Here is a 69,391-nt window from a genome sequence, read left to right as displayed (position 1 = left end):
TGGCACCAGCACATCGGGTGCCACGCCAGGGTTCGCCCCCTGCCTGCCTATCTCGGTAGGCCACAGGGCTTCGACAGGGGCCCCACTAGAGGATGGCCAGGGGATTGTAACCCCCCACCCCCACAGATAGGCTGCGAGAGGAGCTGCGAGAGTTTCTCCAGGACACCCGTGGGTCCCGGAACAAGGTGCAGCTCGCTCTCCAGCTTTGTGGGGACTTTTATCAAATCCTCCGGGCCATAAGGGCCATTCTGGGGGAGGGTAAAGGGACCAGGAGGCAGGCAGCTTCGGCCTAACAGCAGGCCTGTGGCTTCCGTGACTCTTTGCTCACCTACGGGGTAGGTCACAGTTTGCTGTGCGGCCCAATGGGGGCCATGAGCATCCCTGCCAGTAAGGATCCCCCCCAGCCCTCCTCATGGCACCGATCATCTTCGCAACATTAAACACCCAGTGCTGTAGGATGGGTCTCCACAGATGCCAGGTGCTCTCCTTCCTTCGGGATGGGGGGTACTCTGTGATTTTCCTGCTGGAGACCCATAGGGATCCAGCTGCCGATGCAAGTTGGCAGCTGGAGTGGAGGGACAAGGTCTATTTTAGCCACCTCACAGTTCGTACGGCTGGAGTGGCGACCCTGTTCTCCCCCGACCTACGGCCTGAGGTGCTGGAGGTAACCGAGGCTGTGCCGGGCCGCCTGCTGCACCTCGTGTTCATATGGAGGGGCTAGTGGTCAACCCCATCAATGTTTACGCCCCGACATCGGGCCCGGAGCGGTTGCGCTTTTATCAGCAGGCGTCCACTTTTTTCGGCTCTTTGGATCCTCGTGAGTGCCTGGTCCTGGGCGGGGACTTTAACACCACCCTGGAGGAGCAGGACCACTCAGGGATCGAGAGTTCTCAGGCCGCTGTGGGCGTCCTCAGGGAGATCGTGGACCATCACTCCGTGGTGGACGTCTGGCACGGCCACCACCCAGAAGGCAATACCACCTACACCTATGTCTAGGTGGAGGATGATTGGTCACGCCACTCCCAGTTGTACCAAATTTATTTCTCACATTTCCATCTGGCACGGGCCCACACCTCCGGCATCCAGCCAGCCCTGTTCTCTGATCACCATTTGGTGACTGTGACGGCCTCTCTCAGTTCAGCGAGGCCAGGGCCAGCCTATTGGCATTTTAATAACAGCTTGCTGGTGGATGTGGGCTTTGTGGCGTCCTTCTGGGAGTTCTGGCTGGCTTGGCAAGGGCAGAGGCGTGCTTTTCCCTCAGCGCGGCGGCGGTGGGACGTGGGGAAGGTGCGCGCCCTGCTCTTCTGCCGCGACTATACCTGGGGCGCCAGCTGACGTAGGGTTGCAACGATGGAGCAGTTGGAATGAGAGGTCTTAGAGCTGGAGAGGTGTCTGGCTGCCGGGAGAAGTGGGAGGAGCTCTGGGCCCTGGAGGACCATCGGGCCCAGGGTGCCTTTGTTTGATCCCGCATCCGCCTCTTTTGGGAGATGGATCGCAGCTTCCACTTCTTCTGCATCCTGGAGAAAAAGAGGGGGGGGCCAAGAAGCACGTCACTTGCCACTTGATACTAAACTGGGAGGAGTGGTAGATACGCTGGAGGGGAGGGATAGGATACAGAAGGACCTAGACAAATTGGAGGATTGGGCCAAAAGAAATCTGATGAGGTTCAATAAGGATAAGTGCAGGGTCCTGCACTTAGGACGGAAGAACCCAATGCACCGCTACAGACTAGGGACCGAATGGCTAGGCAGCAGTTCTGCGGAAAAGGACCTAGGGGTGACAGTGGACGAGAAGCTGGATATGAGTCAGCAGTGTGCCCTTGTTGCCAAGAAGGCCAATGGCATTTTGGGATGTATAAGTAGGGGCATAGCAAGCAGATCGAGGGACGTGATCGTTCCCCTCTATTCGACATTGGTGAGGCCTCATCTGGAGTACTGTGTCCAGTTTTGGGCCCCACACTACAAGAAGGATGTGGATAAATTGGAGAGAGTCCAGCGAAGGGCAACAAAAATGATTAGGGGTCTAGAACACATGACTTATGAGGAGAGGCTGAGGGAGCTGGGATTGTTTAGCCTGCAGAAGAGAAGAATGAGGGGGGATTTGATAGCTGCTTTCAACTACCTGAAAGGGGGTTCCAAAGAGGATGGCTCTAGACTGTTCTCAATGGTAGCAGATGACAGAACGAGGAGTAATGGTCTCAAGTTGCAGTGGAGGAGGTTTAGATTGGATATTAGGAAAAACTTTTTCATTAAGAGGGTGGTGAAACACTGGAATGCGTTACCTAGGGAGGTGGTAGAATCTCCTTCCTTAGGGGTTTTTAAGATTAGGCTTGACAAAGCCCTGGCTGGGATGATTTAACTGGGAATTGGTCCTGCTTCGAGCAGGGGGTTGGACTAGATGACCTTCTGGGGTCCCTTCCAACGCTGATATTCTATGACTCTTAGCAGAGGACAGCATCCCCCTCATGGATCCGGAGGAAATGCGCGGAAGGGCCAGGGCCAGGGCCACGGGCCTTTTCTCTCCGGATCTGACCTTCCACAGTACTGAGGCTAGCATTGACTTCTGGAGCGTTGCACTGTGGGTAGCTATCCCATAGTTCCCGCAGTCTCCGCCACCCATTGGAATTCTGGGTTGAGATCCCAATGCCTAATGGGGCAAAAACATATTCGCGGGTGGTTCTGGGTACATGTCATCAGGCCCTCCCTCTGTGAAAGCAATGGCAGACAATCGTTTTGCGCCTTTTTTCCCGGGTTACCTGCGCAGACGCCATATCACGGCAAGCATGGAGCCAGCTCAGCTCACTGTCACCGTATGTCTCCTGGGTGCTGGCAGACGTGGTACTGCATTGCTACACAGAAGCAGTTCATTGCCTTGTAGCAGCAGATGGTGCAATAGGCCTGATAACCATCGTCATCATGTCCTAGGTGCTCTTGGCCGCCTCGGTAAGGTCAGTCAGGAGCGCCTGGGCAGACATGGGTGCAGGGGCTGAAATATGAGTGACTCAACCAGGTCATTCTCTTAAGTCCTGCTGGCAGTCGTATTGCACCATCTTCTGGCGAGCAGCCAGGAGATGAGGATGGCTAGCAGTCCTATTGCACTGTCTGCTGCCAGCCAAAGATGTAAAAGATAGATGGAGTGGATCAAAACAAGAATTAGACCAGATTTGTTTTGTATTCATTTGCTTCCCCCCTCCCTCCCTCCATGAAATCAACAGCCGACAATCGTTTCAGTGAGGTCTGTCAGGGGCACCTTGAAAAGTTTAATGGAGATTCAGTCCTGCCTGGACTACCAAGAGGAGGGATAGCTCAGTGGGTTGAGCATCAGGCTGCTAAACCCAGGGTTTTGAGTTCAATCCTTGAGAGGGCCTTTCTGTATAACAGTTCTTTTTGTTTCTCCTTGATGTAAAGTCACCCCCTTTGGTTGATTTTAATTCCCTGTAAGCCATGTCATCAGTCGCCCCTCCCTCCGTCAGAGCAACGGCAGACATTCGTTCTGCGCCTTTTTTCTGTGCAGACGCCATACCCCGGCAAGCATGGAGCCCGCTCAGGTCACTTTGGCACTTAGGAGCACGTTAAACACCACACACATTATCCAGCAGTATATGCAGCACCAGAACCTGCCAAAGCGAAACCGGGCGAGTAGGCGACGTCAGCGTGGTGACGAGAGTGATGAGGACATGGACACAGATTTCTCTCAAAGCACGGGCCCTGGCAATGTGGGCATCATGGTGCTAATGTGGCAGGTTCATGCTGGGGAATGCCGATTCTGGACCTGGGAAACAAGGACAGACTGGTGGGACCGCATAGTGCTGTGGGTCTGGGATGATTCCCAGTGGCTGTGAAACTTTCGCATGCGTAAGGGCACTTTCATGGAACTTAGTGACTTGCTTTCCCCTGCCCTGAAGCACCAGAATACCAAGATGAGAGCAGCCCTCAAAGTTGAGAAGCGAGCGGAAATAGCCCTGTGGAAGCTTGCAACGCCAAACAGCTACCGGTCAGTCAGGAATCGGATTGGAGTGGGCAAATCTACTGTGGGGGCTGCTGTGATGCAAGTAGCCAATGCAATCAAAGATCTGCTGATATCAAGGATAGTGACCCTGGGAAATGTGCAGGTCATAGTGGAGGGCTTTGCTGCAATGGGATTCCCTAACTGTGGTGGGGCGATAGACAGAATGCATATCCCTATCTTGGCACTGGAGCACCAAGCCGGCGAGTACATAAACCACAAGGGGTACTTTTCAATAGTGCTGCAAGCACTGGTGGATCACAAGGGATGTTTCACCAACATCAGCGTGGGATGGCCAGGAACAGTACATGGCACTCACATCTTCAGGAACTCTGGTCTATTTCAAAAGCTGGAGGAAGGGACTTTCTTCCCAGCCCAGAAAATAACTGTTGGGGATGTTGAAATGTTTATAGTTATCCTTGGGGACCCAGCCTACCCCTTAATGCCATGGCTCATGAAGCCATACACAGGCAGCCTGGACAGTAGTCAGGAGCTGTTCAACTACAGGCTGAGCAAGTGCAGAATGGTGGTAGAATGTGCATTTGGACGTTTAAAAGTGCACTGGCGCAGTTTACTGACATGCTTAGACCTCAGCGAAACCAATATTCCAATTGTTATTACTGCTTGCTGTGTGCTCCACAATATCTGTGAGAGTAAGGGGGAGATATTTATGGTGGGGGGGGAGGTTGAGGCAAATCGCCTGGCCGCTGGTTATCCGCAGCCAGACACCAGAGCGGTTAGAAGAGCACAGGAGGGCACTGTGTGTATCAGGGAAGCTTTGAAAACCAGTTTCATGACTGACCAGGCTACAGTGTGAAAGTTCTGTTTGTTTCCCCTTGGTTCACTCTACTTCCATGTAAACTAATCACCCTCCCCTCCCACCTTTGATCACCGCTTACAGAGGCAATAAAGTCATTGTTGCTTCACATTCATGCATTCTTTATTAATTCATCACACAAATAGGGGGATAACTGCCAAGGTAGCCTGGGTGGGGTGGTGGAGGAGGGAAGGATAAGGCCACACAGCACTTTAAAACTTATTAAATGCCAACCTTCTGTTGCTTGTGCAATCCTCTGGGGTGGAGTGGCTAGGTGGCCGGAGGCCCCCACACCGTATTTTGGGTGTCTGGGTGAGGATGCTATGGAACTTGGGGAGGAGGGCAGTTGGTTACACAGGGGCTATAGCGGTGGTCTGTGCTCCAGCTGCCTTTCCTGCAGCTCAACCATATGTTGGAGCATATTAGTTTGATCCTCCAGCAGCCTCAGCACTGAATCCTGCCTCCTCTCATCACGCTGCCACCACCTATCATCTTCGGCCCATCACTTCTCCTCGCATTCATTTTGTGCTTTCCTGCACTCTGACATTGTCTGCTTCCATGCATTCATTTGTGCTCTGTCAGTGTGGGAGGACAGCATGAGGTCAGAGAACATTTCATCGCGCGTGCATTTTTTTCCACCTTCTAATCTTTGCTAGCCTCTGGGAAGGGGAAGATCCCATGATCCTTGAAACACATGCAGCTGGTGGAGGGGGAAAAAAAAGGGACAGTGGTATTTAAAAAGACACATTTTATAGAACAATGGGTACATTCTTTCATGGTAAACCTTGCTGTTAACATTATATGAAAGCACTTGTGCTATATATTACAAGGTCGCATTTTGCCTCCCCCCACCATGTGGCTAACCCCCCCCCACACACACACACACACCTCCCCCCCACCGCATGGCTAACAGCAGGGAACATTTCTGTTCAGCCACAGGCAAACAGCCCAGCAGGAATGGGCACCTCTGAATGTCCCCTGAAGAAAAGCACCCTATTTCAACCGGGTGACCATGAATGATATCACTCTCCTGAGGATAACACAGAGAGATAAAGAACGGATGTTGTTTGAATGCCAGCAAACATACACTGCAATCCTTTGTTCTACAATGATTCCCGAGTACGTGCTACTGGCTTGGTGTGGTAAAGTGTCCTACCATGGTGGACGGAATAAGGCTGCCCTCCCCAGAAACCTTTTGCAAAGGCTTTGGGAGTACATCCAGGAGAGCTTCATGGAGATGTCCCTGGAGGATTTCTGCTCCATCCCCAGACAGGTTAACAGACTTTTCCAGTAGCTGTACAGGCCGCGAATGCCAGGGCAAATTAATCACTAAACACTCTTGCTTTTAAACCATGCATACTATTTTAAAAGGTATACTCCCCAGAGTCCCTTCTCCTCCTGGCGGGTCCAGGAGGCAGCCTTGGGTGGGTTCGGGGGGTACTGGCTCCAGGTCCAGGGTGAGAAACAGTTCCTGGCTGTCGGGAAAACCAGTTTCTCCGCTTGCTTGCTGTGAGCTATCTACAACCTCCTCCTCAAAACCTTCTTCCATGTTGCCTCCCTCTCCATTGATCGAGTCAAAGCACACGGTTGGGGTAGTGGTGGCTGAACCCACTAAAATGGCATGCAGCTCATCACAGAAGTGGCATGTTTGGGGCTCTGACCCGGAGCGGCCGTTTGCCTCTCTGGTTTTCTGGTAGGCTTGCCTCAGCTCCTTAAGTTTCACGTGGCACTGCTTCGGGTCCCTGTTATGGCCTCTGTCTTTCATGTCCTGTGAGATTTTGACAAAAGTTTTGGCATTTCGAAAACTGGAACCGAGTTCTGATAGAACAGATTCCTCTCCCTATACAGCGATCAGATCCCGTACCTTCCATTTGGTCCATGCTGGAGCTCTTTTGCGATTCTGGAACTCCATTATGGTCACCTCTGCTGATGAGCTCTGCACTCACCTGCCATGCTGGCCAAACAGGAAATGAGATTCAAAAGTTCGTGGGCCTTTTCCTGTCTACCTGGCCAGTGCATCTGAGTTGAGAGTGCTGTCCAGGACAGTCACAATGCAGCACTCCGGGATAGCTCCTGGAGGCCAGTACTGTTGAATTGCATCCACACTACCCCAAATTCGACCAGGCAAGGCCGATTTCAGCACTAGTCCCCTTGTCGGACGTGGAGTAAAGAAATCGATTTTAAGAGCCCTTTAAGTCAAAAAAAAAAAAGGGGCTTTGTCGTGTGGACGGGTGCAGGGTTAAATCAATTTAGCGCTGCTAAATTCAACCTCAACTCCTAGTGTAGACCAGGGCTAAGATCTCACTTGCTGCTGGTTTGGTTGCAGGTGTTTTGGACTTTGGCCTGCAAGTAGAGTGGAAACTGACTAAGTCTGGAAGGTAACAATAAATAGGAGGAAACTAGAGACAAATGCAACTTTTCTGGCAGGCGTCCAGAGCACCTCAAGCTGTGGTCTTGTGTTTAGAGGCAAAGCTGGATTAGTGTTAGTACATGTTTTAGGCAGACCAAGAACTGAGCATTCAATAGCCAGATCCCAGAGTTCTCTTGTTTGTTAGTTTTATTACTCATGTACACTAACCTGGTAGAAGAACTAAAACCCCAAGAACACCCATTCTCATGTGGTTAGAACGTAAAGGACTTTCTGTAACTAGCATTGCATTAAAATGCAAGGAACATTTTGAACCTAAGCTACTTGAGTTACTGTTTTGAGATGCATTTGACAAGAGCTCAAGCACATTGGTATGGATCCCCTGGCCTAACCATCCTGAGACTACATTTAACTTCCTCCCACCACACAGTAACTTAGAGAGGGGAAAACAAGGTGTAAGCACAGAGCTGGGAGTCAGGAACTCAACTGATTATTTTAATAGCTCCTAAAATCATATGTTATGAGCTGGGTGAAACCTTGTTATGAGTGGAGTTAAAAACCTCTTTGACCTGACACAGGGGATGGAGTACCACATTTAAGTCAGTTGTAGGAGACAATTAAGGGGCCACACTTAAAACAAAGTGTAATAGAGTCTGCCCAGAAACTAGCATCAGGTGAGCAGAGTTGGGTATTGTGACCAGGTGTGGTGGGAGAGAACATGCTGAAAAAGATGGCAGAAAAGAGAGAGACACAGACAACCTGAAGAAGCTGCTGAAAGCAGAGTGGCTGAGTGGAAGAAACCTGTGAAGAGGTTTTGGGTCAGAGATGCAGGCTGAAGAAAACACTCCTCGTGCTGAGAGAGTGAAAAAAGCTGTTTCCTGCTATTGATTCCTTCTGTTCTCAGAGACACAGGGCTTTGTACATTCTTATGGTAATATGGACGGAGAGTGTTCAGCTGTTGTAACCTGCACTGGATGTGCCATCTTTGTCTTTCTTCCACAGGACAGAAGTGATTTTGTCTGTACAAAGTGCAAGCTGGTCTCCATATTGGAAGAGAAGGTTCAAGGTCTGGAGAAACAAGTATTGACCCTGCGTTGCATAAGAGAAACTGAAGATTTCCTGGACAGACGTCAGGATATGCTTCTACGGGCACAACATTCTGAAGATTCAGAGCAGGCTGCACAGCGGGGACAGAAGGATGGTGAAGAAATTTGGCAGCATGTGACCTCCAGAAGAAGAAAGGGGAGCATCCATGTACCAGCAACGCAGATACAGGTAAGCAACTGTTTTCATGTTCTCTCCACAGGTACTAATGCGGAGAGTGGACTAGATGATACATCTGAGGGAAGGGAACAGAAGGAGACTCTGCCGATTGGAAGGCATGAGATGTACTGTCCTAGGGATGGGGGTTCCATGACCACCACTCCCAAGAGAAGGAGGCGGGTGGTGGTGGTCGGGGACTCTCTCCTCAGGGGGACAGAGTCATCTATCTGCTGCCCCGACCAGGAAAACCGAGAAGTCTGCTGCTTGCCAGGAGCTAGGATTCACGATGTGACGAAGAGACTGCCAAGACTCATCAAGCACTCAGATCGCTACCCCTTCCTGCTTCTCCATGTGGGCACCAATGATACTGCCAAGAATGACCTTGAGTGGATCACTGCAGACGACGTGGCTCTGGGAAGAAGGATAAAGGAATTTGAGGCCCAAGTGGTGTTTTCCTTCCACGGGGAGGATGGACGAGAAGGCCTGGGTAGAGACTGTTGAATCGTGGAAGTCAATGAATGGCTACGCAGGTGGTGTCGGAGAGAAGGCTTTGGATTCTTTGACCATGGGATGGTGTTCCAAGAAGGAGGAGTGCTAGGCAGAGACAAGCTCCACCTAACAAGAAGAGGGAAGAGCATCTTCGCAAGCAGGCTGGCTAACGTAGCGAGGAGGGCTTTAAACTAGGTTCACCGGGGGAAGGAGACCAAAGCCCTGAGGTAAGTGGGGAAGTGGGATACCAGGAGGAAGCACGAGCAGGAGAGCGCGAGAGGGGAGGGCTCCTGCCTCATACTGAGAAAAAGAGGCAGGATCAGCAAGTTATCTCAAGTGCCTATACACAAATGCACGAAGCCTGGGAAACAAGCAGGGAGAACTGGAAGTCCTGGCACAGTCAAGGAATTATGATGTGATTGGAATAACAGAGACTTGGTGGAATAACTCACATGACTGGAGTACTGTCATGGATGGATATAAACTGTTCAGGAAGGACAGGCAGGGCAGAAAAGGTGGGGGAGTTGCACTGTATGTAAGGGAGCAGTATGACGGCTAGGAGCCCCGGTATGAAACTGCAGAAAAACCTGAGTGTCTCTGCATTAAGTTTAGAAGCGTGAGCAACAAGGGTGATGTCGTGGTGGGAGTCTGCTATCAACCACCAGATCAGGGGGATGAGGCTTTCTTCCAGCAACTAACGGAAGTTACTAGATCACAGGCCCTGGCTTTCATGGGAGACTTCAATCACTCTGATAGCTGCTGGGAGAGCAATACAGCGGTGCACAGACAATCCAGGAAGTTTTTGGAAAGTGTAGGGGACAATTTCCTGGTGCAAGTGCTGGAGGAACCAACTAGGGGCAGAGCTCTTCTTGACCTGCTGCTCATAAACTGGGAAGAATTAGCAGGGGAAGCAAAAGTGGATGGGAACCTGGGAGGCAGTGACCATGAGATGGTCGAGTTCAGGATCCTGACACAGAGAAGAAAGGAGAGCAGCAGAATACAGACCCTGGACTTCAGAAAAGCAGACTTTGACTCCCTCAGGGAAATGATGGGCAGGATCCCCTGGGAGAATTACATGAGGGGGAAAGGAGTCCAGGAGAGCTGGCTGTATTTTAAAGAATCCTTATTGAGGTTACAGGGACAAACCATCCCAACGTGTAGAAAGAATAGTAAATATGGCAGGCGACCAGCTTGGCTTAACAGTGAAATCCTTGCTGCTCTTAAATACAAAAAAGAAGCTTACAAGAAGTGGAAGATTGGACAAATGACCAGGGAAGAGTATAAAAATATTGCTTGGGCATGCAGGGGTGAAATCAGGAAGGCCAGATCACACCTGGAGTTGCAGCTAGCAAGAGATGTTAAGAACAACAGGAAAGGTTTCTTCAGGTATGTTAACAACAAGAAGAAAGTCAAGGAAACTATGGGCCCCTTACTGAATGAGGGAGGCAACCTAGTAACAGAGGATGTGGAAAAAGCTAATGTACGCAATGTTTTTTTTGCCTCTGTCTTCACGAACAAGGTCAGCTCCCAGACTGCTGCACTGGCAGCACAGCATGGGGAGGAGGTGACCAGCCCTCTGTGGCGAAAGAAGTGGTTTGGGACTATTTAGAATAGCTGGATGAGCACAAGTCCATGGAGCCAGATGCGCTGCATCCGAGTGCGCTAAAGGAGTTGGCAGATGTGATTGCAGAGCCATTGGCCATTATCTTTGAAAACTCATGGTGATCGGGGGAAGTCCTGGACAACTGGAAAAAGGCTAATGTAGTGCCCATCTTTAAAAAAGGGAAGGAGGATGATCCTGGGAACTACAGGCCAGTCAGCCTCACCTCAGTCCCTGGAAAAATCATGGAGCAGGTCCTCAAGGAATGAATTCTAAAGCACTTAGAGGAGAGGAAAGTGATCAGGAACAGTCAGCATGGATTCACCAAGGGCAAGTCATGCCTGACTAATCTAATTGCCTTCTATGATGAGATAACTGGCTCTGTGGATGAGGGGAAAGCAGTGGATTTGTTGTTCCTTGACTTGAGCATAGCTTTTGATACAGTCTCCCACAGTATTCTTGCCAGCAAGTTAAAGAAGTATGGGCTGGATGAATGGACTATAAGGTGCATGGAAAGCTGGCTAGATTTTCGGGCTCTACAGGTAGTGATCAATGGCTCCATGTCTAATTGGCAGCCGGTATGAAGTGGAGTGCCCTAAAGGTCGGTCCTCAGGCCAGTTTTGTTCAGTTTCTTCATAAATGATCTGGAGGATGGCGTGGATTGCACCCTCAGCGAGTTTGCAGATGACATTAAACTGGGAGGAGAGGTAGATATGCTGGAGGGTAGGGATAGGATACAGAGGGACCTAAACAAATTAGAGGATTGGGCCAAAAGAAATCTGAGGAGGTTTAACAAGCACAAGTGCAGAGTCCTGGACGGAAGAATCCCATGCACCGCTACAGCCTAGGGACCAAATGGCTAGGGAGCAGTTCTGCAGAAATGGACCTAGGGGTTACAGTGGACAAGAAACTGGATGAAAGTCAACAGTGTGCCCTTGTTGCCAAGAAGGCCAATGGCATTTTGGGATGTATAAGTAGGGGCATTGCCAGCAGATCGAGGGACATGATTGTTCCCCTCTATTCAACATTGGTGAGGCCTCATCTGGAGTACTGTGTCCAGTTTTGGGCCCCACACTACAAGAAGGATGTGAAAAAATTGGAAGATGTCCAGCGGAGGGCAACAAAAATGATTAGGGGACTGGAACACATGAGTTATGAGGAGAGGCTGAGGGAACTGGGATTGTTTAGTCTGCGGAAGAGAAGAATGAGGGGGGATTTGATAGCTGCTTTCAACTACCTGAAAGGGGGTTCCAAAGAGGATGGATCTAGACTGTTCTCAGTGGTAGCTGATGACAGAACAAGGAGTAATGGTCTCAAGTTGCAGTGGGGGAGGTTTAGGTTGGATATTAGGAAAAACTTTTTCACTAGGAGAGTGGCGAAGCACTGGAATGCGTTACCTAGGGAGGTGGTGGAATCTCCTTCCTTTTGAAGTTTTTAAGATCAGGCTTGACAAAGCTCTGACTGGGATGATTTAATTGGGGATTGGTCCTGCTTTGAGCAGGGGGTTGGACTAGGTGACCTCCTGAGGTTCTTTCCTACCCTGATATTCTATGATTCTTTGTCAATAAAGAAGATTGCATCAAAGAAACATCTATCACCAATTTCTACTCCCAGTTGGCACATCCACAGGGCCCCAAACTTGGACTAGCTGCTCAGGTCAAAAAAGAGGAAGGAAGAGTTCAACTTTTCCTGTTAAGTCAAGAAGAATAGCTACCATTTATCGAGGGCCAAGTTTAACCTACGATACTTTATTGTAAAGAGATGATTTGACAAAATGCAGCAGCATAAGTGTCACTAGCAAACTGAAAGCTTTGTAATATTTAAAACCTGTTTGCCAGTCATTCCACACAAACAGACCAAAGCTGAGAGATAATACAATCACCAACATCTCTTGCCAGAGTCCTTGCATCCAGGGAAAGCAAATGGGCCTTGCAGTGTGTCAGAATTGTCAATTAATTAGGCCTATTTCAAACTGGGGGTGGGGAAGAATTCCAAAGCTGAAGGGCCCTCTTTGAGAACACCCTGCCAGCTGCTCCCTTTTTCTGGTAGGAGCAGCTGTACTAATAAATCATCCTTCTCCTGTGAAACTTGGTGTGATCATCTGATCACTGGTGCTGCCTGGACGTGGAAGAGGCCTGCCTGCTTGGCTAAGCAAATGACTCAATTTAGCTTCCTTTTATGAACTTATCCCCTGGCCACTGATTTAAATGCCAGCAGAACTGGGCTTGGTGAGGGGGACTTAGTGCCCTGTCCCACTGGGGTCATAGGAGACCCTCTGCTGTGTCTAATGGGGGACGTGCTCAGGAAGCGGGGCTTGCTTTGCAGCAGAGCTCCGATTGAGGATTTGGGGCTTGCTTTCAATGGAAGTTACGTGCCTAAATGCCTTCCAAGGATCTGGATCTCTATGTTTGGCCCAATAAATCCCATAGATTTCAACAGGAGTTGAGGGTGCTCAGCAGCTTTGTGCCTCTGTTTAGAAGTTGCTGAGGACTCCTATGAGTGGCTTTAGGAGAGATTACCCCCTCCCCCCCCCCCCAGAGGAAAGGATTTTACAATGGATTTGTTTTCTTGTTTTTTTAAAAAAAAGTCTTGGATTCTCTCTGAACTGTACCTGAGGCCTCCCAGAATTTGCTGCCCTATCAATGTTCTATAACTCCTCTGGGCACACAGGCCCAGTGATCCCTGCCACTCACATTGCATGTTGAGTAGAGTCTAGGCTATATTTCAGCCTTTTGTGTTCAGTCCTAGCCCTGTAGTGATGCTCTATGGTGCAGCCCATAAACCTAACTCCTTCTATCTCCGTTACCTTTTGTGGAATGCTTCTCAAGCTCTTGATCCATGAAGATCATCATCATCTTCTGATTTACACTTAATACCTCCTCCTGGTCATGCTGGATACCTAGATCTTTGCAGTGCTTTGCCATCTGGGTAGGAGTGGGAAAATGTAAGGCTCCAAGAGGGTGGCAGGAGCTTCACGCCTGAAGTGTCCATATCCTTGGTGACCTCCAGGAAAAGCTGCCGCTCTTTCATAGACATTAGCTGATAGGTCCATCAATGGCTATTAATCAAGCTGATCAGGGACGCAACACCATGCTCTGGGGTGGTGTCCTTAAGCCTCTCTTACTGCTCAAAGCTGGGAGTGGACAACAGGGGATGGATCACCTGATAAATTGCCCTGTTCTGTTCATTCCCTCTGAAGCAGCTGGCATTTGCCATTGTCAGAAGACAGGACACTGGGCTGGATGGACCATTGTTCTGAACCAGTATGGCCATTCTTACGATCTGGGGCTCAGTCTTCAGTGCTATTGATCCAGCCTTTTGCCATTGCTGAGCTCACAAAGTACACTTTAAACATTCAGGGCCCGATTTTCAGAAGTGCAGAACCTGCCCACTTCAGTGTACAGGCGCCAACTTTCCTTGGTGCTGGTGGGTGCTTGTGCCCCCGCCACTCCCAGCCCCGCCCCGACTCCGCCCCCTCCCTGCCCCTATTGGACCCCTCCCCAAATCCCCACCCCGGCCCCACCTCTTCCCCAAGCTCGCCGCTTTCCTCCTCCAACCCCCTCTCTCCCAGTACTTGCCACGCGACACAGCTGTTTCGCAGCGTAAGCGCTGGGAGGGAGGGTGGAGAAGCAGGACGCAGCAGCATGCTCAGGGGAGAAGGCAGAGGCGGGGGGAGCGGGTCGGGGAGCTGCCGGTGGGTGCAATTGGTACCCACCAATTTTTCCCTGTGAATGCTCCAGCCCCAGAGCACCCATGGAGTTGGCACCTATGCTCCAGTGGAAGTCAATGGGAGTTGTGGATTCTCAGCGCCTCTGCCAGGCCATTCATTCATGACCATCTGTAAGCAACATGTTTCCAGACTGTTTTCTGAAGATCAGGTATTTGGAGATTAGATGGAACTAAGCTATGTTTTAGTCAGAAAACTGACACAGAGACTGTGGCTGTGCTGGAATGAAGAGGAAGGGTTTTCACAAGTCATGTAACCCTTAGGAGCAGCAGACACAGACCCCTATGACCACTTTGCACCTGACCTCCAAGAAGGGTCATGGGTCAGGACCTTCTGCTGTACTAAGTAATGAGATAGGACAAGGACCCTTTTCAGAGCTGAATGGCAGGGATATTCTCTCTCCTTTTCCAGAGACAGGAAATCTGACATCTGGCCTTCCCCGGCTGCTCTAAAGATTTCACCATCCTTTTTTGCTGTCACGGAATGAAATAGTTGAGTCTTTACAACTGCTCTCAGCAGTTGCAAAAGATACTGACACCTTCCCCCTCTGCCAAGACAAACATTCACAGAAGGCACTTGTTTGCACTGTGTGAGGACAGAACCCAACTTTAAAGCATCTGATGCCCTAATCAAGGCTTTCTTTTCCATGTGTAAAAGTCTCTTCCACCTGAGATTTTTACCGACTGCATTAATTCCACTACCATTCCCCCATTTTATAAATAGGCTTGGAAAGATTTTATTTTTTTCTCAGTAAATGTCACTAAGTGTCAATTTCACCATACACACACAAACAGACAAAAATATTTCCATTGATAATCAAAATTTACAGCTGTGTGAAGTAAGAAAAATGCTGCTTGAGAACTTATTAGAGTTTGATTTAAGGATATTGAGTTTGTATATTTTGACATGAGGTGTTGCCAATTTGGGTTTTAATGGTTACAAGGCTTTAACTTATGGAATCTCAGTGTCTCTTGTCATTGTTATTGCCTGACCCTTCCCCATAGTTCTTGTAATGGTGAGTTTTTAGATCTATAAAAATAATTAAAAATAAACATCAAATATAAGAAAATAAAAGTCACATTCTGCCTAGTTAAAAACTACTGATATATTCATACCGTATACATTTTAAGTGGGTGGTTTTTTTGCTGGGGGCAGGTTGTTTATATTGTGCAGTACCCCATGTGCCTCAGCAGGGGGCTCTGTAGAAAAACAATTCTCCATAGAGAGTACACAACATGAGTATGTCCCTCTGGGTAGCGGGAATTAATAGCTACAGTTTGAAGGACTTTTATCCTTTTTGAGTTTGCTGGGCTCTGCTCTTCTAGTGCCGGTTATTGGAAAGCAGTGCAGTTATCCCTCAGCTGCAGAGTGAGATGCTTCAGAGCAGAGCCCTGAAAAGAGAGAGGAGAGTTGTATATATTCCTGGCTAGTGGAAAGAGTCTCTTATTCCAAATGCAGCAATTTACCTCCTCTAAGCCCCACAGCTACCTGTAGAGAAATTACTAGAACTGGGATTTCCTTCTCACAGAAAATTTTGCATGTCTGAAAAAGAAAAATTCATCCTGAACGGGAACAAAAACCTTGAACTAGAAAATTTTCTGTGGGAAGCAGGAGGGGAGGTAGGAAGTTGTTTGTCCAGGAAGCCTGCCCACCCACCTGATGGGCAACTTGGGGAACCCACCAGCTGGGAAAGCCAGCTGCCCAGATATTCCAAAGAGCCTGCAGAACCCACTGCCCACGTTGGCTGGGGAGCCAGCAAGCCTGCCCGCATGCTTTCCATTGCCAGGTCTGATGGACTAGACACACTCCTGTGAATGTGTCAATTCCATTGAATTATTATTTTCTGATGATAAAATGTCAGAAATATCTTCCACCAACTCAAGAAATTTCATGGTTCAGGAATACAGCTAGTGCTCTGCCCAGCCATTATAAAAATCACACTCCTTTCAGAAGGAGAAATGGCCCCCTTCCTTTATATAATGTCATCGCCACAGCGGCCTCCAAGTCAAATGATAGTCTCCAGGCAAAGTGAGAGGGCACCTTTTGTTCCCATGTTCCTCCAGCAATGCACCCCAAGGGTGATCATCGCTGGAACTCAGCAGCACCAGGCCAGGCTCATTCTATCCTTGGGTGGGTGCCAGCAGATAAACAGATGTAGAAACAAGCAACCTAACATACACCAGATCTGGCTACAAACAACCCATTAGCCTTCAAGTACTGGACAAGAAGGACATGCCTATGGGCTACTGCTCACAGCAGAAGACTGGAGTCAGGACAGTTGTATGTCTTGCTCTGTATGTCAGGACAGTTGTATGTCAGGACAGGAATGTCTTGCTCTGGCCCTCACTTGCTGTGGGGAAAAATTCTTTTCCCCACAGCAAGTGAGGGCCAGAGCAAGACATTCTCTCTTGCTGCCCACCTAGAAAGTGGGTTTCCTGATATCTACTGTGACAAAGTTCCTGCTCTACCTTGGTGGGTCTTGCGCATGTTGGTGGATATGCTCGCCTTGGAGCTTCACAGCAGCCCTCAGTTTGGCCATTTTCATGAGCCCACAGTCCAGGGCAACTCCTCCCGCGTCTGACCAGGAGTTGGGAGGTTTGGGGGGAACCCGGGCCTACCCTCTACTCCGGGTTCCAGCCCAGGGCCCAGTGGAATGCAGCTGTTTAGAGTGTCTCCTGGAACAGCTGTGCGACAGCTACAACTCCCTGGGCTACTTCCCCATGGCCTCCTCCCAACACCTTCTTTATCCTCACCATAGGACCTTCCTTCTGGTATCCGATGATGCTTGTACTCCTCAGTCCTCCAACAGTCCATGTTCTCACTCTCAGCTCCTAGTGCCTCTTGCTCCCAGCTCCTCACACGCACACCACAAATTGAAGTGAGCTCCTTTTTAAAACCCAGGCGCCCTGATTAGCCTGCCTTAATTGATTCTAGCAGCTTCTTGCTTGGCTGCAGGTGTTCTTATCAGCCTGTCTTAATTGTCTCCAGAAGGTTCCTGATTGTTCTGGAACCTTCCCTGTTAACTTACCCAGGGAAAAGGGACCTACTTAGCCTGGGGCTAATATATCTGCCTTTTATTACTCTCCTATAGCCATGTGGCCCGACCCTGTCACACTACCTAAGAGCTCGGGCTGAGGTGGGGCTTCAAGATTACTGCAAACTAATTTTTAGAAAGTGCTTCTTCCTACTGTATGAAGCCCTGAAAGGTGGGGATCTGTGCTTGTTCATTAGGGGTTTGTCTAGATGAACAGTGAGGTGCAAATCTGCCACACACTAACTGTCTGTGTGGATCCCACTACTGCACACTAAAAGGTCCCCTCGTGTACTCTGTCCTACTCCTATCTCTAAGCGGGGTAGATCGAAGTGTGGAAGGGAACTCCTAATGCACAGCAGCAGGGGCACAGGCACAGTCAGTGCGTGGCAGGCTGATGCGGGGTAGATTTATAACCCAGCTTGCTGCACTGTCTATATTTACAAGCCCTTATAAGCAGTAGCACGGTCAAGGATAAACTAGGGTAAACTGAGTTTACGTCTCATTTGGGGAGTATGCAGGTTAGTTTACCCACTTTAAAATAAAATAACACCACACCACAGCCTTATATTAAAAATCCGGATGGGGGCCAGGCTAGAAGAGCATGACTGGAGGGCTACTACAAGGGAGACAGAATCCGCAAGGGAGGGAAACCTGACTGATTACAAGTCTCTTCCCTCTCAGACTGTTCAAACTCATTGGGCCATTTCCTCAGCAGGTGGTGAGTTAATGGAGCTACACTGATTTACAGCACTTGAGGATCTGGGCCTTTGAATTTGTTTTTAACACCAATTTAAATTCAATGACATTTTAGATAAAGGAGGCCTTGAACTTGCATTTGTATCAATAAAATAAATGCACACCCCTCCAATGAGGCACTCTTAATACTAACCATGAAAGCTCCCAGTAAAACCAAGACATAACGGAGAGTAAAAAAAATAGGGATGCTCCCACAGCAGTTGCCATGCAAGCGTAAAGAATTCTAGCACATGTGGACAATCATGAAATTAGTGGCAGGTTACCAGAAGCTGCATTTCAGCATCCCACTCCAATAGTATAGCTTAGTGATTAGTTTACTCATGACTAATGGAGTAGCATAGTAGGCGTATAGCAGAGATAACCAGGTCAGGATTCAACAAGGTAGGAAGCTAGTCCCATTGACTGAAGCATTCATGGCTCTTACCAAATGCCAGCTAGTGAAAAAACTCCATCTGCTGACTCAAACCAAACTGAAAATACAGGAAGTAGGCAGTTCACAATTAGATCATTCGCACCACATAGTACCCACAAAGCTGTCTCTTGATTTATAATTAAAGCTATGTTTTAGTCACGGGAATTTTTAGTAAAAGTCATGGACAGGTCACAGGCAGTAAACAAAATTCCCGGCCCACGATGTATTCATGACTTGTACTATATACCCCTAACTAAAACTTGGGCCGAGGGTGTTCTGGGGGTGCCACAGGGTGGCCCGGGACCCCCGCTGGTGCTGGCAAGAAGGGGGGGGGGGAAGGCATGGCGCACGGCCTGGGACTCCTGCTGGTGCTTGTGGGGGTTGGTGGGGCTGGCAGGCTCCTACCAGGCGCTGCGTGTTCCTACAGCTCCTAGCGGGAGGGAAGGCCAGAGGGGCTCCCCGTGCTGCCCCCACCATGAGCTACAGGGACATGCCAGCCACTTCCGGGGAGCCCCCACACCCCACAGTAAGCGCCACCCTGCACCCCAACTCCCTGCCCACACCCAAACTGCCTCAGCAGTGGCTGGTGCTGCAGGCCCAAGGGCTGCCTGATCTGGCAGCCCCGGAGCCAGCTGCACCAGAAGTCTTGGAGATCACAGAAAGTCACGGAATCTGTGACCTCTGTGACAGACACGCAGCCTTATTTATAATTCCTCCATTAGAGACATGCAGGCACAAACTCATTCTCTTTTTTGGAGGCTCTTGGGCTCAAAGGACAGACTAAGCAAAGTCTTGAAAGCTTTTGGAGGATGCTTATTGTGATTCTCCCTCCCTGAAATGCCAAGGCACTCAGCATGTCAAAACCACGTCCATGAGGAATTATTTTCAACAAAGTAGCTGCTGTAAATTCCTGACAATTCCTAATCAAAGTTTTTTGCATGCAAGTGAATACAAACTAAATGCTAGATCATGGAGCAGGATATTAATAAAACATCTCCTACTTCATACCAGAGTGCTATGTATAGTTCTTCTGAAAAACAGACTTCATGCCTCACTAACCTTGTGTTTATCCAATCACAAGATGATTTGGCTCTTTTAAGCTTTCACAGGATTGTTTCTATTGATCTATACTATGATGGCAAATGGATCTCTCTGTTAAATCCTGTTTTTACAGGAGTTACTGTAGTAATTGTCTGACATTATAAGGACCACCCAATGCTTTTATCATGTCGTTTTGAAAAAGAAAAACATCAAATCTTAAACCCCATTAAAATTAGATTCTAAAGCTGTGCTAGAAAATCACCAAGACCAGACTTTTCTTTATAAAATAAACAATGCCATATCTAAACCTGAGTGGCTCAGCACTGTGGTTCCAGTCCCAACGTGCTCCCACCACTGTGAGGTATGTCTATGCTGGGGAAAGTTCTAAAACCAATTCACCTAAGCCAAAATTGAAACTGGTTAGAACCACAGTGCAGACTGTTGCAGGCAGTTTATTTATAGCACAGTAATGCCTATAATGCCTAGCAGCTCCAGTCATGGATTCCTATTTCACTAGGCGTTGTACAAATAGAAGAAGGTGGCCTGGGCCATTTTGATTAAACTGGCACAAGTAAAAAGTCAGGCTGTCTTCAACTGGGTCTATGCTGCAGTTCTAACAAGTTTTAAAGTCAACTATTTGAACTGAATTTAAAATAGATTAGAAATTTTCCTCAGCATAGATATGTCCTATATGGCTTCAGCCTATTGCCACTAGAGCATTGCTCAAATGCATTAGCCTCACTAATTACAGCAGTTGCTTTTAATTGTAAGAATATCTTTAACCTGTTTTTTTTTTAAACTGACTACAGTTTAATTAATGGGTTGCCCAAAGTGGCAAGATAAGTCATAGGCATGCTATAGAGCAGTGGTTCTCAAAGCCGGTCCGCCGCTTGTTCAGGGAAAGCCCCTGGCAGGCCAGGCCGGTTTGTTTACCTGCCGCGTCCGCAGGCTCGGCTGATCGCGGCTCCCACTGGCTGCGGTTCGCCGCTCCAGGCCAATGGGGGCTGCGGGAAGCAGCGCAGGCCAAGGGACATGCTGGCCGTCCTTCCTGCAGCCCCCATTGGCCTGGAGCAGCGAACCGCAGCCAGTGGGAGCCGCGATCAGCCGAGCCTGCGGACGCGGCAGGAACAAACCAGTCCAGCCCGCCAGGGGCTTTCCCTGAACAAGCGGCGGACCGGCTTAGAGAACCACTGCTATAGAGTGCATTGGAGCACCTTATGCGTCAGGAGGGCCCCAGCATTATGTGCAGTTTATGTTTTTTGAAATGTGAATACCACTTTTTCTGAGCAGCTAATGGTTTCAGTTTAAAAACCACAGATACAAGGAGTTTAAACAGAAAGCTTTTAAATATGCAGTTGGTCTCCACTCTGGGATACGCAAGAGCCCTTGATACAGGCTTCCCCCTCAGTAGTGGTAGATACTTATGTGGCTGGTGGCAGATGGTAAACCCTGCTTGAAAACCCACTAAGGAGGAAAACGCAAAGGATAATTTAATGTTGAAGTTGAAAATAACTGCAAACTACTGCAAACAAACCTTTGCAATGGAGCTCAGGACACAAGAAGAAGTTTTCATTATCTGTCACAGCTACTCTCCCCCCCACATACTCCTCTCTGTAAAACAATGTCACCCATCCAGTCCAGTTCAGCAGTGGGAAGCAGCTCAGTGACCAGTGTACAACTATAGTGAGAGACCCTGAAGGAAACAGGAAACAGAACACTCAAACTGCAGCACTCGCACTGTGTTTGGTGCAGCTTCCAACTCATTTCCACTCTCAAACTGCCCTCACTTTGGGTTTCTTTATTTGGTTTGAAATACAGGAGGCATAAACCTTAAGCCCCCGTTCATCTTGGCCGCATCTACCCCCACCCTAGCACATGTGCAAGAGTAGGCAATCAGTAATCCAGAAAGTTACTGGACATCAAGCCACTACCTGTCAACTGGAGCTACCAAAAGGATGCAAAATTGGCAATGTCAATGGCATAGCACCACCTCCCTCACCCTTCTCTGACCATGACTAGTGAGTTGCTTCATTTATTTGCTACAACAGAGAAGTCATGATCACTGTAGAAGTGCAGCTGTTACCCCATCCATGATCCTCTGGTTCCAGGCTCCCAGCAATATATATAAAGGGAAAAAGATTTGTGTTGAATAACAGGGGAGAAGGGAACCAAATAAATGTACTAGGTATCCCCCTCCTAGAGCTATGCTCTCTTCCCAAGAGCATGCTGCTGTATCACCCTGGTTAGGGTGGTGCTGGATTGCTCCTCTGTTCACTCAGAGAGCAGACTTTTCACACAGGCAGCACAAGGCTTTCCATCTAGTTGGAGACAGATATGAGCCCTTGGTTGTCTTGTGGAAGTGTTCTTGGAGCTGTCACATGAAGCGAGATGAGAGGAACAACTAGCATCTTCAGAGAAAGGCAAGACAGACCACACGTCAGCCACATGTCACTCTTGTCCAAGCCTATTGACTACTACTTTTTTTTTAAAAGGGTCTGGGGTTGCCTCTTCACTCCAGGGCAGCTAGTTCTTTCATGAGCTCTTCTTTCTCTCGCTGCAGTTCCTGCACCCGCTGTTTGTTCTGCTCCAGTCTGTCCTCCAGCCACTGTAGGAGGGGACCACTGATAGCAGACATTTGGCTGCAGAGATTCTTGGTGAACACTGGAAAATACACAAAACATGTCAGCACAGGAGGAAGAATCTCTCACCCGGCTGCAGAACTGCAAAACTTAAGCAGAAAGGTTTCACAACAGTACTTCATGAGACATCACTGATCCTCACAGACAAGGGTTAAACAACAGCTACCAGTCCGAGGGGGAGGAGGGGAGAATACTTATAAAAACTATGACAGGTTTCAGAGTAACAGCCGTGTTAGTCTGTATTCGCAAAAAGAAAAGGAGTCCTTGTGGCACCTTAGAGACTAACCAATTTATTTGAGCATGAGCTTTCGTGAGCTCATGCTCAAATAAATTGGTTAGTCTCTAAGGTGCCACAAGGACTCCTTTTCTTTTTATAAAAACTATTTAACCCTGAGTTTTCGATGCCCTTTGGGGACATACAATAAAAAATGACATACAAACAGGCCTAGTGTAGACTGATTATTTTTCATAGTTAAGGCTGAGTTTGTCACGGAGGTCATGGAAGCCACATATTCTGTGACTTCTGTAGTGGCCACCGGCCCTCCCACCCCCCCCCAACAACAGCAGGAGTTTTGGTGTGGAGCTCAGGGGTGGGATGCAGGAGGGGGTGAGGGCTCCGGGTGGCGCTTACTTCAGGGGTGCTCCCTGGAAGTGGCGACACCCCTTGGCTCCTAGAGGGGAAGGGGCTCTGCCTGTAGGAACCACCCCCGCAGCTCCCATTGGCCGTGGTTCCCGGCCAGTAGGAGCTGTGGAGCAGCGCTTGGGGAGGAGGCAGTGTGCAGAGCTGCCTGGCCACACCTCTGCCAGAGCTGAGGGATGTCGCTGCTTCTGGGGAGGCATGGAGCTGGGTACGGAGCCTGCCAGCCCCGTCAACCACCCTCCCAGCACCAGCAGGATCCTGCCCCCGCAGCATCCGCAGGGCCCCTCCCAGGCTGCCGCCTCCCTCCCCGACACATGCGGCTCCCCTGCCCAGGAACCCCTTCCCCCCCAGGCCAACCCCCTCCCCAAGATTTAGTCAGGAGTATATAGTACAAATCATGGACAGGTCACAGGCCATGAATTTTTGTTTACTGCCTGTGACCTGTCCATGACTTTTACTACAAATACCTGTGACTAAAACGTAGCCTTATTCAGTCAATAGGGGAAAGAGAATCTTATATAATGAAGACATATTTTACACTGAAAGTTAGACATGGCATTGGCCATTCTTCTGGTAGACCACCACTCCATCCTATGGAGATCAGAGTTAAATGCTATGGAACTAATGCGACTTACTTCCATTCAGTGATGTATGACCACACAGAAGCCTACGTTGGTGTAACTCACATGCAGAAGCATCAGGTTCCGCAGGAGAATGGATTGGCCCCCTTTACCTTGATTTCAATTCCGGACCAATACAGCTCTAAGATTACTCCTGAGGGAATTCTGCGCCAAAAAAATTAAAATTCTGCACCCAGTATTTGAAAATTCTGCAAGATTTGTCAATAAATAAATGTGGAGGCTCCCCACTGCCATCCTGGAGCACAGACCACTGGCTACACGGAGGTGGGAGATCTCCTTGCAGCCCCTTTCTCTTCCCCCCACCAAGGGGTATGGACTCAGTGGTGAGGCTGCACCCAACCCTGACATAGCGCAAGGTCCGGGCCTGACCCAGAAACATCCTGAGGTCCTGCCCCTCCACACCAGGTGTGGGTAGGCAGGCTCAGTCATGAAGGGGCTTAGTGTGGGGTGATCAGGTTCTGTGTGGGGTAATCTGGGTGCGGGCAACTCAGTGGGGGGACCGGATGTGGGGAGGATCTGGATGCAAACGGGTCAATGGGGGCCTCCGTGTACAAGAGCAATGGGACTCTGCAGGGAAGTCCAGGTGCAGGTGGTTGGGGCTCAGTGGAAGGTTGGGGGGGTAGAGGACGGGGCCTGGGGCTTGGCAGTGATTTACATCTCCACCAGCTGCTCCGGGCCCCCGAAACAATGTACCTGCCCTGTTGGAGAGGGGCTCGTGACCGCTCTTGCTGCTTCCCTTTGCTTCCCCTTTTTATGTTCCCTGTCAAAAAGTAATTTTTCTGGGGGGAAGCAAATATATCTGCAGGGAGCATGAATTCCCCCAGGAGTAATCTTTAAGATGCATCCATACTACAATACCCTGTGCTGCTGTAACACCAAATCAAATTCTATCATGGTTTAAAACCAAATGGATAAACTGAAGGAGGCCACCTAGTTCCTTCCATTTGTGATTTAGCCCACCTTAGAAGTCAGTTGCCCCCACCCTTCCAAACACCAGAAATGTTAATGAATAATTTGATTCACTGCTGAACTTCCCTAGCCCCCAATATAAGAATGGACAAGTTTGAATGTCAGCCAAGCTGTGGAGCAAGACATGAACTACTTGGCAAGATCAAAACATAGTGCTAAACTTGGGTGAAGTAATCTGTTCACAGGCTGGCTCAATGCCGAACATCTTCAAGTGGACACATGATTACAATCCATGGTGATACACATTGTCGTCTACTGACCTCTATAGACGGACCCAAAATGACCATTTTTCAAGACCACAAGATGACTCATAATTCATCTCTCAGTCCAGCATCCTTATTCCCAGAAGAGGAACCCTTACCTGAGCCATTGTGAATCTTGGTTACAGAGTCTAGATGGGTGAGGCTAAGAGAAAGAACAAAACATAGCTGGTGACAAGACAGCAATGAACTGAGTATTAGGGGTGAACCTGAATTACTGAAGACAGCCACCTACAAGAGTCTAAAACCACAGGCACTTTGGAACTACTCACCCTTATTTAATGGGAATTCCACTGCATTGATTACGCCACATCAAACCATGTATTACAATGAGTATCATGCATTCTCCATGCTGAACTCCACAGACAGAGGCTTATGTCAGGAGGGTGGTAATCCTACTAGCATTTGGTCTTATTTCTCACATACCTTCCCTTCTGATCAGCCATTTTCACTCCTATCACACTTTGATAACCATGATCATGAGAGGATCATGCAGTTGCCTTAGTATCAGCATCACTGTCATACTATGCAGGCTCCTTACCCTTTTCTATGCCAGTAGAAAAGCTGCTAGCTGTAGCCTCTCTATCTCTTGGAGTGGGGCCTGAGATACATTCCACTAAGCAAGGAGTTGCAATCTTATCAGGCTTACAGATGAAAGCTTTGGAAGAACTTTGAAACTAGTGCCCCTGCAGAGGCACCTCAGGGAGCAGGAGTCATTAGCCAGACATACAAACGCATATGGTAAAGAGCAGGACTATGACTGAGAGCTAGCTTCAAGGTCCCTCATGATACTAGGTATAGCTAACCCTTTATTTCTTTCTACACTTGTGCTCTGCTCAGGACAAAGGACTATGAGGGGCAAGTATATTAACCTTAAAAGCTACTGTCATCAACTAGACCCCCTGGTGCTGTGGGAGGGAAGTGACCCTGACTCCCCCTACCTGTGAATTCTCCTGTATGCATCTTGCTCCTCCTGGCACAAGATCTTGGGCAGCTCCACCGCCGATTCCAGGCACACTTTGCCAATGGTGTCATGGGGAACAACATGAATAGGAATTTCAATCCTCTCATACCTGCACAGTGATCATGTACAAGTTACTGCCCCTACCCTTGTGGTCTGCTGCTTTAGCCAGTCAGATATTCCATACAGCAGTAATGGCTTGCCCAACAGTGACATCACCATAACTTTGCTGCCGGGCAGGCTTGCTCATGCTGACTGACAGACGAGAAGCAGTTTGCAATAGTACTCATTCCCCACTTTAAGAATGGGGGATAAAAAAAAGAGTAGCTAGGAAGTCAGCACTGGCGACAGCCTCTGATAGGTGTATGAACACTAAGGCTCCTATGGCTTAGATTCCCCTTTAGAAATTTGTCCACTTTCAAGCAGGAAATGAGACCTCCTTTAGGCATCCATAATTACTGGGATTAACACAACATTTAGTTCTACGTTCAGATGATCAAACAGTAATAGTACTACTTATTTAAGTTAACCAAGGAAAGCTGACAATTAAAAGGAGACAGAAGAGACTGATCATTTCTCTCCTGAGAGACGAATGTTAAGAACGTTTTCAGACAGTGCTTACTCTGAGCTCTTCTGAGCCTGAATTGACTGGAAACAGGTGTAGAGTATCCGGCCTGTCTAAAAGAATCAGCAGAGGTAAACATCAGACTGTGGGCAATGAGAGCTCACCTGAAATCCAAACTTTCAAATAATACTTTCCCTGATAGTTCAAATGTACCACTTTTGGGTGAGGGAGAAGGAGAGAAAAATTCTTAATAAGCAAATACTGAGACACTCACTACAGCAATGGTTCTCAAACTTTTGTACTGGTGACCCCTTTCACATAGCAAGCCGCTGAGTGTGACCCCTCCTTATAAATTAAAAACACTTTTGTATATATTTAACACCATTATAAATGCTGGAGGCAAAGCGGGGTTTAGGGTGGAGGCTGACAGCTCACGACCCCCCTTGTAATAACCTCATGACTTTCTGAGGAGTCCCGACCCCTGGTTTGAGAATCCCTGCACTACAGACTATATTAACTATCATATGAAAACTCTTTAATCAGATGGTTCTGATTTAACCAAAAAAAAACCCTGGAAAACCTGGTTAAAGGCAACATTTCATTCCCAGTTCATCCCAACAGTTAGCCTCTCACAGGGGACAATGATGTTTGACAAAATACTCTGAACTAATTAGACACAACAGGCCTGAAAAACAGGACAAAAAAAGTCTATACTGACTGGAATGTGTTATTGTGATGCAGTAAGTTACCTTTTTTTGATGCACACACAAGCACACCATAACCATTCTGTCTGGTCCCAGTGCTCAAACACCAGCAGATCTATGAAACAATCTACAGGCTGCAGAATTCTACTGGGGAAATTTTCAAATACAACAACCCTGAAAACACAAACCTATTAACCTATCATTTCCCATCAAGTTTTCTTGCTACATTTGCCAATTATAAATTGGAGCTAACACAAGTTTGCTTCCTCCAGAGCATCTTCTCTAACCACATTCAACTGTAGCATTGAATATATTTATGACAAAACTAGCCTGGCGATTAATTCACATCTGTGCTGCATTTACATTGATTACATTCCAGCAGGCCCCTGACCCAGCTCCAGAGCGAACTCTTATTTCAGATACCATTCAGAGTTAAACATAAGACTTCAGCTCTGCATCAAAGCTGAAGCTTCAAACTGGCATATGAAGGGTTTCTCTCCATTTGCAAGTTGCCTACCTTTGTGTTCTTGTCCTCAATGAAACAGGAGAAGATGAGCCCCACAAAGCCCTGGTCCATCATCTGATACATGGCTTGAGTGCGAACATCTGCAGGTGTGAATGAAAACAAAATAAACAGGCTGCTGCTAAGCAGTGAAGGACTGTGCCAGTCACCTGAAGCACCAGGCAAAGATTTGCCACCTTTCCAGATACTGCTTTTTATTTTCATTCTAGTCAAATGGATTTTTGGGGGTTTTTTTTGGTTTAAAAGAATACCTCTCCAGGTCCAAAAAACAGCCAACTTTAAAGAAAAGGAGGACTTGTGGCACCTTAGAGACTAACCAATTTATCTGAGCATAAGCTTTCATGAGCTACAGCTCACTTCACCGGATGCATTCGGTGGAAAAATACAGTGGGGAGATTTATATACACAGAGAACATGAAACAATGGGTGTTACCATACACACTGTAATGAGAGTGATCAGGTAAGGTGAGCTATTACCAGCAGGATACCGGGGGTGGGGGGGACGGGGGACAGGGGACACCTTTTGTAGTGATAATCAAGGTGGGCCATTTCCAGAAATTGACAAGAACGTCTGAGGAACAGCGTGGGGGGGCGGGGAGGGAAATTTGGGAAGCAGATAGAATACCCCTGGTCGGGGTTCCAGGGGTGTGTCTGTGCAGATTTGTTCTTGTGCTTTTTCAGGGAGTTTCTTGAGCAAATGCTGTAGTTTCTTTTCGTAACCCTCAGTGGGATCAGAGGATAAAGGCTTGTAGAAAGTGGTGTTGGAGAGCTGCCTAGCAGCCTCTTGTTCATATTCCGACCTATTCATGATGATGACAGCACCTCCTTTGTCAGCCTTTTTGATTAGGATGTCAGAGTTGTTTCTGAGGCTGTGGATGGCATTGTGTTCTGCACTGCATCACTGAGTTCTCCAACACATCATCAAGGATCTACAACCTATCCTGAAGGACGACCCATCACTCTCACAGATCTTAGGAGACAGGCCAGTCCTTGCTTACAGACAGCCCCCCAACCTAAAGCAAATACTCACCAGCAACCACACACCACACAACAGAACCACTAACCCAGGAACCTATCCTTGCAACAAAGCCCGTTGCCAACTGTGTCCACATATCTATTCAGGGAACACCATCATAGGGCCTAATCCATCAGCCACACTATCAGAGGCTCGTTCACCTGCACATCTACCAATGTGATATATGCCATCATGTGCCAGCAATGCCCTTCTGCCATGTACATTGGCCAAACTGAACAGTCTCTACGTAAAAGAATAAATGGACACAAATCAGACGTCAAGAATTATAACATTCAAAAACCAGTCGGAAAACACTTCAATCTCCTTGGTCACTCGATTACAGACCTACAAGTGGCAATTCTTCAACAAAAAAAAACTTCAAAAGCAGACTCCAACGAGAGACTGCTGAATTGGAATTAATTTACAAACTGGATACAATTAAAAAAAGAAAAGGAGTACTGGTGGCACCTTAGAGACTAACAAATTTATTTAAGTATAAGCTTTCGTAAGCTACAGCTCACTTTATCAGATGCATCCGATGAAGTGAGCTGTAGTTCACAAAAGCTTATGCTCAAATAAATTTGTTAGTCTCTAAGGTGCCACAAGCACTCCTTTTCTTTTTGCGAATACAGACTAACACGGCCGCTACTCTGCAACCTGGATACAATTAACTTAGGCTTGAATAAAGACTGGGAGTGGATGGGTCATTACACAAATTAAAATTATTTCCCCAATTTTATTTCCCCCACCCCGCTGTTCCTCACACGTTCTTGTCAACTGCTGGAAATGGCCCACCTTGATTATCACTACAAAAGGTCACCCGCTCTCCTGTTGGTAATAGCTCACCTTACCTGAGTACTCTCGTTACAGTGTGTATGGTAACACCCATTGTTTCATGTTCTCTGTGTATATAAATCTCCCAACTGTATTTTCCACTGAATGCGTCCGATGAAGTGAGCTGTAGCTCACGAAAGCTTATGCTCAAATAAATTTATTACTCTCTAAGGTGCCACAAGTCCTCCTTTTCTTTTTGTGGATACAGACTAACACAGCTGCTACTCTAAAATCAACTTTAAAGGAATATTTAAAAGTTTCCAGTAACAATCTAACACAAAACAAGGCTAAAATCCTTTAAAATGCAACATGAAATAATGAAGTAAAAAGTCCTGGGGGAATTCTGCACCAAAAAATTAAAAACGCTGCAACATTAAAAATTAAAAGTTCTGCACAATTCTGCATATTTTGTCAAAATAACACAATATAATCACATCAGTTTTAATTATTTTGGGTCATTTATTTCAAAATACCTGTCAGCAAGTATGTCTATAACAATACAGATAACAAAAAAGATTCGGGAAATGGTTTTTGACAAATAGATTCCTTACTAGGCATATTAATACAGAATTCTGAGTAATAATTCATTTAAACTACAATACAGAACCATATTCCCGCACCCCTCAGAATCATAGAATATCAGAGTTGGAAGGGACCTCAGGAGGTCATCTAGTCCAACCCCCTGCTCAAAGCAGGACCAATCCCCAACTAAATCATCCCACTCAGGGCTTTGTCAAGCCTGATCTTAAAAACTTCAAAAGGAAGGAGATTCCACCACCTCCCTAGGTAACCCATTCCAGTGCTTCACCACTCTCCTAGTGAAAAAGTTTTTCCTAATATCCAACCTAAACCTCCCCCACTGCAACTTGAGACGATTACTCCTCATTCTGTCATCTGCTACCACTGAGAACAGTCTAGATCCATCCTCTTTGGAACCCCCTTTCAGGTAGTTGAAAGCAGCTATCAAATCCCCCCTCATTCTTCTCTTCCGCAGACTAAACAATCCCAGTTCCCTCAGCCTCTCCTCATAAGTCGTGTTCCAGTCCCCTAATCAGACACTTTCCAATTTTTTCACATCCTTCTTGTAGTGTGGGGCCCAAAACTGGACACAGTACTCCAGATGAGGCCTCACCAATGTCGAATAGAGCGGAACAATCACGTCCCTCGATCTGCTGGCAATGCTCCTACTTATACAGAAGCAATGCAAAGGCCTGTGGGAGTCAGGGGTAATGGAGGAGCTGAGGGAGAGGGAAGTAAATTGCTGGGAAGGAGCCTGGGTGTGAACTTGGAGGGTTGTTGGGTATGGGTGGCGAAAGTATGAAACATGGTTTTTTTGCGGGGGCAGGGAGGGATTGTTAGGGAGCTTACCCCATGCAGACTCTGGCTGACCACTAGCCTCTCCCATTGAGTCAGGCACATCTGCCCCTGTTCTCATGGGTTCCTGTACCCCTATGTATCCTTGCACCCTGTCCACGAGTCCCTCCACCCCCACTCAGACACCCACTCCCCCACATCCTCATGTGGCCCTGCACCCCCTCCCTCTTCCCCATGTCTCTGTGCCCCCTCCCAACAACTCCCCTGTCCCTATGTGTCTGTGCCTCCACTCAGCCACTCCCTGTCCCTATGTGTCCCTGCACCCCCCCATCCCCATGTGTCTCTGTGCCCCCACTAAGCCATCCCTGTCCCTATGTGGCTCTTCACCCCCTCCCCCATCACCATGTGGCTCTGCATCCCCTCTCCCCTTGTGCCTCCACTCCCATTCAGCCTCTGCCCCAGTCTGTCCTTCCCAACTAGCCCTTATGAGCCCCAGTCTTACCCCTCCAGCACCCCATGATGTTTGTCTCCCCCTGTTTCCTGACCTGGCCCGACAGGTGCTGCGAAGAAGGCAGCACCTTTCTCTTTCCAAGATGGACAGGAGCTGCTGCTGTGTTCTAACACCACAGAGCCTTCTGGTGGGCAAAAGACGGAACTGCAGCAACATTTTTGTGCAGAAAAAAGCTTCTGCTAAAAATTAAAAATATGTGTGGCTGATTAATTATGCACACGCGCAGCAGCACAGTATTCCCCCAGGAGTATAACATGTATACAGACAGATCAAAGCTGTGACCAGACACCCAAGCAGATTTCAACAACTCTTTTGAAGAAGTATTGTTCTATTGTTGTTATAGCATACACATCTATGTACGTAGAACCTTAGAGTTAGGAACACCAGAGTTACAAACTGACCAGTCAACTACACCCCTCATTTGGGACTGGAAGTAAGCAATCAGGCAGCAGTGAGACTCTCCCCTCCCCACCCAAATAAAAAAGCAAATACAGTACAGTATTGTGTTAAACGTAAACTACTAAAAAAAAGGGAAAGCAGCATATTTCTTCTGCATAGTACTGTTTCAAAGCTGTATTAAGTCAATGTTCAATTGTAAACTTTTGAAAGAACCGTAAACATTTGTTCAGAGTCATGAACATTTCAGAGTTACGAACAACCTTCATTCCCGAGGCGTTCATAACTCTGATGTTCTACTGTACAACTAGAAAAAATAAAGACATCCAAAGAGCTTTGAGTATCTCCTTCGGTTCCTTGTGTTTCTGATTGCAGATCTGATCTTCCTGTCTTGAAGAACACCTATAAACAGACTTTGCCTACCTTAGGAATCCAGAGGACTTCCCATTTTAGATAATTTGAAGGTAGGGGAAAATGTGGGATTAAAAACTTCAACAGTATCACTTTAACAAAAAAAACTGGACAAAGTGGTATTGTTCACAATGAAACATATATCCATATGAAGCTCTGGGCTGAGACACTCCTTACCCACATGAGACGGCCAGACAGTTATGTGTGGATGAGAATGATACCAGCCCACAACCCTCATGGAACGTCCTGTAATCTCAGCCAATCTGTGTGTCAGTCAAGGTACTTTCAAAACAGTGAGAGAGCAGAAGAGACTATATGTCCCTTGTGCAAGTTAAATAATAACACGGGGCAGAATCCAAACATGGTCCTCAAGGGATTATTTGATTTTAGTATATTAAAGGGAAGAATGACAGGTGATGGTGTGTGCTGGAACAGTCTTCCTCGTAGTCACCAATGGACAACCTCATCCTCACAGATGTAACACTTCCTTGAACAGAAGCAATGTGCATTTGTACATAGAAATAAATGACAACAAATGCTAATAAGCTACCCAAAGAATTGGACTCTTGCCATTACAAAGATTACATGTAAAAAGGGCTTTTCTACTGGGGGAGTTTTCAAATATATCAAACCTGAAAACACAAGCCTAATAGGCTTTTCCATGAAGTTTTCTTGCTGCATTTGCCAATTCTAAAAGTGAAAGGTGAACTTTCTTCAAAATACAAAGGCAATCTTAAACTAAAACTTCAGGGATTAATTAGAATGCTTTGGGTGTTAGTCTAAACATTAAGAACATAAGAACACCCCCTCAATAGATACTGGGCTGGATGGATCTTTGGTCTGACCCAGTATCCTGTCTGCCGATAGTGGCCAATGCCAGGTGCCCCAGAGGGAGTGAACCAAACAGGTAAAGACCAAGTGATCTCTCTCCTGCCATCCATCTCCACCCTCTGACAAACAGAGGCTAGGGACACCATTCCTTACCCATCCTGGCTAACAGCCATTAATGGACTTAACCTCCATGAATTTATCTAGTTCTCCTCTCTATTTGGCACTGGTGAGGCCTCATCTGGAGCATTGTGTCCAGTTTTGGGCCCCCCACTACAGAAAGGATGTGGACAAATTGGAGAGAGTCCAGCGGAGGGCAACAAAAATGATTAGGGTGCTGGGACACATGATTTATGAGGAGAGGCTGAGGGATCTGGGCTTATTTAGTCTGTAGAAGAGAAGAGTGAGGGGGCATTTGATAGCAGCCTTCAACTACCTGAAGGGGGGTTCCAAAGAGGATGGAGCTAGGCTGTTCTCAGTGGTGGCAGATGACAGAACAAGTTGCAGTGGTGAGGTCTAGGTTGGCTATTAGGAAAAACTATTTCATTAGGAAGGTGGTGAAGCACTGAAATGGGTTACCTAGAGAGGTGGTGGAATTTCCATCCTTAAAGGTTTTTAAGGCCCTGCTTGACAAAGCCCTGGCTGGGATGATTTAGTTGGGACTGGTCCTGCTTTGAGCAGGGGGTTGGACCAGATGACCTCCTGAGGTCTCTTCCAACCCTTATCTCCTATGATTCTATGATCTTCTCTACCCATATTAAAAACTGTAGCATTGAATATATTTGTGACAAAACCAAGTGATCAAGAACAACGGGTAATTACAATATGGTTCCATCACATCGTTCAAAAAGTGTTGAAAGAGACTGCAGCAGTGGAGAGCTGTAGGACAGCCTCTCAGGCAGAGTGTATGTGAAAAGGTGGTAGGCATCTTTATATTAACTACAGTAAATCAAGGGTGGTACTAAAACCAAACAGGTTTGAGGTCTAGAAACCTTGTTGACAAGCTTCCTACTGAACATGACCCTTTCTGGCTACAGTCTCTGTAAAAGGATATCTCTGCTTCAGTAGAAGCAGCTGAAAGCTGCTCCGGAGAAATCTCGACTCGATCCTTCCTCTTATCTGAACGTCGCAGGATGATCACAGAATGAATATGAACAATTCTGCTGGTGTCAACCTAATAATAAATGAGGGAGGAAGCGTCACTCATCTCTCTCAGTGAATCAACTTCTCAAAGAAGGTGCTGCAATCATGTCTTTATTAAAAAAGCATGCTTTCAATCTTAGATCTCTTAAAACATACGGATAGGTTTTTCAATGGGTTACTTATTCTAGGTTTTCACTTCTGAAACCATGAATTTAAAATTCTTGAAGCTATGAGTTTAGGGTATCTGTCACACCAGTCTCACAGCTGAATTGGCACAAGTGGCTAACTACTGAAAAGATAGCCAAGACAAGAGTAGCCACATGTAGGCTCCGGAGCAAGAGTGAGGCACATATTACCAGAGCTGTGCAAGAAATGCTTACGCAGAACATATCTATGCTATGCCAACTTTGGTCATTGCTATTATTTCTTCAATTCCCTGAGGATCAGGTTCACCCATGAAGACAGAATTTAGCAAGTTTACTTTTGTGTAAAGATGTAACTTAATTACATGCTTTTTTGCATATTTCACTTTTAGGGTCAATCAGGGCATGAAAAGCCTATCCAATACCCACTTGCTCAAAAACTAAACCTACTTATCAAGTCAAAACACACAGGTGCCCCAAACCATGCTCTTTTCTGCAGGCCAGACACTCACTTGCTGCTTTGACTTGGAACATACAGAAATGGTCTCTTATTGGCTAGACTCTGCACATCCCCCATCCCCCAATTAATGCTGATGCTCTCAAGCAAACACTAATCAATGCTGCACCCAGAAAATACACACCTTATCAGATGGGTCATCCCCCCCCAACAAGTCCGTGTTGTCCCCCAACCAATAAATTACAGCCCACCCCCTCAATAGATAAAGAGCCAATGTTTACCTGAGGTATATATCCCCACTCCCCTTCTCCCTAAATCTCAGAGTCCTACGCTAGGGCAGCATGACCTCCTTACACATACACAGATCCTTTTCTTGGGGTGGCACGGTACTACTAACAAGCACCCCATTCACACACAGAGCTTTCTACTGGAGAGGGGGGTGTGGTTGGGCCACCACCCGAGCAGGGCGCATTAGTTCTAATGGCAGTGGCTGCCCTTCTCCCGAGCAAAGGCAGAGACACTGGAACTGTCCCCGCGGGTGGGGGTCGCACCCAGCCCCTAATCTATACTGGAGGGAAGGCTGGCATCCCCGGGGTGGGGGATACGCCCAGCCCCTCGCCTATGAGGAGCAGAGGCGGCCAGGCACCCGGGGGGAGGGGCACCCCTGCATACCCAGCGCCCCGGCTCTGGAAGCCCGCCTGCCCGCGGCCCAGCCGGTACCTCCCCGATGCACAGCCCCATGACCTCCTCCTTCTCGGTGCTCAGCGCGTGGTTGAGGCAGACCAGGAAGGCGTCCGCCTCCAGGTGCACAGCCTGCACCGCCATCTTGGCAGCGCCACTCCCCACCCACCCACGCCGGAAGCGCGGGACACGCCGCACGCAAGGGCTGACGCTTCGCTGCCAATCCCAGCGCAGCCTGAAAAGTCAACAGCCAATCGCCGTCTCTAGGGGCAGTTCAACTTCCGGGCTGAATGTCGGAAGTGCCCGGCCACCTGCCTGAGCTGAGGCACTTCGGTTCCGGCGCTTCGAATCCGGCACTGTTGGCTGTGGAGGGCAGAGTCCGCGGGCGGGGGCAGCGTGCACTGGCCGCTGGGTCTCCGAACCGCCCGGGGCCCAGGAGGTACAGAGGGAGGGCGGACAGGGGAAGGGGTTTGAGCGGCGCACACGGTGATGGCCGTTACCTGCCTGGGGGCTGCAAGTAGATCACTAGAGATGAGGTGGGTGGGGCAGGGCGTCTCCTCAGTTGAATGCGCCCCGCTGGGGGGCTCCAGCCCCCTGGGGCCGGGCTGGCTACTCCACCCAGGCTGGGCCATTTCTAGGAAGGAGGCAGCCGATGTCTCAGTGAGACACAGGAAGTCGGGGGCGAATGTGGGGCCCCCGCCCTCCAGTGTGCAGAGGGATGGGATTCCCCACTCCCACGCAGGGAGGGAGGCTAAGGAGAGGCCTGGCAGGCCCCTGGGGACAGTGAGGACTGCACCCCCCAATTAACTTCTGCCTGGGGCAGCGGGGCACGATGGGGGCAGTGTGCCCTGACGGGGCACAGGCTACATCGCTCAGAACAGGGTGGTCAAAGGCTGGGCAGATGGTTTGCATCTGACACGCCTGGAATGTAGCGCCCGCATAGGCCTGGCTCATTCGCTTGGGAAGGGAAGTGGGGGGGGGGGGCGATGCCTCTAATTTGGCAGGGGTTTCAAGGTAGATTTTAAAGTCTCACGATGAAGGGGTTGCATTGCCTTTGGGCATCAGTGAGCTATACCCTGAGAGGGTCTGTCCCCCACTGGATCCCCTTGTGAAGCCTTTTTGCACCTGAATTGCATGCTCACTGTGACTTCAGCTTCATGTCCTCCAGTAGTCTGGTGGCCAAGGGTTGGTAAATGGCTGCACAGTGATCAGAAAGCATTGATAGGGATGGTTCTGCATGGGGGGAGGCCAGTAATGCCAAGTGGATCTGCAACACATTTTGCCTTCAAATGCCATAATTTCTCTCACCTTCCCTTTTATAACTGCCTGTGCTCATCCTCTCCTGCTTCTTGGCTATCTTACCCTATTTTTGCCTTGCTCTTTCCTTGCTGTGCTCCATTTGCCTGCCTCTCATCTGATTCCATCAAACCTAGATCTTCCATTCCTAACTTCTGGTCAACTCTCTGATTGGTGAATCTCTTCTACCCCTGAATAATTTGAGCAGAGTGGAAAGCTGAGTGTTTGTCAGAGGCCTCTGCTCTATGCAAGTACTCCAGGTAGAGCTGAGAGTGGTTAAATTAGTGGTTAAATGTGTTCTTTTAATACTGGATGGCGCATCTGACTCATGAATTTTGCAAGATACAGGCTGGTTTAGTGTTGATGGGCTATATTTTCAGATGAGCTCAGTTCCCATATAGGCGCCTAAATTAAATGGCCAGATTTTTAAATCAGAACCAAACAAATTCCCGTGAAAACAATACGAGGTGCTGGATGCTGCAAACTTTTGAAAAACTGACCACTTACTGAAGTGCCTAAATGGTAGCTGAGCTCTTCTGAAAATCTGACCTGACCCCTTCTTGAAATACAATTTAGTACAATTAACAACTACAAAATGTTTCACATGGGCACTGACTGTTTAGTACTCCATGAACTGTAGCTCTGGCAATTGTCTGAGATGCAGCTAGAACAACTTCTTCATCTTTTCTTGTAAGTTATTTATTGTATTAATCTTAAAAGCTAATAAACTATGTTTATCACATGATCTAGCCCTCCTACCAACCATTTTCATGCCTATACATGAAAGCCACTGGTGTCCTAGGACTCCTTTAAACTTCAATGGCCTGATACTGAGATGGGCTGAACATCTGCACTCCTCTTTGAAAATACATTGATTAGGTCATAAGATCAATGTTGAAAGATTGATTCTTTAATTATGAAAATTTCAGGCTGAATAATTATTCCGTGTAGAGTGTGGGACAATATGGAGCCAAACCACATTGTGTAGAAAATAAGGAACAGTTCTTATACTGTAAAATAAATAGTAAGCAACCTTATGTTTCCTTTATGCTGCTGCTTCCTGGAAGCTGTTTGATTGCCTTCTCTGTATAATCAAGAATAGGAGTTTTGTATGTTTTTTCCCTTCAAGTTATTCTCAAGGTTTTTGTTATGAATCTCCCTGCTCTTTACTTTTTCAGATCACATCCATGTTTCTCTTCTGTGTTAGCTTTTTTGTTTTTAAAGAAAGATATTTCTTACTCCAGTTCCATGTCCTCAAGACCAAGCTGTCGCTAACTGGGCATCTTGTTGGCAGCCTCACACAAGAGGGACAGGACTGAGTGGGCCATGGGGACTGATTTCACCTGTGGAATTCAGGGCAGAGTTGGAGCACATGTCTGGGTCAGTAAATAGTCTGGAAGCATGTGCAATTCTGTGGGCAAGTTAATGATAGAAAGGTAAGGGAGGTGTCATTTGATTCATAAAAACCTACAGGATCAAAATTTCAATGGTGTCACCCTCTGAAGCATGGTAGGGGGGACTCAATCCCTCTCTCCTCTCCACACCCCCCCCAGCTCCAGGTCCTCCAGTTGGTGGAATTTTTTGATAATACATTGTCATCGGAAATGGGTCAAGTTGGATATCATGTGAAAGCCCTTTCTCTCACAAACAAGGGTACCCAACATGACAAACCTAGAACAATTGTGTAGATATACATTAGAGAAAATGTTTAAAAATCAATTTTTAAAAATTATACTTTAACACAGGCATGTCAAACATGCAGCCTTCACAAAGCTAAATCATGGCCCTTGACTGACTGTGCTGTGTCATCAGTTAATGCCAGAACTGGATACCTAATTAATTTTTTTGATGTTACAGATTACTATAAATGGAAGGAGTACTTCAAGTTGATTTGCCATCATTGGCAAAAAAGAAGCAGTTCAGTTCTTCTTTGATAATCGGCTTTGGTTTTTATGCCAAAAGGGTTGTAATGAGGCACTGGTTAAGACGTCAGCATCAAGTCAGAAATTACTGGAATCCATCTGCAAATGGTATGCACGTCGTTACATAGCATACATTATATAATTTAATTAATTACAATCCCAAAGTAATTTATTACAAAATCTTTGTTTTTACTTTGGTCTTGATCGTTTTTAGGCATTAGTGTGGAGATAAAGAGTACCATCTAGTAGCTGCATCTTTGGAGAATACCACCGTGGAGGACTGGGTTAAACACAATGCTTCAGTGGCACCTCAAATGCTTATAAGACGTGCGCCTATAAACTGAATTTGGAAAGGCTGGAGAGAAAGTACATCAAGCACCCAGGAAAATGTTGAAGATGCCAGGATCAGTGCCATCTGTGGGCGAGTCTTTGCTGCTCTTTATTTGATCTGTCAGGACTGCTAATTGGCATTTGTATCTCGTAGCACTGGAAGACTTTGTTAAATACTACTTTGCTTTAGATTTAACCAGCTATACTGTGATGATTGCCTGGTACCTCCCTGAAATAAGAGATGTAGAAAAATGTAGGAATTTTGAAAGGGAAATTGGGTTGTTAAAAGGTCGCCAGCTCCCTTCTGTGCACTTGGTTCAGATGATGCCCTAGAACATAAAAACAGAGCAACAAAAGTGAAAGGGCGTAGAGTGGGCATAACACAGTATCCAAAGGCTCTTTCACAGTTTTTCCTGACAAATCCAGCATTCCATCCATCAAGTTTTGAATGAAACATTAAGCATGGCTGGGAAAAAAACAAGCACCATCTAAATTCATTAGGTGCAGTTAAATGCCAAGAAGGGTCAATTTTAAAGCTACAGGATGAGTTTATTTGCACTGGCAACCGGAGCTCATTAATATTATGATAAAAGCAGTTTTCAGTGATGAGATAGCTGATGATGTCAATCAAATGCATACTTTTGGTCATGATTTGTATGAAACCTTTAAACCCCAAAGAATTATCCCAGGCTCTTTCAATCTACGGGCTCCAGTCAAGAAGAACTTGTGCTTTTTATATAAGAGATAAAGTCAGATTGAAGGTGGCAGGAATGATTACTGAGCTAACCACACATAGGACATTATTTGCTCTTTTCCTGGTTGTGTCCAGATCTCAAAATGATGTTGATATGTGAGACTTTGAAAAAAGTACAAGTTCTCTGCGGTACCACAATTGTTCCATCACATTCAAACATCAATGTATTGTACCAGGCGAAAAGCAAACTAATGCACATCTTCCATTATGTTCCTAAGCCACCACCAATTAACAATGTGACCTGTACCTTATACCAGCAGAGGCCTTTCAGCATAGCAATCATAGATGCTATGGCTGAGATACATGCTCTCAACAAACCAGGAATGGTTAATACCTGCCAAGATTTGGCTGAACACTTCATTATGAGGCTACAGAGAAAATATTGGATGTATGATGAAGTCCACCTTGCATTTGACATGTATGCAGAGAAAACAATGAAAAATATTACCATGAAGAAGAAACTCCATGGTATTACACCTGTCCAATACAAAATAATTGACTCCACAAACTTCTCTAATGTCACAATGGAAGGTTGACTGGAAAGACCAAATTATCTTACTGGAAGGCACTTGGTTCAGCCTCCAAAGACTCTTTCCTCACTCTTAAGGTGCTCAGAACGGCTGAGACGGTCACTGATGAGGTCATAAATGCACTGCAGGAATTTGTATGCTGAGTTTATCATTTTAAGACCAACATGACAACACTCGCAGAGCTACATAGATTGTTTTCCAAGAAGCAGACAAATGGAGAAAAATTGTCACGGACAGGTATTTATACCTGCTAACCCGAGGGCAAATTATTGAGCAATGGAATCACTCCAGGATGATTGAACACATCCAAAACTATTCTATCGGACATGGATGAGTCTTATGTGTGAAATACCATATACTCCTGAATTAATCCTTCAGCTAATCAAATGCTCGTGTGCAAAGACCAGATGCTTACCCTGTAAATGTTTGGCCATCAGCCTGTCCTGTACGGAGATGTGCGAGTGCGGCATGGACGAGGATCGGTGCAACAGCGTCTAGCAGTGGTGCCCTAGAGAGAGAGAACATTTATTCAGCAAAATCGCCATCCATGTCTTCAGTCCTACAAGTCAAAGTTAACTTCCCTAGGATTACCAAAGATCAGTCTTTTTTTTTTTTTTTTTTTTTTTTTAATGCAAGCAATGCATTCCTGCGTTGAAGTATAATTAAATAAAATTGATTTTTAAGCATTTTCTCAAATATAATTGTTCTAGGTTTGTCATGTTGGATACCATTATGTTCGTGGGAGAAAGGGCTTTTGAGTGATACCCATTTCCAACAATACTCTATTATCAAAATTTCCACTGACCGGAGGACCTGGAGCTGGGGGGAGGAGGATGCAAGTTCCCGCCTGTCGCAGAGGATAATACCATTGAAATTATGATTCTGTAGATTTTTATGAATCAACTGGCACTTTGCTGTCATTGTCTGTCTGGCCCCTCTCTGTCACTAACTTGCCCACAGAATGAGATTTTACTACATTACACTCCCAGACTAAAATGGAAACTTGCACAGCTGCTGCCCATGCTGTATCTTTCACTAGCACCACATTCATACCAAATAAATATACATCTGTATTTTTCTAATCCAAGCATAATCTAATAGTATTTGTAGACTTTATGGCAGATGTCACAGTCACACCACCCTGTGCTGTGATCCTGTTAAGATTTAGCTAAACAAGATCAAATTGGGTCAGTACTTGGATGATAGACCACCAAGGAAAACTAAGGTGCTGTAGGATGTAGAGTTGGTGATCCAATAGGTGTCAGTCAGAATGGAACTGAACTGATGCCCCAGTGTGGTGTTGGGGGGAACTGTGCTATTGGAAGTTCTGTCTTTTGACTGACACATAAAATCAAGATCTTGAGCATTTGTGACCATTATGGAGCCCATGGAGTAGGGCAGTATCCTGGCCAAATTCCAACTTGGGTAATTACATTCTGCTGACTTAAGGTGTACAGTGATGGTTTCCACATATCGGTGTTGGATAAAGTGACTCCTATGCATAGTTTGTGAATCAATTCAAGTCTGTAAAGCACTTCGGGATCTTCCAGAATGAATGGTGCAATAGAAATGTCACCTTATCCTTTACAGATCGTTCCAGAAAGCCTCTTGTTGAATGACTTCAGTACTGATTTCCTTGAAGTGCCAATTCATTATTCGGTATGTCCAAGGTGTATGGGATAGCAAGGGAGTGTATTTTCCCTGTGTAGGTTGCACTGAGGCAGTTGTTAATTTTTTTCTCTTCCTGAACTCTCCTCCTGTTTTTGTACCCAGATTTGATTACTTACATGCAATGTTTGCCTTGTACATGCACAAGTTTTCTGTATGAGATCACTGTATTTCATTGGGATATTGCTTCTGGTCTATAGCAGGAAGACCTTACACTGATTAGTTCTTAATTCTTTTACTCCACGTTAAAGATAGAACCAAGAAAAAGCGGTTACTCACCTTCTCGTAACTGTTCTTCAAGATGTGTTGTTCATGTCCATTCCAATCTGGTGTGTGTACACACGTGCACGGTAGCCAGAAGATTTTCCCATAGCAGTATCTGTCAGGTCAGTCTGGGAGCCCCCTGGAGTTGCTCTTTTATGGCGCTCAATATAGAGCCCTGCCGACCCGTCACCCCTTCAGTTCCTTCTTGCTGGCTACTCTGACTGAGGGGTAGGAGGGTGGGTATTGGAATGGACATGAACAACACATCTTGAAGAACAACAGTTACAAGAAGGTGAGTAAACGCTTTTTATTCTTTGAGTGCATGTTCATGTCCATTCCAATCAGGTGATTCACAAACCCAGATTCAAGAGGTGAGGTCAGAGTCGTCCACTGATTGGAGCACCACTCTTCCAAAGGCCGCATCATCTCTGGCCTGCTGGGTGATTGCATAGTGTGTGGTGAAAGTGTAAATGGGGGACCACATTGCCGCTCTGCAGATTTCCTGGGTGGGAACCTGCACAAGGAATGCTGTTGAAGAGGCCTGAGCCGTGGTGGAATGCACAGTGATTGAAGGAGCAGGTACCCCTGCTAGGTTGTTGCACTCCCAGATGCAGGACGTGATCTACAATGAAATCTGTTAAGAGACAGGAAGACCTTTCATTCTGTCTGCCACGGCCACAAATAACTGCACCGAGTTTCGGAATGGTTTCATTCTCTCGCTGTAGATGGCTAGCACTCTGTGGACATCCAATGAGTGAAGTCTTTGCTCCCTGCCGCTCGAGTGCGACTTAGGATAGAATACGGGGGGGAAGATGTCCTGGTTGATCTGAAACTGGGAAACAACCTTTGGGAGGAAAGCCAGGTGAGGTCTGAGCTGGACCTTGTCCTTATGGAACACAGCGTACAGGGGCTCTGAAGTCAGGGCATTGAGCTCAGACGCCCTCCTGGCTGAGGTTATCACTACCAGAAACGCTACCTTGTATGAGAGATGGAGCATGTTGCCAAAGGTTCAAAGGGCAGTCCCATGAGTCTGGAAAGGACCAGATCGAGGTCCCAAGCCAGGACAGGCTGCCAGACATGCGGGTATAGCCTGTCGAGCCCTTTAAGGAAACGGCTGACCATAGATTTGGCAAAGACTGTGTGGCCCTCTGTACCTGGATGAAGGGCAGAGGTGATGACCAAGTGAACCCTTATTGATGACATGGACAGCCCCTGGATGGAGATGGAGGAGATTGATGTTGCACCAACCAGATTGAAAATCTCTTCCACTTAGCAAGGTAGGTAGCCCTGGTGGAGGGCTTGCACTGAGTCTGAGCAGGAGAGCTCCAGTGGGTTCAGCAATGGAGCTTCCACACCGTGAAGTGCAGCGACTCTAGGTTTGGATGTTGGAGACAGCCATGATCCTGAGTTAGTAAGTCTGGGAAGAGTGGCAAGGTGACTGGAGCTTCAACGGACATTTCTAGGGGTGATGTGTACCAGTCTTGGCGGTGCCAGGCTGGAGCTATCACAGTCACCAAAGCTGCTTCCCTCCATATCTTGAGGAGCACCATGTGAACGAGAGGGATGGGCGGGAACGCGTATAGGAGATGGCCTCCCCATAGGAGGAGGAACATGTCCATGATGGATCCCAGGCTGTGATTCAGGAAGGAGCAAAACTGCTGACACTTCCTGTTGTGTCGCGTGGCGAACAGGTCTATCTGGAGAAAACCCCACTGATGGAAGTTTGAGTTCACAATGTCTGAGCGAAGGGACCACTCATGGTCGTGGAACGACTTGCTGAGATGGTCCACCAATTCATTCTGTACTCCAGGGAGGTACGATGCTTGCAGGTGTATCGAGTGTTCTACACAGAAGTCCCATAGTATGAAGGCTTCCTGGCACAGGGGAGAGGAGCATGCACCCCCATTTGTTGATATAAAACATAGCCGTCGTGTTGTCTGTCATGACTGATACACATCTCCCTGCTAGGTGTGCTCAAAGTCTGGTATGCCAGGCGTACAGCTCTGACATTGTGGAGAGTGAGATCTGCCTGAGACCAGAGGCCTTGTGTTCTGAGGTTTCCCAAATGTGCCCCCCAGCCCAAGTCTGATGTGTCCGTCACTAGCAAGAGGGATGGCTGAGGGCCAGTGAAAGGGACCCCTGCACGTACTACCTGTGGGTCGAGCCATCACAGGAGGGAATCGAGTACCGGGTGAGGCAGGGTTACAATCCTGTCTAAACTGTCCCGGGCTGGCCGGTACACTGATGCCAGCCATGACTCAAGAGGTCGAAGTCTGGCATGCTGTAGTAAGTAGGTACAAGCTGCCATGTGTCCTAGAAGTTTCAGGCAGTTCTGTGCTGTAATGGGAACTGTCTGAGACCTTGAGTAATGTCACCTAGGGCTTGAAATCTCGCTTCTGGAAGGAATGCCCTGGTGTATGTTGAGTCCAGTAGCATCCCTACAAATTCTATCCTCTGAACCGGGGACAGCTTTGATTTCCCCTCGTTCAGTAGCAAGCCCAGTTCGTCAAAAGAAGCTCTTATGAAGGCGAACTGCGTTTCTACTTGAGTCCTGGATCAGGCCTTGATCAGCCAGTCGTCGAGGTACGGGAACACCTGTACCTGTCTGTCGCCTGCAGAGAAACATGGACACGACTGCCATGCACTTGGTGAATCCTTGAGGTGCGGCTGAAAGACCGAATGGGAGAACTGTGAACTGGTAGTGTGTGGTGGTGTTCACCACAAACCTGAGGTATTTTCTGTTGGACGGAGTTGTTATTATGTGAAAGTATGCATCCTTCAAGTCAAGGGCGACATACCAGTTTCCTGGATCTAATGAGGGGATGATGGAGGCCAAAGAGACCATGTGGAACTCAAGCTTCTTCACGAACTTTTTGAGTTCTCACAGGTCTAGGATGGGCCTGAGCCTGCCTTTGGCTTTCGGTATTAGGAAATACCGAGAATAGAAACCATTGCCCTTCTGCTCCTGAGGAACCTCTTCCACTGCCCCCAGCAAAGGGAGCGAGTGCACCTCCTGTATAGGGAGTTGCTTGTGAGAGGGATCCCCGAAGAGGGACAGGGAAGGATGGTGGGAGGGCACAGAATTGGATGAAGTATCCCCTCTCTACCATACGGCACACCCAGCAGTCTGAAGTGTTACGGGACCAAGCACAGTAGAAAGGGGACAGCCAGGACGAAAAGGTAAGGCGGGGTAGATCCAGTTTTTGTTCTGGTGCACCGTCCTTGACTGAACCTTCAAAAGACCTGTTTCGGACCGGAAGGTGGCTTGGATTGGACAGAGCCCTGGCCTGATGATGGGTGTAGCCTTTTCCTGCCACTCCTGTTCCTCCTCTGGGAACCGTCCTGATGGTTCTGCTGGTAGAAGGGTGGGGGAGGTTGTGGTCTAAAATGCTTCTGCTGCATAGTTGGAGTATGGAGGGCCAATGATTTGAGAGCAGTTCTCGAGTCCTTTAGGCTATGCAGCCTTTTGTCTGTTTTCTGGGAAAAGAGAGCCGAACCCTCGAATGGGAGGTCCTGAACAGTCTGGACCTCACATGGCAGGCCCGAGACCTGGAACCTCTGAATCATGGCTATGTCCATAGCCATCACGCAGGTAGCCGCATCCAGCGTGGCTTGCAGCGAAGCTTGTGAAATGAGCTTCTCCTCCTCCCACCAGAGCCAAAAACTCGGCGCAGGAGTCCTTCAGTACCTGCTGACAATGGCCTGCTGATTAGAGATGTGGAGCTGCAATCTGCCAGTGGAATAGACCTCTCTCCCATAAAAGTAGAATCATTTTGCTTCACGATTCTTCGGGGAGGGTCCCTGGAAGCCCTGGCGTTCACGTTGGTTGGCAGCATCAAGAGCAAGAGAGTCAGGTGGGGGATGGGCATAAAAATGCTCATAGCTCCTGGACAGCAGAAAGTAGCGCCTTTTGTTGTGCTTAGTTGTAGGGGGCAATGAGGCTGGGGTCTGCCACAAAGTTTTTTGTGGTGTCAGAGATGGTCTTTGTAAGAGGCAAGGCGATACGTGCAGATCTGGAGGGGTGAAGGATGTCTACCATTGGATCTGCGTCCTCCACTACCTCCTTCACTTGAATGCCCAGGCCCTGGGCAACTGTTGCAGCAATTGCTGTAGAACCCTGCTGTCCTCCAGGGCTGGGGCTGTAGCCGGGCCCACCAGCGCCTCATGTGGTGAGGACGAGGAAGAGACCCCCGTAAGGGGTGGTTGCTCCCTTCCTTCTGCACCCAAAGGGTTCTGCAGCACCTGGATTTCTTGGGCCGGTGCCCACTCAGATGGTGTTGTGCCCCTCGGTGTCAGGACTCAGCACCGGTGTCAGTGTATGCAAAGTGTAATCGGTGCCGAGGCAGTCGCTGGTGCCGGAGCCGTTGTCAGTGTTGGAGACATCGGAGCCAAAACAACTGGGGCTGGTGCAGGCCATGCCGGTGCCACGGTGCCAGAGGCGATGGGATGGTGGCACTGGGTGGCAGTGCAGCTACCCGCGATCCTACTGATGCCAATGGTGCTGGCGGGGGTACAAACATGGCTGAGGCCATTGACATTGCCCTGGGATGTGACCCTTGGCTTTGATGAAAAGCCCAGGGAGGCCAAAAGGGCCATTGCGCTGGGGGCTGCCATTGTGCGGGCCATGGTGCCAGGTAAGGGTGCTGGTCCTGTGTTGACATGGACCATCTGCTCCTACTCCTACAGGACCAATAGGAGTCTGACTCTGAGGTGTCTGAAAAAGAGGACCACAGAGGAGCAGTATTTCTGGGTGCTGACCGTTCGTGCCGAGGGCTCGGGGACCATCGCAGCTGCTGGATCTGTTCCAGTGCCCAGGAGCGGTGCGCTGGAGTTGGAGATCAGCAGGGCATCATGGCGGGCTTTCCCCCTTGAAGGCGCTCTGCGAGCGACCAGTACTGGTGACCTGTCCCGTCTAGGAGGGGAGAACGGTGCCATGAAATGGAGCAATTCTTGGGCTGCCTCGAATGCCTCCGGAGTTGAAGGGAGGTGTAGCTCCCAGGTTGGCCTCGGCAAATGAGGAGGGTCTAAACTCAACCGTCCTTCCACGTGGGCAGGAGTCTACACGACTGTCACCGGTGGTGGAGCGGAAGTAGTGTGGCCCAACTTGGGTCTCACAATGGCTAGCTCCTTAGGCCTAATGGGGAGAGCGACCCCTCTCCGGCCTCTTCTTCTTTTGCGGTACCGGTGACTCCATGTGGCATGTGAGCCATGAATGGAGCCAGTGCCATGAGTACTTGTCCTTACTCAGCACCGGTGCTTGTGCTGATGGTGCTGGAGCACTCTGCATCGAGGAAGAGGAACGCTGTGCAGGTCAGTCGACCCGGGGTCAGACTTGGGGTGGAGTGCAGCCTCCATTAACAGGACCTTCAGGCACTGATCTCTGTCCTTTTAATGTCCTGAGCCGAAAGGTCTTGCAGATGGTAGAACGATCCTTCTGATGGTTCTCTCCTAAACACTTCAAACATGAAGTGTGAGGATCGCTTCTGGGCATACACTTGCTGCAGACTTCACAGGCTTTGAAGCCCGGAGACCCTGGCATGCCCTGGCATCAAGAGAGTGAGGAGGGGACGCCCCCTCCCCAAGAAAACTTAGTCTAACACTAAGGGCTCCTAACTATTTAATTAACGCTACAGAGCTAATGAAAACTATGTATATAGACTGCTAAAGGCACTTGCCAAGACAAGAGCACAGGGAAGTTCCAGCAAATCGTCACTGGTGGTAAGAAGGAACTGAGAGGGCGGCGGGTCGGCAGGGCTCTATATTGAGCGCCATAAAGGTGCAACTCCAGGGGGCACCCAGACCGACCCGATGGATGCTGCTATGGGAAAATCTTCTGGTTACTGTGCATGTGTGTGGACATGAACAAGCACTCGAAAAAGAATACACTGTTTTGGTTGCCTCATGTAGTTCTAAGGGGAGTAGTTTTCTTGACCTTCATTATGCTAACAGGTCAGCTTATGCCAGTCTTAAGAGGGCTGATAAACAAGAATCCCAATAGAAAAAGCCACCTCAGTGACTAGTATTCTGTTGCCCTCACTGGTATCCGTGACTCTTCAATTAGCAGCTAAGAACTGAAATGCACAAAGTAGTAATGGCTATTGACAAGAAGTTTGTAAATGAATGGGCAGTTCTCCCAGCCTTTCAAAGAGATCTGATGATTCAGAGTGGCAGCACTGCAAGTGCCAAGTATGAGATAATCAGACCTGCAGAGCCCTATGCTGCATAGGCAGGATTGTTTCTGGAATGACTTTGGTTCTTTCTAAGCTACTTTCACCTATTGTTGGTTGCCAGTCCTGCCTTTGGGAGTATGAGCATCATTGGCTCTGGACTCTTGTTTAAAAGCACTTTGTAAAATAAGGTATTGTTGCACAAAGCCTGTTTCTTAATTAGAACTGTTAATGGAATAAGTAATACCAATTGTAAAGGGTTGTAATGATGGTTATATAGAGCTTTCATCCCAAAGGATCCCAAAATGCCTTACAAGCTATATACAGCCACATATGCTCCAAACTATGAGCATCTCATGACATTTGGGTATCTTGTTAGTTTCCTGAATTGACTTTTGGGTATATTGCTAGTAACTCTTTTTTGTGAGCACACGATGGCACCGTTGAAACCAGGTAGTTTTCAGGCCTAACAGTTTGCTCCATGAATTTGTTCAGAGCTGAGGGGAAACATGCGTGTGTCCTGTGTGTTGATGCTGCATGCCTAGTGGGAGTGTCATAACAAATGGTTGAGGGAATGGCAGAAGGAGGGGACGCCGGTGCTCCGCCCATCCATCTGTGGGTGCGACGGGTAGGCGTCTACTGTGATGAACGCCGTAAAACATGGCTCGTGGCTGTGGAAGAGGCAAGTGACTTTCAAGCTTCTCAGTGATCATAGTTCTGATATTGTGGATGTCTTTACTGCATTGCTAATAACCGACTTATTCTTCTCTTGTGTACTTTCCCCTAGGAGGCAGGTACCCTGAGGGCCCGGATTCAACGAGTTCGGGTCCCCCTGGGTGAGGCACTGCGACCCAGCCAACTTCCCCCATCACAACTGCCTCACATGTGGCAGCTTTCCGAGGGCGAGCAGTACAGGGATAGTAACTCTCGCATTTGGGAGATACAGCACCATCTAATGGTAAGACTGGTGGCAAACCTGAGTCATTCATGTTTGTGAAGTGATTTGAGATCCTTGAGGAAAGGTGCTGTAGTAGGGCAAAGAAATATTATAATTGAGGTATATTAGCTCTTTGCCACAGTGGTTTAGGTGTACTGAACTTTTCCTTGTCATATACAGATCAGGGGAGTTGAGGAGCTGCTGCTTAGACTCATGCCCGGTGATTAACTTGGTAAGTGTTGCCATTTCCTCTCTTTCTTACTCTTCTTTAACTATTTGTAGTGGTCCTTTAATATGAATTTTTGTCTTTCAGGAGCGGTGCCTCTAGGAAGATGTCCCTGTTTGTTTTGTACAATATATGATTCTCTCACCTCAGAGGTGGGAGGTGGCAGCTGTTTAACAGCACACAGCAGCACCACACAAGAGTTTAGGACAGGCAGTGAAGAAGAGTATCATGTCCAATTGAAACTACAAGGGGCAGTTTTAGGTAGGCAGAATGTAATTTCCCTGACTGGAGTTTGGCCAGGATACTGGGGCTAATGCCCCATCTGTTTTGAAAAGTGCCATGGGATTGTTAATGACCATGAATGGTCAGAATGTCTTTCATATCCTATCCACAAGACAGTACATCAGCATCTCCTAGCACTGTGTGTGGGGACTTTGGCTTAATGGTGGCTCAGAGGGAAGAGTGATGCCCCAACACCACTTCCTGCAGCATCTGCATTTTCTTTGGAGTCTTCCATCCAACTACTAATCCCATCCACCTCTGCTTTCTTTTTGATCTCAAAGTGTCATGACGATAGACAGGTCAAACTGGGTGTCAAAAACCCTATCTTAAAAAAGGTTTGAGTCTGATAAGGTCATCTGCTGCATTTTTTGCTAGGTTGTTTTAATCTACCGATCGCCAAGGCATTTTCTTTTAAAAAGTAATCCTTTTTTAGGACCACAAAAATGATGCTTTTATTTATAAATTCCTTCTCCAGAGACAGTTCTATGACAAATGATGTTTCCCTAGAAGCGCCGCTCCCCCCATCAATGTTAGTACATCAAAAGATATTTGAGCATAATAAGCTCTGAGTTGAGCTCTTAAACTAAAACAACCATGTTCATTTAAGCATCCTTCAGATTCGACGTGGGTGAGAGTTCACTAATTGCCAAGTGGAAAAAGAACTAGATTTGACCAGGAAGAGATTTTCAGGTTTTACAAGATGAACCCTTCAAGATACCCATCATCCACTTTTCATTCCTTGCCTAACTCTAGCTGTCCCCAGTGATATCCTAGGGTGTTTAAAGCATTGTTGCTCCCTGGGACAGTGGAGGACAGGACAGTGGGGAAGGTTCCGTGGTCGGCTTGTGGTGATAAGGAATTCTTTGTGTGTCTCACAGTGACCCTAAAGCAACGTGAGACTGGCTTGAATGGGGACCCATCCAATTGTCCATTGTGAGGAGGGTGTATGAATAGGGAAAATGTGAGCTCCATAGGGTCTAAGTCTTAGGCAGTGCCTTGCCCAGCCCCTAGAGAAAACCCACACCCCACTGTTTGTATAGTAACATTTTCCTATCATTCTAGTTCTGTGGATATGCCCCAGAAGGATCCCTGCCAGAAACAAGCCTGTGAAATACAGAAATGCTTGCAAGGTACCATGTGCAATCTTTTCTTTTTGGTGTCTTTTTTTTGTTTGTTTGTTTGTTTTTAAATTTAACCCCATCCTCCTTTCTCCCTAGCAAGAGGAATAAGGGAAGGACAAAAAATAACTTAGTTGCAAATGTAATGTAGTTGTAAAATCAGATTTTAATATCACCACATTGCATTTGATTTGATGTAACTAAACTCCACTACTGTACGACAAAGAGTTTGTCACAATAAAGGATAGTACTTATTTGTGTGTCTGAAAATAGATATATAGGAGAGGCAGTGGTGTTGTAGCATGGGGTAAAGTTTGCATTAACCTGAATTTGGGATGGTCACGTTACTCACACATGGTAAAATGAGCCACAGGTCACTCATCTTGGAAAATCCCGGGTGGGTGTGCGGGTTCTCTCCCGTAAGTTGTTCTTGCCAAGGCCCAGGGTTTCAGTCTGTCATCCCTCCCCTGTTCCATATATGTCTGCAGCCAGTAGGGGAAACCACAAGAGGCTCTCTGCAGAGAGATGATGCTGAGCTGTACGTGTCCTCCTCATTAAGCCTAGATTCATCAGCCTCCTTGCTTTCCCAGTGGCTCAGAGAAGCTGGGATGTGAATGAGAGCTAACTGGCCAGGGCTCATTCCCTGACCAATGAGCATCCCTTTCAGGTTAGCTGGAAAGCACCAGAGCAATGTGCCCTCCTTTGGTCTCTTCAGCTCCTGTTTGCGCACAGCGAGATGTACAGGTGAGATGACAGGAGACCTGTGTTGCTCCTAGGCTAGATCACTGCTGTGGGCTCTAGTTGGGGTTACCTGGAAGGATGTAAGCCAGACAGTTACTCTTCTCTTGGAAAGATTCTAATGCTTGTTCTGGAATCCCCAAGTTGCTCTTTTAGTCTCTCATTGGGTCACTGTTTCCTCCCTCTTGGTCTTCAAAAAGCTTGGGAGAATGATTATAGCAGTGCCTGTTTGGGCAGTACAATCTCCATTTTTCTTAACTAGGCTTGGCAGAATTAGAGTTTGTTCTTTTTATAAAAAAGGGGTACTTGTGGCACCTTAGAGACTAACAAATTTATTTGAGCATAAGCCCACAAAAGCTTATACTCAAATAAATTTGTTAGTCTCTAAGGGGCCACAAGTACTCCTGTTCTTTTTGTGGATACAGACTAACACAGCTGCTACTCTGAAACCTGTCACTGTTTTTATAATTTCAACAAATAATTTTCATTTTTTTTCAATTTGTAACTATTTTCAAAATTGCACAATTATGGGGTTTAAACATTTTTTATTTTTATCCATTTTAAATTTTCACAATTACAAGAAATCGGGGGTGGGGGATCAGTGATTGACTGTCATTAAATATTGAAATTCAAAAAGATAAATATCCTTAAATCAAACGCTAATAAGTTCTCAAGCAGCATTTTTCTTCCTTGGCCGATCTGGAAATTTTGATGATTATTGATGGATGCCTCAGTTTGTGTGTGTGTAGGGTGAAAGTGACGTTTACCAATAAAAATCTAGTCCTTTCAAGCCTACTTTATAGGGGGAGGTAGGTAACCCTCCGGCCAGGAAAGCTTCCTGCAGACAGAGACTTTATTAGCTAGCACCACTGTTCCACCTGCAGCAATAGCTGCTCTGTCATGCTAGGGGCTACCTCCCTCAAAATTCTCACATTCCTTGAAGATGGTGAACCTGTAAAACATTCTGGGACATTACAGGATCGAACAAGCTGTGCTGCCAAGCCGAGTCTCAGTTTCAGAACGTAAAGATTAAGGGTGGTGTTGGACAAGTAACCTATGTTCTGCAGTGTTTGAGAACTCTTAGCACCCTGAGGCACTATGGCCTCAATGAGTGCCACAGCTATCGCTACTTCTTAGAACCTGGGGTATGGTAGACACTGGGAGGGGAAGGAGAGAGCTGTGTGCATATGTGGGTTGACATCCACTAGAAGGTTGCTCATTCCTAGTCTCAGCACTTTTGAGCTAATTGATGGCTCTGTGAGAAGAGGTAAAGGGTGCAGGGGGCTTCACGCAGCTCTGCAGAGCTCTCTGCCTGCCCCCCAAGAATGATTCTTCTTGCTGGTTGCAACCCATCTCTGGCCCCTCTTATGGTGCCCAAAGGCCTCTTTGACTAACTTGAGTGAAAAAAACCAAACCATGCATCTCTCTGCATTTGTACTGTGTTCTTCATTTGGTGTCTAAGGTTTAAATTCAACTGTAATCATTTATGGGTGACCTCCGAATTGGATGAGGAATAAATCCGTGGGAGAACAGAACCAAAGTCCAAACCCAGCTAGAGAGAGCAGGGGTTTCAGGGCAGGGAATCAGTGAAGATTTGTTAATAAATGTGAAGTTTTCTACCTAACAGTGGTAGATACACAATTGGGAGGTGGGTCATGCACCCTATTAGCTGTACTCCCTCCATTAAAGCAAGTTGTTTGCACCTCATCTCAACACCATTTCCCCAGAACTAAGCAGCATAGCTATTGCAGAGCAGGGATGTGGATGGGATGGGGAAGTGGCCACAAGAGGATCAAGCTCAATCCACAATGTGAAAGAACTTAACTAGGTTAGATGAACCCCCTTTTTCATGCAATTTGCTCTCTAGTGCAGGATTAGCATCTCCATTCTTTTATTTTACAGCCAACAACTATCTGGAGGCTAGATGTGAGGCTGTGCTCCAAGAGATGAGAAGATGCTGCGCCCTGTACCCCAAGGGCAGATCCATCTGTTGTTCGGGGTTTGAGAAAGAGGAAAGAGAGAGGGAGAAGCTTAAGGCAGCTTCAAATGGGATTCATGCAGCACCACAGTAACAGGCTGCAGCTCCAGCTCCAGGAGGTTATGGAGCGTGGGCCTCTCCTACAGACAAAGTAGCATGCAAGTGGCAAATAAGAATAAACCGGTTAAAATAATGCATTATCCACACTGATAAGGAAGCCAAAGAAGAATCCATCATAGAATAAAACGTCCTGTGCACCAAATGTAAAATGCAATACAACAGATGGGCTGTTCAAAGGATTATGTTTTCTATCCCAAACTCTTGTGACTTACAGTGCATTACATCTCTCTAAATACAGTTTGTTTCTGATGCTTAACGTACTCAGTAATCCATTCTCAGAATAAGAATTTGAGGGTGAAATATAAAACTTTTTCAGCCTTCTGGCATAGGACGTACAGGAAATAAGTTCAAGGAGAGTCTATTGAATGTGATGCATTAAGCAAGACCATCTTTGAGTAGCAGAAATATTCCTATCATTGAGCCATAGTTTCCCAAAGACGTGATCTGCTTTTCTAGTACTTAAAGCAAGAATGGGATTCAGCTCTGGGGTTTATTCCCAGCTCTGCCACAGTTCGTCTGTGCCCATAAGTCACTTCACCGAGGTGCCTGTTTCCTCAGTTGTGCAATGGGGTATTGGATTAATGAATAGTTGGACCACATTGCACAATAGTATTTGTATGATCTTAAAGACGTTGCAGAAGTATTTTATTTCAGGGACTGCTAAAGGAATAGATTCTTTTAAAGTAATATTTATGGAAAACTGAGGTGTTGGAATAAAATGGATTTTTATGATGTTGAGAGCAGCAGTCATCTTGTATGACTGAACATCTCTAAGCAATATGACATGCAATGAATTTGTGAGACAACAATGCCCCTTTACACATAGTTCTGTCATACAAAGCCTAAGCAACTTTGTGCACATCAGGGTGATCATTACACTATCAAGCACAACTTAGTTAAGAAATATAGGTTTTTATGAACAATAACAGACCACTTCAGTTACTGGACATAATAGGCAGATACATCAAAGCACAGATGATAGATCCATTTATGTTTTGTATTCTAAATACCATGATACAAAATAAATGACTGGAATAATCTGAGTTCTCACTAGGGGTATTTATTCTGTTGTCTGGTTAGAGCATAACTTCTTCTCTCATGTGGTCAGGCAGCTTAGCTGATTTCATGATTCAGGCCCCCACCCACAAATTTTTGGAAGCTGTTTGGTGTTTTTATACCCTAAGCCTGTAATAATAAATTAACAATTTGTCACAGGAGTAACCTAGCATCTTGTTTTGATTAAGAGCTAGGAAAGTAATGAAGTGAAGTGGCTTTGAAGCTCTTCACAGCAAGTTCATATTTACCTCATTTCCTATTCAAAGAGAAGCTGCAGCAATGCACAAAGGGCTGGCTCGAAGCTTTTTTACAGCCATGACTTTGCCTTAAGGACATAAAACTTCTCGACGGCATCAGACTGTAGTCCTTCTTACCCAATATCCTGTCTCTCGACAGTGGCTGGTACCAGAACTTTTGGGGGAGTGGGTGTACAACAGGTCAGTGATAGAGTGTCTTCCGCTCCCAGCTTTGTTCCAAGCATGGAGTTCTGGCCCTGACCATTTTGGCTAATGGCCATTGATAGACTTATCCGGTTCTTTTGTGAACCAAGTTATACTTTTGGCCATCAAAACATCCTATAGTGATGAGTTCTACAGATTAACTGTGCACTGTGTGAAAAAGTACTTTGTCTAGTTTGTATTAAATCTACTGCATGTTAATTTTGTCAGCTGACCCCAGGTCTTTGTATTCTGTGTAAGGGTAAGCAACACTTATCTGTTCACTTTTTTGCATAGCCCTCTATCATATCTACCCTTAGTCATCTCTAAGCTAAACATTTTAGTCTCTCCTCCTATGGAAGCTGTTCTATATCTTTGATCATCATTGTTGCCCTTCTCTGAACTCTTTCCATTCTTCTATATTTTTGCAATAGGGCAACCAGAACTGGATGCAGTACAGAGGGTGTGGATGCACCATGGATTTACATAGTGGCATTGTGACATTTTCTGTCTTTTCTAGCCCTTTCCTAATGCTGCCTAATTTTTTTGACTGCTGCTGCACATTAAGTAAATATTTTCAGAGAACTATTAATGCTGACACCTAGATCTCTTTTTTGGATGGGAATAGCTAATTTAGAACCCATTGTGTATCCATAGGTGGGATTATTTTTTCCCCACTGTGCATTACTTTGTATTAACATAGAAATTCATCAGCCAGTTTTGTGAGATTCCTTTGTAACTCCTTGCCATCCGCTTTGGCCTTAGCTGTCCTGAGTAATTTTGTATCATCTGCAAACCCTGCCACCTCACTGTTTGCTCCCCTTTTTAGATCATTAATGAATATGTTGAACAGCACAGATTGTTAGTGAACCCTGCTGTTCACCTCTCCCTTGTAAAAACTAACCATTTCTATTATTCAAGCAGTTAATGATCCACCAGAGGACCTTCTCTCTTATCCCCTGACTGCTTAGTTTTCTTTCATTGTGTCCAATGCAGAAGCCTTAGGACAAGAGTTACTTTTGTGTTCCCTTCTGTTTGGTTGACTGGATGGAGTTTGACATTTGTTTAGGAGGGAGACTCTTATAGCATGAGCTTACAGAGGTGTCATTGATTTCTTACCCTGGAGGGCAAAATAGCGAGGGAAACCTAAGGCCCCTTAGGCATATGCTGAATGAGATTGCATCAACTGCCCCATTGGGGAAAGGATCAACACAAACATAGATAAGCCAGGGTTAGTTAAGGGAACGATTACCTTTGAGGTCCACATTTACCCAGCCCCAGACAAATGCATGAATTCACATGACTGCCCCCAACATGCTCACATAAGACACTGCACGAAAGGCAGCTTATTAGAACTTGTTAGCAGCCCAGAAATAGAGGAGATGTTTGGAAAAATTTCCTTTTACAACCAATGTGAATTAAAAGCTCTCAGGTAGGGCCCAGTTCACCCACACATCTGCCTTGTGACTGGCACCTGCACAATAGGCTAGTATCCTGTGCAAGATCTGACTGAAGTATGGTTACATGGAGCACGCAGCTGAGACACTCCCACTTAACCCCTCTCATGGATATTAAGGCCCAGCTCACCACAGGTATTTAGGAGCATATTCATTGATTTCAACAGGAGATAGAGGTATTTAGGAGCCTAATGATCTTGGTCTTATTCCCAGTTGTGTCTTCCCCAGAATTACAGGGACTGCTCCTTCAGTTACAGTACTGGATACTGCTCCTACTTTCACTCCTCTAGGCTACACAGACAGTGTGTTTGCACTGCAGGGAGTAGCAAAGCAATGCTTGTTCCCAAAACAGACCCCCAAAAGATGCAACTAGAGCAACAGTTTAATAATATATCACTTCAACAAGCATCTACATAGATAGTACAAAAATATCTTAAAAGCCTAGTGTATTTTTAAAACCACAACTTCCTGGCATGGGTGCTAGAGATTGTTGAAACGAAACAGAAGGGGGATTAAGATTTCATCTTGGCACCCATGACATGACCAAAAATTGTATTTGATTTCCATGCTATGTACAAAAATCACATTTGCCAGAACAAATTATCTTAGCTGCATACAGAATTTCATGAGAGGTACTAAGGAAGCTCCAGTTTGGCAGTTTTACACTTTTGGTGGTAATAACACATGGATGCCCCATGCTTTCCCTCTATGTCTTCATATCAGAAACTACTGTGGCTGTACTTGTTTGATCACCCTTCCAGCAACAGCTTTGAGAAGTAAAGTTTTAGCTCCTTCTTGCAGTTGCTTAGCTCCATGGCACCCATTTGTAATATTCCAGACAAATAGCAGCTATTTTTAAATATCTCAGGGTCAGAGTGGACTCCCAATATATTCCTTGTTAGACGAATGAGCCTTATGCCCAGGATTCGGGCTGATTAACCGGCATCGGTTAGCAGGAAGTTGTAGGAACAACCCTGAGGTCTGGGGGCAAGTTGCTTGCTTCTCAGGGTATAGCAAGATAGCACCAGCAGTGTCTTTGCATACACAGTAGTCTCTCCGTGCATCAAGAGGAATATAACGGCAGCTGGAAAGGAGGACACTGAAATCAAGAGACCGGGGCAAGTTTTTATACCCACATGAGCAGAACTCACTGCTAAATTTCCAGCAGATTATCAGGCTAATGGGAGAGAGAGGTACCAACCCAAAGGTATTGGTCAAGTTACAGCTGTTATCCCAAAACTGTCGCTCCCAAGGGAAAAGAAGGAGGGCCATTTCCACTCAGCATTGTCTTTGGAGGGAGGCTGCAAGAGTGAAGTCTGAATAAAAAGCTTTGTTAGCTAGTACACCAGGCAGAGGTGTAGGTACACTGTTTTCCTATTTGAACAGGAGAGTTCCAGCAAGATATGTTCTTATAAAATCAAGATCATTCCACTGTACAGAATTTCTTCCTACACAGCAGCTAGCCACCCCACTCCCTAACCAACAGTTATCGTGCACCTACATCACTGCACAATTCCTGTAGCACTTGACTGTATATCATTAGACATATTATAAGCCCAATTTCTCCTGCCCTGCTGTAGACAGCCAGAGAATGCAAGACAGCAAAGATTCTGACTGTGTAAAGGCGTATTCTACTGTCTACCTATAGGATCAGAGAGGAAAGAAAAGCTGAAGTGATGTGACCGACTTTGTAAACTCTGTACGTTAGGGGATAGACTAAGGGCAAAATAAAGTTAACACAGATGAAATATCAGGGGCTCTCCTGAAAACAGCTGCAGTTGCCAAGCTGCCACAGCTCTAGCAGGACCAGTACTCAGGGCTCCTCGCATTCTTTTGGGGACATCCCTTGCTTCCAGTCAGGTCAAGCGCGAAACACTGTAAGCATGGAATTACTGTAGCATAATAAAGTGCATCCTTGTGCCATGGACACTACATTTGAACAGTGTCCAGCCATGCACACAACTAGCTCCTGGAGTTCAGCACAATTCTAGGGCATGATTTCAGAAGGGAACAGAACCAACCTTCAGCAAGAATGTGCTCATCACCAGCTAGAGCTCCTTCCTCTCCAAACTACATCTGAGCAGGGAGATCAGCAAAGCCCAGTACTAGGCAATACTGAATTGATCTCTTATTTTTACATTTTTCTTGAAGGATTGGGTAACAGTTAACTTGCCTTTCCAAACTAGGCAAAACCCATCTCCATGTTATAGCCCAGTGATGGGTCTGCAGGTGCAGGAATTAAATAAACTTCAGGACAACTGGACACACATGCTTGTTTTTGCATGAATCGGAGAAGTCAATGGAGCTGACGAAGGGGAAAGAGTTAACCCAGATTGACAGCAGCATAGAGCATGCTCTTGCATTTCCCATCACCCACTGTCTAGCTTCCAAAGAGATAAGATGTTAAGCATGCTATCATTTTTTGCAGGGAGGGGCAGGCAGACTGAGCTGTTCTGGGATGCCTGCTCCTTTGTCTATGGCACGAAAGTGCCAGTTTCTGTTTGGAGAAGGAATGTATGGGAATGGCTCCCCTTACATGCCCAGTAGCTCTTTAAACACAGGATCTCATGATTAGAAGAGCATGTGTCACCTACTGCCCAGTAAAGGCTCATATGACAGACAGGAAGGTAGTCACCAGAGATTTTAAGGTGCAGCTGGATGGGGGATTGCCTGGAAGATTCAGCCTTTTGCTGAGAACGGATGGAATCTGCTCTGCAAAGGAAGAGAAATGGCTTTCAGGATTCAAAGTAAACTGTAAATCCCGAACAGCTGCTCTCTGCACTCAAACTGGAATCCTGCTCCAGGACACCATATCCCAGGTAGTACTACACAGAGAAGAAACCCACCCACTTCCGCCTGCCCCATGTGCACCAGATACCTACAGGTAGCTGCAATTCCATACTAGCCAGAGAAAGGCTTTGGTATCAGAAATGCTGATATGATGCCAGGGATAAGTTACAGTTATTGTCACTATGGAAATGCATCCCGGACTGGATGGGCTGGTAGTGCAGGTTTCAGTCATATGCACAGACATTTCAGGCAGCCTTTCTGCCACACATACAGCCTCAGTGCATTTTAAAGTTCACTGGCTGAGACACCAGCTAGAGAGTGAGAGAGGAGAATACCTTCTAAATGGTGGGATGCCCAATGACTTTCAAAAACGTATAAGAAAAGATCTGGGATAGTGACATGCAACACTCACAATTTCTATTGCCAGTGCCAATGCTACAATTCCATTAAGGGGATGTATAAATAACATGGATAAGTGATCATCTGCGTGTAACATAATGGCAAGAGTCTAGGGAGGAGTGAAGGCAGAAGAACAGATCTACAACAGTATTTCTGCCATGTACTCACTCTGCCACCACCCACTGCGGAATTAGTTGTTTCCCCAAACACCTGTGTCCATTTCTGAGCATGTTCTAAGACAGCCTCTGACAGTTCTGCCTCCATCCATTGATAGCCATGAAAATACCATTTTCCTGGAGGAAGTATGGGCTTTCCTATTACCGGAGAAGAGAGAATACAAGTCAACTAGGAGCTTGACGAACCTTGTGTGCACTGGAAGAGGAGAGTTTATATTGGTCAGTCTTGTGCAGCACAGCAGTGGGCCTGTTCTCAGATCTCTCTCTTGCAGGCTGTTCATGGGGTTGCAACTGATCCCGAAAACTGCAGTGAGGCATTTTGAGTGGGATAGGGAGTCAGATCGACAAGCAGACACTGAGCGTCACGACCCTCTAGACTGATTCCAGTACCAACAGAACTCAGGCACAGGGAAAGGAAAGGGAGGAAAGTTAACAGCAGTGTTGCAGGGAGCGGGGGGCTTGAACCCAGGAGGAGCAGGAGGACCTGAGGAAGCAGAGTCTGTCAGCACAACCCACTGTTTACTAAGTGGGAGAGGGTGAGAAAGGACAGAGTAGTCAGTTCTGTGTAGTTTCTATGAAGACATTCCAAGCAGGAATCCCCCAGCAAACCCTCCAGTCAGGATAACGTTCTTCTTCAGAAATGTTATCACCTGGGCAGGGGGGAGAGGACAGTCAAAACACTCTAGAACCAGTCACTCAGGTCAGATGAGCATTGAGCCCTCCCACCCACTGCACCCAGCTTGCTGCTATCCCTACCTAATTCAACTAATGGCCAAAATTAATAGCAGGAGAGCTAGTGCTATTCTGCCCCCTTCCACAGGAGGGGAGGCAAAGACGTGGCCCTCCCTACTTCATTCATTGCTTGCACACTATGGCATCACAACATGCTGCAGACATTCTGACCAGCTGCTGAACGTGCATTAGGGGCTTCAAACATTTATAGCTGTACCACAATTAACAGTCAAGGATCTAGAAGACAGGAGGCATGGGGACAAATGCCCCCTGCACACATTGACCCAGAGTGTAGAGGGAATCTAGAGTGACTGATCCACTCTTATACTGTGCTATCTGTTTAGCTGTCTTAATTGCTCTGAGAAGGTCCTTCTCTGGATTCCAGGGGATTTCCCACAGGGCACTGTATGGTGAAACACCATCTGGAAGCCATCTTGGTGATCTCACAGGACATCTAACAGATTTGCCCACTACCCTATCTTGCTACTGTGTAGCTATCCTTAAAGAGCCCCAGAAGTAGTTCCCAACCCTTCTCTCCAGCATCTGGATACATCCAGGCAAAGATCTGAGAAGGAGAAGTGGTCTCACCTCATCAACTCTGCTTTTAACTTCTGGGGTCAGTTTGCTGCCACTGCTGTGAAATTTCAGCTGCTCCTTGGCTTTGCTCACATCCTGCTCTACTAGCTTCCAGTCCACTTTGATGTATCCAGTGTGGTTCGCAATCTACATTTGAGGGGTGGTAAGAAATATGAAGTGAATCCTGCACAACCTTTAGCTAGCAAGACCTTCCTTTCCCTCCTGCCCCATTGCTAACCCAAATAACACACTGAACTCTAAAAGGTATCATCTCATCTTGGTTAGTGAGAACTATTCTACTAACTAAATTAATGGAAAGGGAATATAAATGGGCTAGAGGCATGGAGAAATTAAGTCAGTAGTTCAGTTACATAGGACCCCTCAGCTTACCTCTATCTGTAGGATCCTCCAATGGAAGTTCATATGCAGAGATTTTTACATATTGTTTAACATTAACCTATGTCAGCCTCTCTGCTTTGCAATACAGAGCTGGCACCAACTGCATTTATTAACCCCCAAGTTTGTTATATTGGTATCATTCAAAGCCTACATGCAGCTGTCACATTCCAGATCTCCTGCTGCTATGGGAAGGCATGGTTTATTAATAGGTTGTCTCTGTATAAGTATTTTGTCTTGTCATGGTGGGCCAACAGTGAAACACTGCCTGAGCAGTGCTTTAAAGAGACATCCACCTTTAACGGAACAAGGAGAACAAGTGGGGTGAGGGAAAGCAGTTATACACGATTTAAGTGCTGGAACAAACAAAGAAGGGGATCACTGGGTAGGGTCCAGTGGTTGCATTCTGTCTCACATACAACAGTGAAATCTAGATTTCAGTTTCCTGCCCTCCTGGCCCAGCAAGCCAGCACAGGAAACTCTGCCCTGCTCCAGGAGGGTAGGATTTTTAAAGCCAAAGAAAATATAGTTGAGAAAATGAGTAATTTCTATTGCTGCATTGCCCCCAAAGAATACATTAAACAGGAGGCTTCTTGTCCCTAACCAGGCTCTGGAGGGTGTTGCCCTCTGAGGCCTTCCAGTAAAGCTAAACTCAGCCTGGCTGAACAGACATGGACAGTGCCCCGTGAAGTTCAGTGCTGCCCCTCGCCTTGGCCAGTAGTCGTTACTGAGCACATGGCTTCCCTCCAACGCTCAGTCAAGAGCACAGTTTCTGCGGTGCTGCTAGTCCAGAAAGGAAGAGGCCCAGTCTGGGATTTGAAAACAGGCCTTAACTTCAAAAAATCAGCAGCTTCAGAGCAATGCAAATCTGACTCAGTTGCAGCTATTAAAAGTGAAGAAGCCCCACCCACGGTGATGCAGCATGCCTGTATAAAGGAACTAATGTAACTCCACTACCATAGTATATGAGCACCTCACAATTTGCAATGTATTTACCCTCGCAGCACCTCAGAGGCAGGGCAGTGCTATTATCCCCATTTCACAGAGAGGGACCTGAGGCCCAGAAAAGTACAGTCTATACTGCAATCCCAGGTGTGATGGCAGCTTGGGCAGCCACATACCCACATTAGCTCTAGTCACACTAGCACTGCTAAAAATAGCACTGTAGATGCAGTGGTGAAGCCTTTGCCACCACATCTATACTGCTATTTTTAGCCATGCTAATGCAGGTATGTCTGCCCGAGCTGCAGACCTGGACTACAGAACAGACATATCTAAAGTGACTTGCCCACAGTCACACAGGAAATCTCTAGCAGAGCAAGAAATTGAATGTAGGTCTCCTGATACCCAGGCTAGTGCCCTAACCACTGGACCAGCCTACCTCTCTGTGCAGCTCAGAACTATCCCCAGGAGCAGTCTTCACAAAGCCTAGACTAACCATACGCACCTGAAGTAGGAAAAAGCCACCACCAACTGCTGTTGCTGCCAGCTTTCCAACCTTCTGAAAGATGAAGCCAGTACACCTACAATCAAAGGAGGACAGGCCAGAAAGTGAGTTGAACCAAAACCACACACACACTTTGGCTTTCTATAGATACTCCATCTTTCTGCAAACACCACTCAGACTCCAGAAACAGCCTCACTAACCAAGGAAGATAGATGAATAAGGAGAGCCAATTTGGGATTAGGGAAAGGAAGGGCAAAGCAGCCATCTCTGTGGGACCCCACAATAGACTGTAAAACTGAGTCCGTTTAAATTTTCACATGCATAGCCTCACTCCATCTATAGATTTTTATCCCTTTACCACTGATTTTCTGCCAAGTTTTCAAATGACATTAATATGGGATTTTTTTTTTTGATGGTCATTTCTGACCAAGAATCTTGGATAACATCCTCTCAACTGAGAGAATAAAACTGTAACTGGACTGGTATTTTTTCTGGCTGCTTCTGGAGCAGAGCGCTTCACATGTGAAGCGGATCCTGCACATTCCAGGGCAGTTGTTTTAGTTTCTCAAAAAGGGAGAAGAAGATAGTTTGTAAAGATAAAAGTTTAAAGACTGATAGTCTTGAGTAGATGTAGGTCTAGACTATTTGGACTGTGCCCCTTTATGGTTCCACCTGGGTGTTGTGGAATTTTTCCCCTCTACCCACATGAACATCCCCGCCATCAAGACATAGATGAACACAGCTCTCACTACTTGGTTAAGCAGTAAGGAGACATATAATTAGGGCCCTACCAAATTCATGGTCCATTTTGATCAATTTCACAGCCAGAGCCTAGCCCCAGAGAGGTCTGATCTCCTCCCAAGAGAGGCAGTGCAGGGAAACGACAAGTCCTGTCTCTCCCCAGCCCAGCCAGGACTTGCAGCTAGGAGCCCCCCAGCTGGGTCGCTTCCAGCATGGGAGAGATCAGATTTCACGAGGAAGGGCTTATATCACGTTCTGGGACACGTTTTTCACAGCCATGAAATTGGTAGGGCCCTATATATATTGTCTGACATCACCCACATCAAGTATTATTTCAGGTGATACAGATGCACTATTCAGGTTATAAAACAGAAGAGCAATCCTTTTCCAAACAGGTGCAAACGGCCAGGACACAAGACAGAAGTTACAGGCTCATACTGCGAATAGATACATGTTGTAGGGTTACATTTTATGCTTTAAGTGGCTTATCTTTGGAGTAGAATGGGGAGAACTATTGCAAAAAGCAAAAATGTGCTGGAAAAGCAGTCCTGATTGTACTTCCTAATTTATACTATATCTTAATTAGAAGAGAGAACACCCCAGTGGCACTGTGGATAGCGGAATATTCCAACAGGAAGATCTAGAAGTGGCTTCAGAGTCACAAGCAAGCCAATTCTTCCTCTCAACAGCAGAAGATTTGCTTCTGAGTACACTGAACCTTTAGGTCGAACTCTTCTCAGAAGATGAGACAAGAAAGTTCTGTGGGAAAATACTGTAGCCTGTAGGCCCAGTGCATAGCCCCAAGGTTTTGGTCATCCTAGAAGACTCACAAGCATCTGTTCCAAAAGATAATTAACAACTGGAACAGCTGATCTACGGATGTGGTGGATCCTCCACAACTTAAGAGCCTTTAAAATCAAGACTGGATATCTTTCTAAAAATATACACTTTACTTCAATTACAGGCTATTGGATTTGATGCAGGAATCACTGCATGAAGTTCTGTGGCCTGTATTATGCAGGTGGTCAGACCAGATGACCATAAAATTCTGTATTAAGAGGCGTTTCATATGTAAGACACGGGAAGTAACTGTCCTGCTCTACTCAACACTGGTGAGGTCTCAGCTGAAGTACTGTGGTCAGTTCTGGGCAACACACATTTTAAGAAAGAAATGGACAAATTGGAGAGCATCCAGAGGACAGCAACAAAAATGATTAAAAGGTTTATAAAACCTGACCTACAAGGAAAGGTTAAAAAACTGTACATATTTAGTCTTGAGAAAAGAAGATGGGGAGGGGGCGGGGCTGCAAAGGAACATTCAGGAGGTGGGCAGCAGGGCCTGGGCCAGCCCCCAGGCAGGGAAAGGAGGGAGCTCTGCTCTGCCACTGGCCACAGCTCTGCCCCAGTTCCGCCTTCAGCATTGTGCAGTAATGGGAGGGAGGGGGCACAGCATGGACAGATTCCATGACTGGTAAGGAGGTGGGGGGGTGCGACAGGAAAAAATTTGGCACCCCTCTGTTAAGGGCTGTTATAAAGAGCCCATTGATCAATTGTTCTCCATGTCCACTGAAGACAGGACAAGAAGTAATGGCCTTAATCTACAGCAAGGGAGACTTAAGTTAGATATTAGGAAAACATTTCTAACTGTAAGGATAGTTAAGCTCTGGAATAGGCTTTCAAGGGAGGTTGTGGAATCCCCAACATTGGCGGCATTGGACAAATACCTGTCAGGGATGGTCCAGGTTTACTTGGTCCTGCCTCCGTGCTGAGGGATGGACTAGATGACCTGTTGAGGTCCCTTCCAAACCTACATTTCTATGATTCTATAATGGTCCTTTCTGGCCTTAAATTCTACGAAAAGCTCATGTGACTGAACAAGATATGCCTGAAGACACAGAGCTCAGTCTAATCTCCCTTCACCTCTGAAATGCTGTTTGCCACCCACATGCATATGCTTCATGGGATCTCTCACCAAACAGATGCGATCTTTTGATGTCTAGCACTCCATCCCCATTCATACATTAAAGAAACCCTATGCCTGCCAATGGGAGCAAAAAAACAACCACCCCACCATGACTTATTACCATCCAGTGACTCCTCCAATCACCAGCTGAGTTGCTACATTGTATTTTTCAGCACTTGAGCCAGAGCTCCGCCCAAAGAGCTTGCGCCACCAGGGCTGATTCTTGGTGTACTCTGCCAGGTCCAGCACCTCGCAGGAGTCCTTCTTTGCTGTGAATATGAAAATACACGTGAGCATAAGTATATCTAGTGTGGCAATACGACACTGAAGGGCAGAGACTAGGTTTATTCTCTAGTCAAGCGTACTTCAACCCACTGTTCTTAGCCAGTAGCATTCAGATGAGGAGCCTTTGAGCACGGTAAATGGTACTGTCCTGATGAAATTTAAGAAGCAGGAACAGAACCTCCTTAAAGAGAACAGGTGGCTTTAGTCACCTGTTCTCAGCTCAAATACAGTCTTAGAAATTCCTAATATAACATTTTATACTTACATAATGTCTGCCTCAGATCTCAAAGCACTGGGCAAACATTCATAAACAAAATTTCATATCCCTCTCTGTGGGGTTAAGCAAATCTCCCATTCCATCTTACCAGACAGGGAAAAAGAAACAGAGAGGTAAGTGACTTGCCAAGGATTACTCAGTATATCAATGGCAGAAACAGAACACACGTCTTCTAATTCCCAGTTTGTAGCTACAGTGCTGAAACCATCCTTCCCATCTCTGAATTATTTAAATTAAATGCTACTGGGAAGAGAAAAGGTATGGGTCTTTCATAAATTGCTACCAAGAAAAAAACCTCCCCCCATCCCATGTAAAAAAACCCAACAAAAAATCCAAAGAATTCAGCCTCAGCCATCACTTTCCATTGTTCCTGGGAGTTGCACTCAGTGCACTGCTATGATGCCTAGCTGTGATATAGTCAAAATAGACGTTCATCCCACACTTACTAGTTTTGCCGTAGCTTTCATGTTCTGGCTTTCTGAATGTTTACGTGGCTTGGTTTTTAAACAATTGTACTTCTGATTTTTCATATACGACAGCCTCCCAAGAATAAGAGGCCCAAAAATGCCAGTTGCACCATTTCTAGAGATCCTATTTTTGTCTTTCTTGTCCTTCTCCAGCAGAGATGGTCTACTGCACATCTTAGCACTGCAACATACAGTCAACATAACCCTGCGTCCCTGGGTATTCTGGAGATGTTAATAGATGGCTCGTTTGCAGGTTGCATCCTAAGAGTTCAAATATGCTAGTTCAAAAGCCTAGAGACAGGGACCAAAAGATGCCAAACTTTTAAAAATAAAATCTATTGGCAGATGGACATACACCAAGTTTTAGCCTGAAGCAAAAAACTTTTACAGCTGAGGGGATTTATAATGAAAATGTTGACTCCTTAACTGTTAACTGAAAGCACTGGAAACCATAGGATTACAATATAACATGCTGAGTCAGACAAACAGTCTCCGATACACACGGAGTTTGCTAACCTATAACATGGAGATGAAATACTACACACAAGAGGCAAAAGCTGAAAAGATCACAGTGGACTCATGTCTTTGGCAGCTGGGGAATACACGCCCTGCGGAAGTAGTTACTTGGTGAGTTCAGATGCCAGGTATGCTATGTTAGATCAGTATCTCAGATGTCCAGGCAGCTGTAAGCAGTTGCTTTTTAAAAAAAAAAAGGGGGTGGGGGGGGAGAGGGAACTGCTATCACCCTGATGTCCACTAATTTTCCCATTCCCTCCCCCTAAATATTCCTCATTACAGGACTTGGAATGATGATAAAAATGGGTAAAAGGAAGACTGCACAGAAGTCAAATTCTCTGTGGATCACATTATACTACAAGTAAGGATGTACAGATAAGACAGAGGGGCGTCTGCTCATATACTGCCAGAACATGGAACCTCCCATAAGAAACATTTACTCTGAATGGACCCAGACTAGAAATTTGAGTTTGATTTTATATTAAAGATACCATACTACCTAATCAACATTAAAAATTCACAATCAAGCAGTGATCAAGAGCCAATTAAAATGATGCTTTACAACATTCTAAAACTTACAAACTAAGGCAACTTTAGAGGTTTTGAAACCACACTCAGTTTACTGTTCTCACTGATGGGGAAATGTTTTCATATAGGTAATGATGTTCCATTGACACCAACCATTTGTCTGAAAAAAAAGATTTCACTAAATGTACAAGGCTATATTTGCCATTGTCAAAGCAGCACAATCTACATTACCAGGTTTTAAAAAATGAAAACCACAGAAACCAGGCTAACAGCAGCAGAATTAGCCCCAGTTAACCTTAGCGACTACCACGTTTATTTTTAAACGCCATTATCTTTCACTGGGAGAGAGATCCTGTCTGATAGTTTGCACAACACGTTTTGTTGTTTACAAGCTGTTTTACAGCAGGCTGTGGGCGGCATGGACGCGGCAGAGGGGGGCTGACAGCGGCAGCCCCCGTAAAAAGGGACGCTCGGACACACCGAAGGCTGCATACGTGCCCCCATGCCGAGCAGGCCCAGGCCGCGGACTGTGGCCTGACCCCCGCGCCGGGAGGCCCAGTCGCGGACCGGGCCCTGCACAGACCCAGAACAGAGAGCGCTCGCCCGCTAGGAGCGCCTAACACCCACGGTTGGGGGCCGAGAGGGTGCTGAGCCCAGCCAGGCACTCCCGGCCCAGTGTGGTGGGGAGCAGCGGCCTCCAGCAGAGCGCCCCGGGTCAGGGTCAAGCTCGCGAGCTGCGCGCAGGCCGCAAGCGCAAGACCCCGGCAGGGCTCTCACCTCCGCCCGCCGCCATCCCGCGCGCTCGCTGCCGCGCCCACCGCCGGCGCTTCGCCTCCTGCTGCTGCCGGATGAGCGAGGCGCAGGAGCGGAGCTGGACACGTGACACAAGCTCCTCCTCCTCCTCCTCCCCCATCTCACCCGTGGCGGACTTCGCCAGGCCCCCGCCACGTGACACCTGAGCTGACATACGTCACATAGATACCCTGGTCATGTGACCTTGATTCCCCACCGACCTACCCTCTGTCTGTATTCGTGATCCCCCTCCTCAGCCTCGTTTGTCACGTGATCATGATTCCTTCCCGCCCATATACACCCAACTCGTGGTCATAATGCTGGGGACACTGGGGCATGGCCACTAGGTAACTCGAGCGGATGGAAGACCACGAGTGTTGATGAACCCCCTCGCACTAGGCCCAGGTGTCCTTGTCCCCCGCTCCCGCCTGGAGGCACTCGCAGCAGCTCTGCGTACTAGGCCCAAGTGTCCTTGGCCCCCCCGCCTGGAGGCACACACAGCAGTTATGCTGAGGATCTGCAACAATATGCTGCAGAGTCAGACTGCCTGAAACTAAGCAAGGCCAAACAGGACAGAGATGGAAGAACAATGCTGAATAAAGCAGCTTTATGTATAGTTTAACCAATGATACAGAGAACCAGGAAACTAGCTAGGAATTGGGTTGGCTGGCTATATGGATACTTGGGGCAGCTTGCTATTGGATAAGTATGCTGGGAAAAAGGATGTATAAAAGCCTGTGTGACTTCCTGCTCTGGGTACAGGATTTGAGATTCAAATCTCCCTGTACCTATTTGAAGCTTCAAATAAACTTTTCTGCTTCTCCACCCCGTTGTGATAATTGAGTGTAGCACACCTGGTAACGAACCAACTCAAGCTGT

At 46.8% G+C, this 69,391-nt stretch overlaps 4 protein-coding genes across 15 annotated transcripts; 2 read left to right on the top strand and 2 right to left on the bottom strand.

Annotated features, from left to right (window-relative positions):
- Window positions 1-20,984: 20,984 nt before the first annotated feature.
- BRCC3 (BRCA1/BRCA2-containing complex subunit 3) lies at window positions 20,985-35,330 on the bottom strand. 4 transcript variants are annotated; one of them, XM_077825939.1, is made up of 8 exons: window positions 35,139-35,330; window positions 33,778-33,897; window positions 32,073-32,160; window positions 27,409-27,497; window positions 26,245-26,300; window positions 25,603-25,734; window positions 24,763-24,806; window positions 20,985-22,173 (listed from the first exon to the last, which is right to left on the bottom strand). In XM_077825939.1, the coding sequence occupies exons 1-8, from the start codon at window positions 35,289-35,291 to the stop codon at window positions 22,022-22,024; spliced, it is 834 nt and encodes a 277-aa protein (XP_077682065.1). In that variant the 5' UTR covers window positions 35,292-35,330; the 3' UTR covers window positions 20,985-22,021. The 4 variants fall into 4 exon arrangements, 3 of the variants coding, with proteins under 3 accessions (XP_077682065.1, XP_077682066.1, XP_077682067.1); XM_077825940.1 differs by having other exon boundaries at window positions 35,187-35,330; XR_013347067.1 differs by having other exon boundaries at window positions 22,051-22,173; window positions 23,427-24,806.
- Window positions 35,331-35,485: 155 nt separating this feature from the next.
- On the top strand, window positions 35,486-54,516 carry CMC4 (C-X9-C motif containing 4). Of its 4 annotated transcripts, none has more exons than XR_013347071.1 (3): window positions 35,486-35,586; window positions 38,301-38,473; window positions 38,580-38,709. XR_013347071.1 is itself a non-coding variant. In XM_077825949.1 (3 exons), exons 2-3 carry the CDS (start codon window positions 50,596-50,598, stop codon window positions 53,449-53,451), a joined length of 228 nt encoding a protein of 75 aa, XP_077682075.1. In that variant the 5' UTR covers window positions 35,504-35,586; window positions 50,586-50,595; the 3' UTR covers window positions 53,452-54,516. The 4 variants fall into 4 exon arrangements, 2 of the variants coding, with proteins under 2 accessions (XP_077682075.1, XP_077682074.1); XM_077825949.1 differs by lacking the exons at window positions 38,301-38,473; window positions 38,580-38,709 and adding exons at window positions 50,586-50,653; window positions 53,282-54,516 and having other exon boundaries at window positions 35,504-35,586; XR_013347070.1 differs by lacking the exon at window positions 35,486-35,586 and adding an exon at window positions 37,696-37,823.
- On the bottom strand, window positions 38,571-68,633 carry FUNDC2 (FUN14 domain containing 2). Of its 5 annotated transcripts, none has more exons than XM_077825945.1 (6): window positions 68,498-68,633; window positions 65,769-65,916; window positions 62,944-63,019; window positions 61,113-61,247; window positions 40,395-40,487; window positions 38,571-39,024 (listed from the first exon to the last, which is right to left on the bottom strand). In XM_077825945.1, the coding sequence occupies exons 1-5, from the start codon at window positions 68,631-68,633 to the stop codon at window positions 40,413-40,415; spliced, it is 570 nt and encodes a 189-aa protein (XP_077682071.1). In that variant the 3' UTR covers window positions 38,571-39,024; window positions 40,395-40,412. The 5 variants fall into 5 exon arrangements, 3 of the variants coding, with proteins under 3 accessions (XP_077682071.1, XP_077682069.1, XP_077682068.1); XR_013347068.1 differs by lacking the exon at window positions 38,571-39,024 and adding an exon at window positions 59,979-60,442 and having other exon boundaries at window positions 40,108-40,487; XR_013347069.1 differs by lacking the exons at window positions 38,571-39,024; window positions 40,395-40,487 and adding exons at window positions 50,997-51,452; window positions 59,979-60,442.
- Window positions 41,584-50,653, top strand: MTCP1 (mature T cell proliferation 1). Of its 2 annotated transcripts, XM_077825946.1 has the most exons (5): window positions 41,584-41,638; window positions 48,574-48,760; window positions 48,866-49,036; window positions 49,196-49,247; window positions 49,329-49,465. In XM_077825946.1, the coding sequence occupies exons 2-4, from the start codon at window positions 48,641-48,643 to the stop codon at window positions 49,241-49,243; spliced, it is 339 nt and encodes a 112-aa protein (XP_077682072.1). In that variant the 5' UTR covers window positions 41,584-41,638; window positions 48,574-48,640; the 3' UTR covers window positions 49,244-49,247; window positions 49,329-49,465. The 2 variants fall into 2 exon arrangements, with proteins under 2 accessions (XP_077682072.1, XP_077682073.1); XM_077825947.1 differs by lacking the exons at window positions 41,584-41,638; window positions 49,329-49,465 and adding an exon at window positions 50,586-50,653 and having other exon boundaries at window positions 47,820-48,760.
- Window positions 68,634-69,391: the final 758 nt, after the last annotated feature.

The sequence above is a fragment of the Eretmochelys imbricata genome, chromosome 9 (genome assembly GCF_965152235.1).
Source record: "Eretmochelys imbricata isolate rEreImb1 chromosome 9, rEreImb1.hap1, whole genome shotgun sequence".
Classification (NCBI taxonomy): Eukaryota; Metazoa; Chordata; order Testudines; family Cheloniidae; genus Eretmochelys; species Eretmochelys imbricata.
Note: the sequence above shows the minus strand (reverse complement) of the source record. Positions and strands in the feature narration are given on the sequence as shown.

Excerpts from the sequence above, each read along its gene's own strand:
- BRCC3 (XM_077825939.1), bottom strand. The coding sequence starts at position 35,291 with ATGGCGGTGCAGGCTGTGCACCTGGAGGCGGACGCCTTCCTGGTCTGC. Across the intron at positions 32,161-33,777 it reads CTGCTTCTACTGAAGCAGAG|AGATTGGCTGAGATTACAGG; the intron begins ATATCCTTTTAC and ends TGACTGACACAC. Across the intron at positions 26,301-27,408 it reads TTGAGGACAAGAACACAAAG|ACAGGCCGGATACTCTACAC; the intron begins GTAGGCAACTTG and ends TGATTCTTTTAG.
- MTCP1 (XM_077825947.1), top strand. The coding sequence starts at position 48,641 with ATGGTTGAGGGAATGGCAGAAGGAGGGGACGCCGGTGCTCCGCCCATC. Across the intron at positions 48,761-48,865 it reads GGCTCGTGGCTGTGGAAGAG|GAGGCAGGTACCCTGAGGGC; the intron begins GCAAGTGACTTT and ends ACTTTCCCCTAG. Across the intron at positions 49,037-49,195 it reads AGATACAGCACCATCTAATG|ATCAGGGGAGTTGAGGAGCT; the intron begins GTAAGACTGGTG and ends TGTCATATACAG.
- CMC4 (XM_077825949.1), top strand. The coding sequence starts at position 50,596 with ATGCCCCAGAAGGATCCCTGCCAGAAACAAGCCTGTGAAATACAGAAA. Across the intron at positions 50,654-53,281 it reads AATACAGAAATGCTTGCAAG|CCAACAACTATCTGGAGGCT; the intron begins GTACCATGTGCA and ends TTTATTTTACAG.
- FUNDC2 (XM_077825942.1), bottom strand. The coding sequence starts at position 68,633 with ATGGGGGAGGAGGAGGAGGAGGAGCTTGTGTCACGTGTCCAGCTCCGC. Across the intron at positions 63,020-65,768 it reads ATTGGAGGAGTCACTGGATG|GTGTACTGGCTTCATCTTTC; the intron begins GTAATAAGTCAT and ends CTTTGATTGTAG. Across the intron at positions 60,443-61,112 it reads TTAAAAGCAGAGTTGATGAG|GTGATAACATTTCTGAAGAA; the intron begins GTGAGACCACTT and ends CCCCCTGCCCAG.